This window comes from Delphinapterus leucas, chromosome 6 (assembly GCF_059928025.1).
Source record: "Delphinapterus leucas isolate spDelLeu-1000000601 "Yukka" chromosome 6, BTC_Dleu_Yukka2, whole genome shotgun sequence".
NCBI lineage: Eukaryota > Metazoa > Chordata > Mammalia > Artiodactyla > Monodontidae > Delphinapterus > Delphinapterus leucas.
Genome location: NC_143134.1, coordinates 20,155,083 through 20,227,171, shown reverse-complemented (window position 1 = coordinate 20,227,171; position 72,089 = coordinate 20,155,083). Strand labels below are relative to the sequence as shown.

At 41.5% G+C, this 72,089-nt stretch overlaps 1 protein-coding gene across 1 annotated transcript; it reads right to left on the bottom strand.

The window, feature by feature from the left end:
• Positions 1-48,091: 48,091 nt before the first annotated feature.
• Positions 48,092-53,795, bottom strand: EBF2 (EBF transcription factor 2). The gene is made up of 4 exons (XM_089912589.1): positions 52,625-53,795; positions 50,999-51,064; positions 50,738-50,915; positions 48,092-48,381 (listed from the first exon to the last, which is right to left on the bottom strand). The coding sequence occupies exons 1-4, from the start codon at positions 52,754-52,756 to the stop codon at positions 48,092-48,094; spliced, it is 666 nt and encodes a 221-aa protein (XP_089768715.1). The 5' UTR covers positions 52,757-53,795.
• Positions 53,796-72,089: the final 18,294 nt, after the last annotated feature.

The window sequence follows — 72,089 nt, the reverse complement described above, 5'->3', positions numbered from 1 at the left end:
GGTGCTAACACCAGGTAGTTCATGTGAGAATTGAATTGAACTGAACTGTAGGATACCCTGTTGGTGTCAGAATTGCTTGATGTTGGGGAAGGGGGGTGGCAGGCAGGAAGGAAGCTACACATTTGGTGTCAGAAGTATGAGTAAAAATAGTTCAGCCATGAAGATTGCCTTTGCTGTTGGCTTTGGTGATGAAGCCACCTTCCTTTATGGGAGAAGGCCCAATCTCCCACCTTGTAGACATAAGCTTGCACCTGGGTGGTTATTTCCCGAGGGGTTTTCAGGGAGTGGTGCACAGAGGAGGAGATGTGGTAAAAGAGTTCTTATGGGCAGGAGCAGGTTTGGGGAGAAGATGGAATTCTAGAGCCTCTCATTTGCTCTGAAAGCTCCGAAAGATCTCTGAGACTTTCCCGGGGAGCAATCCTGGTACCTTCCACCAGATACAGAAATGCAAGCCACACTGGAGAGCACAAAGCTGCTGTCCAGCTTTGAAAACCAACACTGTGATGGGTAGCAGGGCTAGCAGCGGACGTGGAGGTGGGAAAGTGGGACGGTGTGGATGACAGCAGCTACACCTCAGAATGCCAGGTGCTTTGCTTACGTCAGTTGTCTCATTTTATACCTCCCAAAATTCTTTTATAGAATAAGTACAAGAAACCTCAATATAACAATCAAAAGTTAATTCTGAAATTCTGAAAAAAATTCTGATTTGTCAAACTACAAGTCACAATGAAATTGTGTGTGAGGCTAGGACATGATAAGGACATGATAAGCAGAGCACTTACGTTGCCTCAATTTTATTCAAAGTGGTTTGGGGGGTGGATTTTAATACTTTAAAAAAATGAATGCAAATTTTACTTAAATATGTAAAGATTAAAATCATACCTGCAAAAAAAGCATGTATGGTGACAGGTGTTCAGACCATACTCTCAACACCCCAGTCATGTTGGAGTTCTTTGACAGGAAAATTTGAAACAGGGGTGCATGATTCCCAAGGACTTGCAGCTTGCTGTAATGGAGCTACAGCTTTCTAAAGTAGTTGTGAAGAATGTTTCAAAATGTTTTCAGGACTTTAATTTCTTTATTTCGGAGAAGGAGAGAGGGGGCGGATTGCTTTATTATTAAGTTTGCAAACAACATTTGTTCTCCAGCTTCCCATGCAATGGCATGCCCTCCATTGCCCCACCTACCTCAGCATCAGTTGGGAGAATCATAGAGTCTCATTAACTGTCATATAAACAAAACCTGGGCCTCGCAAAATAGAGTTGCCCATGCAGAAAGTAGCTCACAGTGTATCAATCCAGAGCATCTGCCTTGCAGGCTTCTAACTCGGGACTCATTACTTGAAACTTCCTTTTCTCTTTCCATGGAATCATAACATGTAGATCAGAAGTTACAGAGACATCTCAAGTGAACTCAGTTTCAGATGCTCTGGAGGACAGCTGTCCCTCCCTTTGAGGTGCCTCCAAAGGCCCCCCCACACACGAAGTAAATGTCACAAACTTTACATGGCTTAGATTTCAAACCAGACCATCCTACACATACCCTCAAAATTTAGCAAAAAATTCATCCACGTGTTTATATGTGATGTATTTAGATGCTAACAGACAGCAACTTGATGTTTTATTTTAGATAGACTGTGCTTCCAGACCACATCTTCTTTGGATGCTGTCCTCCAAAGCATTGCTGTCCTCCAGTTCACTGCTGTCCTTCAGTGAACTCTGAAACTGAGCTCACTTGAGACGTCTCTGTAACTTCTGATCTACATGTTATGATTCCATGGAAGGAGAAAAGGAAGTCTCAAGTAATGAGTCCAGAGTTAGAAGCCTCCAGGGCAGATGCTCTGGATTGATACACTGTGAGCTACTTTCTGCATGGGCAACTCTATCTTGAGAGGCTCGGGCTTTACTTATATGACAGTTAATGAGACTATGATTCTCCCAACTGATGCCGGGGTAGGTGTGGCGACAGCTGGTAACATATACATTTCTCCAGCAGAGCAGGCTCCCTTTTACATCTGCATCCTTTACATTGAGCTGTTCTCTAATAAACAAGTATTAGTTGACTGTTGCTTTATACCTCAAATAGTGCCAGGTATCTACCCTAAAAGGTAAGACACCAGAGATTAGGATTTTAGAGCTCAAAGGCACTTTAAACATCACCTTGTCAAGACCTCTTACTTTACTAGTGAAGAAACCGAGGCCCAGAGTTATGAAGTGATTTGCCGAAAGTCATAATTAGCTAATAGTAAAACTGAAATAGGACAGAGGTCCGTTGACTCCTAGCTTAGTGCTCTGTCTGTTGTTCCAAATACCATCCCATCTTGTCCAGACAATTGTGGTGGAATTTTTTTTTAATGTTTTTTAAATGAGTAGCATAATAGCACCCCTCTGCTCAGATACGGTCAGCTGGTCACTTTTCCCTGAAAACAGGGAACTCATGACTTATGATACAAACTGAGAAATGGAAAATGATTTCTCATTGGATGTTATTGTTGAACAAATATTCCCTCTCCTCTTCCATTTCTCATGAAAAAAGTAGATGTCCTCACACCATTGGTGGGCTTAGACATACGATTTGTTTGTCCAGGGAAATATGACCAAATACAAAAATTCCACATCTGAACAGAGGTGTGCTATTGTGGTCTGGGTCCTGTGTGCCTCTCCTTTACCATAAGAAGGACACGCTCCAGCTTCCTACTGTTCCTTCATACTGGGTCCTAAAATAGAAAGACGTGAGACAGCCCTGAACCCAGCCTGGAGCGGGGCTGTTGATGTGCTGACCCACCAACCCACAGGCAAGGATATAGGTTTGCTTTTGGAAACCATGGAGATTTGCGGGGGGGGGGGGCACTGTTGATCATTGAGCACAAGCTAATGCACTCAAACAGACCTTTCCTTAGGTATTCACATCTTGCCCTCACTTTTCACGTTGCAGTGCAGAAGTTCAGAGAGTTACTCCATGTTTCAAGATGAGAAAATTGCCTTCCAGTCAGATTAAATGCTTTCTATAAGGGTGCCCTGGGAAAACATAGAGGCATAGATCAGAAGTTAAAATCCATGTATCCTTCCTGACTTTCAGAATTCAGTTTCCTGTGGTATTTAAGCATGAATCTCTTATTGCTCTTGAAGATGAAAAAAACGAGGCAATTTGGTTTTGTCAATTTAGTATCTCTTTCTCTATCTATCATTATCGTCTATCTCTAGCCATCCATCCATCTGTCGATCCAACTGTATATTTGTTCGAACTGGAAAAAGATGGTCTGAAAGTTCCATTGTGCTTACTGTTGTGGGGTTGACATTTTAGTGACTAAAAAGTCAGCTGAGTTGATAATGTTTAGGTTGATCTTTCTGCATCTGATTATGCTTGTTTCCAAACCCAAGCGGTTGTTAATGAAACAGTTGCTGTTTTGTTGACAGAACATTAATTACTTGATCTCAGGACTCAGTAATTGCACCAGCCCCCTCTGTATACATTACTAATTACATTAGCAATTATATGGCATTTTAAGGACAAAGAAATGACTGAAGCAATTTCAGTGTCACAGGTAACCTGCTGTTAGATTTCAATCACATTTCTAATGTGTCCATGATGTGCTGAAACAAGTTCTAGGGAGTTTTGTGACAGCAACTTGAAGAAATGACCTAAGACTTACCCATGAACCCACTGCCCAGTGGTTAGCCCATCATGTAGGCAGAGATAATGTGGGTCAAGTCTTTTTACCTCTCAGAGCCTCATTTTCTTTCTGCAAAATAATTAGAGAGAGAAAGGTTTGGATAAAAAAAATAATTCACTATTCAACAAATATTTATTGAATATTATTATGTTAAATGCGAAGTTACAGACCTCATCCATGACTTTGTGAAGTTTATAATCTCATAGAGGAGACAGATGGTAAGCAATAAACACTAAAATAAATCTGTAACGGTCAGGGTAATGCTTGTTAGCTGCTATAACAAACAATCCCCAAAGTCTCAGAGACTTAATACAGTAATATTGTATTTCTTGTTCACATCCTGGTCAGCTCTTTCCAACGGGTTACTCAGGGGTCCAGTCTCTTCTGTGGTGTGGCCCCATCATTCCGGATGTCTCAGTTCCCAGCTGTGTGGACAGAAAAGAGAGTTGAGGATCTTGTGGGAGATTTTAGAGAACAGGCCTGGCAGGGTAGCATTATTTTTCCTACACCCTCCAAGGAAGCAATGAGCCCTTACCCAGTGTCTGCTGCAGTTGATAATTACAAATGGTGACTAGCGTTATAAAGGAAAAGCATGTAGAGCAATGGGGACATGTAATGGGAGCAGTCACTGATTCTGCGTTCAGTATCCATTCCTCCTCCTTCTGATAAGAGTGCCCTTATTGCTGAATAAGGGAATTACTCTCCTTCACTGTGTGTAGTTTTTGTGGAGCTGTCAGTCAAGTTTCCCTGTCGCCACACCCCATCCCTAGCAGGCTTGTGCACATGGTATGCCAGTCAGATTCTCTCCCTGGACCGATTCTCTCCCTGGACCATAAACTCATCCATGTGTCCATCACATGCAAGGGACACACAGACAAGGAAAGATAGGATCTGATTCCCTGCCATGAAAGCACCATAAACTGATAGACCCACTATCAGTTCTTGTCACTTGGAGCCCTGGATCCCTGGTCCCTGTCCTTCCGGAGCCATATTTTCAGCTTTCCCTTTGAATCTCTGCATGACCTCATGTTGCAATTAGTTTCCTTTCTTCCTAGATTAACCTGTTGGTTTCTGTGCTTGCACCAAAGAACCCTAATTGATATAGGGGTATAACTTAGATTGTGAGGTTTAGTGAAGGCTTCTCTGAGGAAGCGGCAATTTTGCTGCTGAAGTATAAGTTGGAGTTCACCAGGTGATGAGCGGGAACATTGTTTTTAAGGCACTGGAGGAAATCATGTGTGCAAAGGCCCTGAGGTAGAAAAAGCTTGTGGTATTTGAGAATCATAAGTAAGCCTGTGAAGGCGGAGCTTGTGGAGTGAAGGAGAAAATGACACAAGATGAAGCTGGAGATGGGGGAAACTAACAGATTTCCAGTGCTTTGTAAGCAACGTTAAGGATTTTGGATTTGATCCTAAATGCAATGGGAAGCCACTGAAGGTTTTAAGAGGGAAAGAGATATGATCTTATTTGCACTTGAAAAAACTCACCCAAGCTGATCTATGGGAGATAGATAGGAAGGAGTCAGAGTAGAGGCAGCAATGTTCTCAAGAGTTCATAGGAATAGACAGATGGGAGGGATGACAGTGGTTTGTTTTGGTGACTGGAAGGGAAAATGAAAAGAGGAAGACAGGCTCCAGACGTGTATTGAGGTAACATTGACATGGCTTGGTGATGAGTAATTTTCTGGAGGCAGAGAAAGAGAGGCATCAAAGATGACTTTCAGTTTCTAGAAATTACAATTACTGAAATTAAAAAAAAAAAAGGAGAGCAGGACCAGGTGAGAGTGGCAGAGCTAAGAATTCCTTTTTGGCATGTAAATCTGAATTGCCTTGGAGACTTCAAGCCATCCTGTCAAATGTCAACACATAGGTCTGGCATTCAGGAGAGAAGTCTTGCTTAGAGATATACATTTAGATAGTACAGACATGGACAGGGTGTTTGCAGCCCTGGAGAGGAGGAGACAAGATGTCTGTAAGGTCTTTCCAACCCTGATAATGCCTAAATCTATTAACCTGGGGGATAGACCTCCAAATTGCACCATCTAAAAATTGTACACCTAACCAGGTTTGGACTGTGTTGTATCCCCCCCCAAGCCCTATGCTTATAAGCATGCCAGCCCGTCATGCCCTACTCAGCTAGGACACATTAGAATGGCTCCCTCAGTTCCCTAAACTTGGTCCAAGCTCACTACCAAATTATTTCCCCTCACCCGTCAAATTTCTCACCTATTTTCTGTATAAAGCAGCCGTGCTCCCGCCTCCCAAGCCTGAAGCCCATTGTGTTTCTCTAGTGGTGACTCTGGTTCTCTCCCTCAATGGCTCCCACTAGTCCTGTTATTTATTTCTGTGCTTTATTTCTGCTTCCCTACCTGATCCAGGCTGGCCCCTGGATGCTCTCCTGGTTTAGTTTCAACCTCCAAGAAATAACACCACGTCCCTATACAACTTCATGGCGTCCTGGCCGTTGGCCTGACCACAGCTTTCTAGAGAGCTGAGGCAACGGGTAAAGCAAGGAGAGAGCAGCCGATGCTCGATCCTGGGAAACCAGCCTGGTGACCTGAAACTGGAGAAGTTCCCCAGACGGTGTGAGGGGGATTGTCCCCCTGATCTTTCACCCACCCCCACACCCCCATGGCCCTGGGTCACCCTCCTCTGTTTACTGAGAACACGCACATGAGAAAAACAGGGCCTGTCTGGGCCAGCAAGTTGTGTAGGAGAGAATTTGAACTTTATCGGTCCTGACATTTCTGCCTTGGTATGTGCAACCGTTCTTACACATATGGATTGGATCAAATGAAATAATTTATGCGAAAGCACTTTGAAATTTTCAGAGGGCTACCCAAGGTATTGCTTGTTGTTATTATGACCGTTACACAGGAAAGGCTTTCCTCTTCAACTCACCCAAGTGTTTGATTAAAATTAGGTGGCAAATTGGCAAGCCTATAACATGCTTTCTTGGGTAGCTCGTCACCTATACCTATGGTGACCATATGGTGTATGTTTTCCAAGACGGCCTGGATTTTCACGTAATTTTATTCTTTACAACAGAAGTGATCTGTTAAATTCTTAACTGTCATTTGATTATTAAGCCTCTGTTGGACTTTTCTCAAAAATAAATTCCCTGGAATAAAAACTTTGGTCAGAACATATGTTTTAACTTCTGGAGAGGTACATACCTCCATCTTAATTAGTCATCCATGTAGAATGGGGGTACTCTGAGAACTCAGAGCGCCCCTTTTCTCTTGGGCATCCCACCTGGCAGAAGAGGGAAGTCAGAGGGCAATTCATTCCCCCTCTTTTACAAGTGAGTAGACTCGAGCCACAGGGGTCATGAGGACAGTGCCCCAGAATCTAGCTGGATCTCAGTGGAAGGTGAAGAGAACAGCAGGAAGAGCCAGCAAGACCTTTGACCCCTGCCAGTTCTCCCTCTTTGGTCATTCAGCACTGCCCATCCTGAAGGGCTGGCTCCATCCTGAAGGGCTGGCCAAAGATGCCTGTTCTCAGTCATGTCAAGCTGCCGGCTCAGGGCTCCGTTTCACCTGGTGGAGGTGAGGGAGAGGAGGGAGGAAGTAGCTTATTGCCATGGTGAGGGCAGGAGGCTTGGTGGGGATTCTGCATCAGCGGCGGCAGCCCTTCTGGTTCGCATCGTCCACACATTTTCCATTTCCATAGTTTGGGGAATAAGTCGTGAACAGAAACTAAGAGAGTACAGTGGGCAATAGGCAGCCTGCTTGTTGTCTATAGGTCAAGTCCTTAGGGAAGACAAAGGAGGTTTGTGGGTTCCTTCCCCGAGACGTCACTTCTTTTTTTTTTTTTTTTAAGAAGATGTTGGGGGTAGGAGTCTATTAATTAATTAATTTATTTTTGCTGTGTTGGGTCTTCGTTTCTGTGCGAGGGCTTTCTCTAGTTGTGGCAAGCAGGGGCCACTCTTCATCGCGGTGCGCGGGACTCTCACTATCGCAGCCTCTCTTGTTGCGGAGCACAGGCTCCAGATGCGCAGGCTCAGTAGTTGTGGCTCACGGGCCCAGTTGCTCCGCGGCATGTGGGATCTTCCCAGACCAGGGCTCGAACCCGTGTCCCCTGCATTAGCAGGCAGATTCTCAACCACTGCGCCACCAGGGAAGCCCGAGACGTCACTTGTTTTTTTTTGTTTTGTTTTGTTTTTGCAGTACGGGGGCCTCTCACTGTTGTGGCCTCTCCTTTTCCCCTAAGGTACCTCATTTAATCACCACAGCGCCACTATGAGGCAGGTAATGTGATCCTAGCTTTGCTAGTGAGGAAATTGAGGCTAGTGACTTGCTTATGGTTATTCAGCTAATGAAGAAAATGGAAGCATCAAGTATGGAGCCCAGCTTTCTGGCTTGAACAAATGAGTGCATGTTATTGCCATTTGCTGATGTGAAAAACTTGGATTGGAGGATAGTTTTGGGGGGGATTCAAAAGTTTATTTTCGACATGGTGAATTGAGCTTTCTGTGAAATATCCAAGTTGGCATCTCTCTGAACCTCAAAAGAGAAAATACAGATGTGAGCGATGTCAACATAGAAGCAGGTACTAAAAGCCAGGCTTGGGGTGAGAGTATAAATTGACACAACCTCTACAGATGGGGGAACCGTGTCATTTATCATCTAAACCCAATACTTAAGAGCAAGAGGTATTATTACTAATAACTACATTGAGGCAATGCCCTTGGCAAACTAGAGCAATCGGGCTTTCTCTCTATAGGAGGTAATCTGGCAATTACAAAAGCATATGTTCATTCACCCACTTCTGGGAATTTATCCTTCAGACATACTACAAATATTCTCACATATGTGCAAAACAACAAATTTATTAAATATTAATTACATTATTAATAATAGCAAAAAATAAAAATGTCAATGTCAAGAATAGGGAAATGGTCAAATAAAATATTTGCATTAAAAAATGGAATATGATACAGTGATTAAAAATAAGCTTCTCTTTGTGTGTTATGGTAATCTTCACACTGTATAATTATATATTTTTTAAAAACCCACAAGGTCCAAAACATTGTGTAGCATGTGTTACTGTTTGTAGAAAATTTTGGCAGGGGATTATATATATATGTGATTATATATATATGTGTGATTATATATATATAATATATAGAAAGAGAGAAAAAGAGAAATTACAGATAGATAAATAGATAGATAGCCTACCTCTGGGAAAATACACAAGAAATTAGTAATATTGGTATCCTCCAAAGAAGGAAATTGGGTGACTATGAGACAGTTGTCTGAGGGAAATTTTTCACTGTACCTTTTGACTATCTTGAATTTTAAACCATGTTAAGATACTACCTCTTCAAGAAAAAAAAAAAAAAACACATATTAACTTAAAAATAATTCAATAAAGTAAAGACAGACTGAACTTTAACCCATAGAAGAAATGTAATGTGAGGCTTGCAGTGTTTTATGCATTGTTTCATACAAGGTAAGAACTACAAATACGTTAGATTATGCAGGGAAAACTATTCTTCTCATGTATGGTAACCAAGACATCTGCTCTCAGACCAATAGACTGACACTAAGCAAAAGATGGCAAAATACCGTGAAATGGTATTCCAGGTGAATACCTGGAAAGGCACAATAATAGCATCCAGACGGACACTGAAGATTAGTAAAGATGCTCTATGCACACTTCTACCCAGCAGACACAGACTAGGAAGGATCCCTTCCTGCTCATGAATGAGTAAATAGAAAATGACCACATGGATCTTCTGTGGATGTATAGATAAAGAGTGGAGAGCCCAAGAGTCAGAGAAACAGCATATGGTTTTGAAAAAAGGTTTTTCAAAAGAAATAAAAACAAATTTTATACATCTTCATTGTAATCTTAAAACTTCATGAAAACTTGGAGTCAATGAAGCAATATATAAGTTAGAGGAAAAAGAAACCGACTAAAATGTTAGGCTGAAATTTTTTAAATAACAAGAAAAAATGTATATATATAATTGCAGATTGAAAATTAAAAGTTCTAAAAAGTTTCAGTCCCGATGGATAACTAGTACCAGGTTAATCCCTCCTCCTTAAACAACAAGAAAACTGGACACAATATATGAAATAACTCCTTTCAAACATTAGAAGCAAGCAGAGAAGAACTGTGACAGTGAGAGAAAGAAAAGAAAAATAGTGAACCCTACAGTTGCTGTGGCTTCCTGCCTGGAGGCACTTTCTGGACCTCAGCACAGGGAGGAGGAACCCAAGCAGGGCACGGCCATCTTGCTGAGTTGAGGAAACAGACTGAAGTTTGTGGGGCAAACTACTGGAGACAAAGAAGCAATAGGAAGGGGGGGTGGAGAGAGAGAGAGAGAGAGAGAGAGAGAAAGAAAGAAAGAGATGTCCAGAAGTCTGCATAAGAGCCTCCTAGAGTCTGATACTGAATAGTAAGCCATACATATATAGGACGCAGTTCCATGAGGCCATACAAAATCTACTGATGGGAACTGTAAAGCTGAACGATTGTCAGAGTTCCCCAAGAACTGAGAGATGTCCAAGTTCCAGCCAGCCAAAGTGGAGAGACATCGTTGAACACTTAGGCATTCAGAAGACCCCAGAAAGGTCATGTCTTAATGGGAGGACAAAATTACCTCTGGAGTAAAGGCTACTCTAGGTTTTCCCTTAATATTTTTTTGGATCTGTCTCCTAAAGCAAAGGAAATAAAAGCAAAAATAAACAAGGGACCTAATTAAACTTAAAAGCTTTGCACAGTAAAGGAAGCCATCAACAAAATGAAAAGACAGCCTACTGAATGGGAGAAAATATTTGCAAATGTTATGACCGTTAAGGGATTAATACCCAATATATATAAACAGCTCACACAACTTAACATCAAAAAACCATACAACCCAATTAAAAAATGGGCAGAAGCACTGAACAGACATTTTTCCAAAGAGGACATACAGATGGCCAGCAAGCACATGAAAAGATGTTTAACATCACTAATCATCAGGGAAATGCAAATCAAAACCACAATGAGATGTCACCTCACATTGGTAAGAATGGGTATTATCAAAAAGAACACAAATAGCAAATTGTTGGTGAGGAAGTAGAATAAAAGGGAACCCTCATACACTGTCGGTGGGAATGTAAATTGGTGCAGTCACTGTGGAGAACAGTATGGAGGTTTCTTAAAAAAACTAAAAGTAGAACTACCATGTGATCAAGCAATCCCAAGATGGGTGGATCTAGAGGGTATTATGCTAAGTGAAATAAATCAGACAGAGAGAGACATATACCATATGATCTCACTTATATGCGGAACCTAAGAAAAAAACAAATGAACAAACAAAGCAAACAGACACAGACTCCTAGATACAGAGAACAAATGGGTGATTGCCAGAGGGGAAGGGGAGCAAAATAAGTGAAGGGGATTAAGAGGTACAAACCTCCAGTTATAAAATAAATAAGCCACAGTGATGTATAGCATATGAAATATGGTTAATAATATTTTAATAACTTTGTATGGGGACAGATGGTTACTGGACTTACTGTGGTGATCATTTCATAATGTATACAAATGTCAGATCACTATGTAGTACACCTGAAACTAGCATAATATTGTATGTCAATTATATTTCAATTTAAAATAAATAAATAAGAAAATAAGAAATTAATGACTAGGTTATGTAGTAAAAATCCCCATGGCTTAGAAATTAGAAAAGTACACATGAAATAATACTTGGGTCAAAAATGCAAAACCAAAATTAAGAATATTGTTAGCTCCATGGTTAAGCAAAAAACCAAAAAACAAAATTGATCACATTAAGCAAAATAGAAAGATGTACTGAAAGGATCCTGATGTAACACAAAGAATTGAATGGCAATATGGGCAAAGAAATCTCAGGAAAGTCCAACCACGGTTGTTCCAGGACCTCTCACAGTGGGAGCTAATGGTGCCTCACCTAGGCTGCTGCTAAAACTGGGAGAAGTAGGTTCAGTAGATGAAGACAATAGTTATTATGATTCCACAGATGAGAAAAATGACAATTTAAAAACAGTGGGTTGGAGTCAAATCTGTATTCAGAGAGAATTTAAATAACATTAAATTGTATTTCTAATAAATAAAAAGGTAAATAAACTTCACTGAAGTTAAAAAAGAAAACATATCACCACCCTATTCCCCCAAAGGAAAGAGATAAGAAAAAAAATGATAAAAGTAAACTTTGAAAGTTTAATGGAGAATTAGTAATAAACGCAAGAATTGGTTCTTTGAAAAAATAATAAAGTACCAAATTACTAAAAGTTTAACCCCCCCAAAAAAATAGGCCACAAAAAAGTAGGAATTATGCATAATTCTATGCTAATCAATTTGAAATTCTTAATATAATGGTCATTCATGTAGAAAAATTTAAAGTAATAAAACTGACACAAGATGAAATAAAAATCCTTAATTAATCAGTAATTATGAATAACAGAGAAAAAGCTGTCAGAGAATTATCTCCAACAAAAGCTCCAAGCCCAGAAGTTTTTATGAGGCAATTTTTAATTTTTTTTCAAGAAAAATAATTCTCTCCTGTTATGTAAGCTAAAAAATAATGAAAGTATTCCAGTTTATTTTATGATTCTACATATTACTCAAGAACACAAGCTTGGTACTGCTAAAAATATAAATATAAAAAAATATATAAACCAGTCTTACTTTTGACTTGACTACAAATCAAATCCAGCTGCTTATTTAAATGAAGAACACAGCAGAATGTAGAATGCAAAAATGGTTTAATGATAGGAGATCTATTGATATAATTCATCATCTTTATAAATCAAAGGAGTCACATGATTATCTTACTAGATGCCCAAAATACGTTTGATAATTTTCAATATCATTCTTGATTTTTATTAAAACAGAATTTAAAAAGAAACTTTTTAGCAACAAAGAATAGAAGACTTCCTTAACCAGATAAAGAATATTTATGTCAAATTGGCCAATATCATATTTAATGAGGAAACCTGGATATTAAAGTCAGACCTAGACACGTGAGCTTGCTATCATCACGACTTTTTAATATTTTCTGGAACTCTTAGTCAACAGTATGTCAACAAAAAGAATATGAAGTATAAATATTGGATAGGAGAGAAAAATTGTTATTTGCCTCAGAGGTGACTAGAATACTATCCTTGATGGGCTTGGGCTTTTGGAAACCAGATTGTCCTTATTTTCTGCGTTTTGCCCTGTCTCGTTTCTCCCCTGAGGCAATAAGCACGTTGCCTTCTATCTGCTTGAAGTAGGGAGAGAAGGAAAAGGGAAGTATAGTGGGAAGAAAGAACAGAAAAACTGGGAATACCTCAAAAATATTACACATGCACACAATACACACACAAAGAGAAAACAAATTTGGAGAAAATTATAACAGGGCTTATTTCTCAACGGCAAGCTTTCCAACTACTTCCAAATTTTCTACAGTGAACATTATTACCCATGTACTAGAAAAAAAATCATTATTTTTTCAGAGCAGAAGGCAAATAGGGGAGGAGAGGTTTGCAAATTGCAAGAGAGATGTGACTGGCAGGAAGTTGGCAGAACCAAAGGGGTATGAGGCATTGGGATATATTGGAAGAACCATGACTTTGCAACCAGAAGACCTGGATGCATTTCTGGTTGTGTCACTTCTAAGCATGTTAACTCCAAGCAAATCCCTTAACTCTCTGAGCCTTAGTTTCCTTTGGGGGAGACTACTATTCCCCCCTCCTCACGTTCCTACATGGAGGGGCTTCCCTGGAGAAATAGGGCTTTCCACCTTGCGTGACATTGGACCTCATGGCTCAAGTAACCATGCATCACAATTTGCCCGGGACAGTTAATGCTTTTTTCTCATAGTATTTATTCATCTCTTGCTTTTCACTCTCAAAACTGTCCTAGTTTAAACAATAAATTGATGTGGTCAGCCCACTCCTGGCGGCTTTGTCCATGGGAAAATGGATATTTTTATACCATTTTAAGTAAAAGTGGACTTTAGCAGACTCTAGCTGCCAGACTTGCACGAGCAGGCTGCTGGGGTCTTAGTGAAGCCCAGTTTCACGTGTGGCGGCTGCAGCAGGGCATTGACAAGTATCAGGCACTGGCAGGCAGCACTGTGCTTGCAGCTTTGACTGTGGCTCACAGTCAAGTCTGCAGGCGAAAAGTTTAAATCATGTAGACAGCGCATGATCTGCAGAGCCCGAAGGGGTCTTGTGCTAGGCATAGGTAAAGCAGGGCTAGATCAGAGGTTCCAGATGACTTTGTGTTGCTTTGATCTCTTTTGGCACTGAGGGAGGGAACCGTGGAGGAATTCAAAATCTAGCTGGATTCACATGGCTTGTTCACACATTCCAAAATTCACCCCTATTTGGTTCTGAGTTTCTTTAAGCACATAAGCACTGACCATGATTTTAGATTGCAGGACCCAAATTGTGGCTTAACCCACAGATTTTCTCCTTTCCCCCAAATATTACTGGGCCTCTGGTAACACTAAACACTAGATAATTGTGCTCAGATAAGTTCTCTGGTGACTGGAGATTTCTTGTGGTTCCATCTTATGTGTTCTGTTAACTCCTTGAACATGGGGCTCCTGAGAGGATATGAAGGAGCCACACCCATTCCCATGGAAGGCAGCCTGGTCTGCAGCTGCTAAAGGCCAAGACCCTCTGGTTGAGACTGGGCAGGACTGGAAATTGGAAAATTAAATCTGGACATGAATTTCTTTGCATATCAAATCACAGGAAAAACTAAAAATTTGAATTTAATTTCTTGGACTTTTAACTCCACAAGTTGAGGAAATTTAATTTTGGACTTTAATTCTTTTGGACTGAAACTTCTTTGGACTTGCCTTAGACGAGGATTATTTAATTTTTGGATTTCAGTATCTTCCTTGGAATTTCCGAATGGGAGGGAGTTTATATTCGAACTTAGTCCCCTCTATGTTGCTTGTTTATATAATTGACTATCTTTATATTGTTATTTAACCCTATTGTCAAACCTCTGAAAAGCATTATATTAGAGAATGTGGCTGAACAGTTTTGGTCTGGGGCCGGGGGAGGAAAACAGAGTGAATTTGTACTTAGTTAAATTAATGTATTCTTTGCATCCATTCAGTCTTCTGAGGGCAAATTCTAAACTGTCCATGTGCGATCCCAGAAGGATTCGCTGAAGGCGCTGTGGCTGAGGTTGGGGGGCTGGCCTCCCCAAGTGGGAGCAGCATTGCTAAGAGAAAAAGCTCCCTCAGGAAAAACAGACTCCCCTGGGATGACCGTCATGTTGATGGTTACACCCAGTGCGCTAGGAGAACAAAGGAGTGGGGTGCATTAGGAGAAATCGCTTCCCCTCCTCTGCTAATGTTTCCATGGGTAACACTACTGGCTCTCCTGACCCCTTGTCCCCCACTTGTCCCCCAGAAGAGGAGGGAGTTCCCTGATCACTAAGTGGCAGCTGTCTGTAGATGCTTCTCAGTGGGATGGGGCACGTCTTCCAAAAGCCAGTAAGCACGAGAGATGCGTGCTGTTCCCCCTCACCCCGGATTCTTAGTAAGTGAGTCTGCTGTGAAGACTCAAACCTGTGCTTGAATGGGCTGCCTCAAGGTCTATCCTGACGTGCGTTGTGTGTGCCTGTGGGAACATTAACAGACTCATCGCATGTCTCAGTCACGCTGCCAGATACCTTCTATCAGTAACAAAGCTGACGTTTTCCTCTTCACTTGCCTGGCTCCCCTAGGTTCTGAACTTGGGCAAGAACAGGAGTATTATTTGTTTACTCTATAGAGCCCCCCCAAAACGTCATCTTTAAAGGGTGAGTAATAAGCACCTCTTCCAGCCAATCTCGAATGGAAAGTCTAAGTAGATAATGGATGTGAAAATATTTTGTAAATTGCTAATCGTTATGTACTTTAGCCAGTGATCATTGTTACTTTCATTAGGTCTCAGATAACCATCCCCTATTCTGCAACTCAGAATTTAAAAGGGCACTGCTCACTGTAGTATATTAAGAGTGAAGAGTCACTACCTACTGACTGTGCTAGGCGCTCAAGACAATTTCCCACTCTGAGCATTTCTTGCTTAATGGACATCACAACTTTCCTCCAAATGTTGGGGAAAAATATGAAGTTCCTGCAGTAGGGGCGGCGGGATATAGAGAAGGATGAATGTATGCCAACAGGAGGTGCTGGATGTCATTTCTCGTAAATACAGAAAAGAGGTGATATTTGATATGGTCACAGCCTTATGCAGGAAGAGTTGTGAACACTCTGTGTTCTTCTTCAAGGTTGGAAAGGGGCATAGGTTACCCACTTCCTCTCGTTTAAGTTGATACCTCTGTGTCAACTTCCCATTAGCTATTCTGTTGACACCCCGTATAGCTCCAGCTGCCCGGGGAACCCTATCCCCCAAGCAGAGATAATGAGACAGTGCTACTTATATAACCTGGTCTGATTAGAGTCTCAGATCTTTGCACCTCAACAGCTGTGTGTTGTCACCAATGGAAATTTTTAACTCGTCTGCCAAGTCCCTGGTTGCCCAAATAAGTGGCTGAAAGAGTGGCTGCTGTTTCATCGTTTATTAGAATGGAATTTAGGTTCTGATAAACCCTAATGCTGAAAATTAGCTTCAAGGAAACTGCTGCTGCAGTTCTTGGTCTCTGACTGATAGGAACAAGTAGAATTTATTCAGGTGGGTTTTTTTTTTTATCCTGTAGACAGTTCAGCACACAAATTACTTCAGAGCTATTCTTAAAAACATAATAGGACCAATACTTAGGAGAGCCAGATGCAGTGTGAGGAGGGTCAGAAAGCATCTATTATAGGCTTGACATTTGCTCTCCTGCAAAGCCTCGAAAGATATTGAAAAATCTCTTCCCGATCTTCCTGGAGGCTGAGCCAATGTTGCTGCCATTCTCTGGGTGCTGGCAAGACCATGGGTGAAGAAGCCATGTTAGCCTGCAAAGTCATGTTGGAATTAGCCTTTTCTTATGGGAGAAGTCAGGGGCATCCTTCTTTATTCAGACTGTGAGTCACATGGAGAGGTCACCCCACGACTACATTCATTCAAAACTTGGGCAATTGAACATCTTTTCGAGGTCTGCAAAGCAAGAAGTTTTACATCCTTGGCTGGTGTGTTCAAGTGTCTCACACCTATTTCAGATGGAAAAAGATAGTTATTTTTCAAAAGCATTCTAGAACTTTCTTGTTCTGCTGTCATGGAGCATAAACCCTCTTTTCATTACCACTCCCCTCTGATTCTTTTACACATGGTTCTTGGTGGTTTTAATGAATTCCACCCCCCTGGCTTGTCCTTTTTCAGACTGAAATGATCAATAGATCAACCAGAAAATACTACGTTCCCAACTGGGAACCTCAGCGGGACAGGAGGAGGCCACTGAGTGAAGTTATAAGATACAGTTCCTGGTCTCATTAGAACTTACCATCTCGTGAACAAATTCTTTAATTTTTTTCCCTGTCAGGAAAAGTTTTCTTGTTTCTCTCCCAAGCTTTTGTCCATTTTGGCCATGTCCTTCCCCAACCTTTCCAAGTTCTCCCAATTCCTTCTTTGTTTCCAAGGCCCAGCTTGAATCTTGTACAGGGAAACAATAATCTTATTTTAAAAGATTTTTAAATTCAAAAAAAATGACATCTTGCTTATATTATCTTAAAATTCAGATGGGAAATCAGGGGAATTAGAGGCAGGGTTGGATTCTGGCTCTGCCTGGCTGTCAGACTTCTGGCGAGGGTCCCTAACTTTTCTCAGCCTCAGTTAAGTCACTTCTAAAATGTGGGATGCAATAGTCGATTTCAGGCTTGGTGGGAGTATTAGACACTAGATATAGAACCTTGTACTGATTTCTTTAAGTGAAAACTTAAAAATATCTGAAACCTATTGCCTTTTAATGAATTCAAACAGGCCTGTGAGTCTCAAAAACAGGAGCAGTTCTCATTGTGATACCTTTCCTTAGACAGAGCTGGACCTTCCTGGCCAGTTCCCACAGCCCATGCATGGTTCATGCTCTCCTACCTAATAGACCATTCTGGAGCTGTGTGTCTATAAACCTGCCCCTTCGTGGATAGTGAGGTCTTCTGGGAAATGTGGAGCGTCATTTCACCTGTGCGTCCCCAGCACATTGGTACTTGCCTTCCAGTTTATAAATCACTTTCACATGTGTTTTCATCTCATCTCATTTAAATCCTTTCAACAAGCCCAAGAGCTAGTTGTTTGGGCCCATTTTACAGTTGATAAAATGTGCTCAGAGTAACCACGTAATTTTTCTACCATCAAAATGCTCAAGAACTGGGAAATTTTTGCTTAATGAATATAGAGTTTCTGTTTGAAATGATGACAAAGTTCTGGAAATGGAGAGTGGTGATGGTTGCACGATACTGTGAATATACTTAATGCCAGTGAATCGTACATTTAAAAATGGTTAAAATGGTAAAGTTTATGTTATCTATATTTTATCACATTAAAGGGGGGGAAGAGCTGAAAATTATATACATTATATATATGAAATTCATGCTTCTTATAAAAAGTTAAAATATTTTTTTAAATGCTCATGAACAAAGTAACTTGAACATGAATCTCAGTCTTTTTTTTTTTTTTTTTTTTTGCGGTACGTGGGCCTCTCACTGTTGTGGCCTCTCCCGTTGCGGAGCACAGGCTCCGGACGCGCAGTCTCAGCGGCCATGGCTCACGGGCCCAGCCTCTCCGCGGCACATGGGATCTTCCCCGACCGGGGCACGAACCCGTGTCCCCTGCATCGGCAGGCGGACTCTCAACCACTGCGCCACCAGGGAAGCGCAGAATCTCAGTCTTTTGACAGTTTATTTTGTGTCTCTGCGGCCTCTCTGTCCTATTGCCCTGGCATTCTCTGTTTCCTGCTTTCCCTGCTGTCCCTTTTACGCACATACACTCAACGTGCTTCTCTGGGCCTGGAGGTTAAACCACCCCCAGCTAGGCTGAAGGCTCAGATAATCCCCAGGCTTGTGAATTCCAGGAGCGTAGTAAACAAGTTGCCGGGTATCTCTGACGGAGGAACGGGCTTTGATGAGGATCCGCCCAAAGAGCACCAGGCTGTCCTGGGAGCTTGCTCAGCTTACTCTGTGCAGCAGAATCTTGCTTGGAATAGTTCTGTAGTATCTACAAAGACACACTGAGTGGTTTTAAACTGCAGGCATCATGTAGACAAAAAAGGTGTAGCTGAGAATGGTCAAAACCACACAGTTGAGCAGATTCATAGGCAATGGCTATAAATATCTTATTGCAGCTTCTGATCTTAAGTCCTATTAAGTCCTACTTCCTCTTCACCAAAATGATTAGCAAGTGTACATAAGGTTGGCTGGGGGCGGGGGGTGGTCCTCTGTGCTGATCGTGACCAGATTTCTTTTCCTGGGTTACTGTGTTCACTGTTCCTGCCTTTGTCTATCCTGGGATATACCCGACGCTCTTCTTCAGCCTCTGCCAGCACACTTGCTCAAGGGTCTGTCAGAGCAGAAGTTTGGTCCACTCCCATGTGCTGATCAGAATGCTTGTTGCTTCTTCCTTTCAGGGAGAAGGAAACAGCTCTTTCTGTTTCCTCAACCCTGTAGTTTTACATCTCCGTTGATTCTGGAAGCTCTGCGTCCTCTGACCAGTTGTGCTTGTGCTGTAGTGAAGGGAATGGACGCTCTGTTGTCCACTCCTTTTGGACAAACCATGGGTTCCAAGATAAAAATTTATTCCCTAGTGGACAAAAGCAAGGACACCAGGACATTTTGTCAACATTCTTTCCGATCAAAACAGACGGAACTTTTACAGTTTTTGTATTTTATCTCCAATCCATGGATGGGCTCACCATGTGTCCAAGGAGCAGATCTTGGCTGTCATCTTCACCTGAATTGGAAGAGGAATGGGATGCTTCTAGAATCCTCGAGGGTGGGGGGTGGGGTGTTCCTTGTCACCCCCTGTGTTCTTTGTACAGCCTGAGGCCACCAAGGGCGGGGCAGGATGAAGCTAAACAAAAGAGGCAACATAGGCCCCCTCTGCTGTAAGTCTTAGACTTTTTTTTCTCTTGGATTTATCTTTGTGTCTTTTTGTCCCTATTTTAAAACCACTTTGCGAAGGCATAATTGACATACAGTAAACTGCACGTATTTAAAGCATAGTCTTTCTAAAAAACTCTTAGAGGAAAACATAGGAAGAACACTCTTTGACATAAGTCACAGCAAGATCTTTTTTGACCCACCTCCTAGAGTAATGGAAATAAAAACAAAAATAAACAAATGGGACCTAATGAAACTTAAAAGCTTTTGCATAGCAAAGGAAACCATAAACAAGATGAAAAGACAACCCTCAGAATGGGAGAAAATATTTACAAATGAATCCCAGACAAAGGGTTAATCTCCAAAATTTACAAGCAGCTCATGCAGCTCAATATCAAAAAAAACAAACAACCCAATCCAAAAATGGGCAGAAGACCTAAACAGACATTTCTCCAAAGAAGACATACAGATGGCCAAGAGGCACATGAAAAGCTGCTCCACATCACTAATTATTAGAGAAATGCAAATCAAAACTAAAATGAGGTATCACCTCACAGTGGTCAGAATGGCCATCATCAAAAAATCTACAAACAGTAGATGCTGGAGAGGGTGTGGAGAAATGGGAACCCTCTTGCACTGGTGGTAGGAATGTAACTTAATATAGAGAACAGTATGAAGGTTCCTTAAAAACTAAAAGTAGAATTACCATACGACCCAGCAATCCCACTACTGGGCATATACCCTGAGAAAACCATAATTCAAAAAGAGACATGTACCACAATGTTCATTGCAGCACTATTTACAACAGTCAGGTCATGGAAGCAGCCTAAATACCCACTGACAGACAAATGGATAAAGAAGATGTGGTACATATATACAATGGAATACTACTCAGGCATAAAAAGGAATGAGATTGGGTCATTTGTAGAGAAGTGGATAGACCTAGAGACTGTCATACAGAGTGAAGTAAGTCAGAAAGAGAAAAACAAATACCATACGCTAACACATACATGTGGAATCTAGAAAAATGGTACAGAGGAATCTGTTTGCAAGGCAGAAATAGAGACGCAGACATAGAGAACAAAGTATGGACACCAAGGTAGGGGAAGGGGGGTGGGATGAATTGGGAGATCGGGATTGACATGTATAAACTAATATGTATAAAGTAGATAACTAATGAGAACCTGCTGTATAGCACAAGGAAACTAACTATACAGCACCAGAATGAATGCTGGTGTACGGTAGAAATTAACACAACATTGTAAAACAACTATACCCCAATTTAAAAGAAAAAAAAGAACACGACAAAGGAAAGCATAGTCTTTGAAAGTTTTGACATATGCAAACCCCCATGAAACTGTCGCTAATCAAGCAAGTGAATCCACCCAGCCCCCTCCAAAGTTCTCCTATGTCCTTTATAATCTTCTGATCTGCTTGCTGTCACTGTTAGGTGAGTTTGCAGTTTCTAGAATTTTATAAAAAGGGGATCATTAAAGAATATCATTTTAAAAGAAAGACAATTTATTGAGATATAATTTACATACAGTGAAATTCGTTGGTTTTAAGTGTAGTGTTAGGGTTCTCCAGAGAAAAAGAATATATACATATATGTCAGAGAGAGAAATTTGTTTTAAGAAATAGGCTCATGTAATTGTGGGACTGGCCAGTCTGAAATCTGTAGGGTAGACCAGTAGCCTGGAAACAGGCAGAAGTCGATGTGACAGTCTTAAAGCAGAATTTCTTTTCCTGAAAATATGTTTTTGCTCTTCAGGCCTTTCAACTGATTGCGTGAGGTCCACTCACATTATCAAGGGTAATCCTCTTTACTTCAAATCAACTGACTGTAGGTGTTAACCACATTTACAGAATACCTTCACAGCAACAGTAGACTAGTGTTTGATTCAATAAATAGGTATTTTCACCCACAAGTTGACACTCAAAACTATAACCATCACAGGGTACAACTCACTAGTTTTAGTCTCTTTACTAAAGTTCTGCTCCATCATCAAACCTAATTTTAGAACAGTTCCATCACCCAGGGTCTTCAACACTTTCTCCCTTGGATTTATCTTTCTATGTCTCTTTTTTGTCATCAAGGTCATCAGTGGAAAAGGGACCAAAGCTACCTCTAGTCTAATTCTTCAGATCTTCTGACCTAACAAAGTTTAGCAAGGCTTTTCCATAATTGCCTACTGATTATCTATGACTTATCAATATATTAGAATTGTAAAAGAGTCACTCTCTAATAAGGGCCAATTCCTTGATTCACACTCAAGAGCACTGAATCCCACTGATGGGTATGGACTTCTGCTCTGTGCTGGGAGCATTCACGGGAGTCGTCATGCTTGATTCTAACCACAACCTCACGAGGTAATTAGGGTTCAGCCCATTTGGCAGAACAGAGAATGGAGTCTCATAGAGGCCAAGAGCTGACACAATGAATCAACAGACACACTGAGATTTGAAGAGGCCTTCTGATTCTGTGTCCTCCCATTGCAGGCCAGCGGCCCACATTAGACATTGCTTGCTCTGTGTTCTTTAAAGAGCCCGATATAGCATCACATGCACATGACTAGACTTCGTCAGGATAAAGAAATACCTTGTGAAGGTCCTGAGGGCAGGAAGCTTGATTAGAACCTGAGAATACAACTTCACCTAGTATTTTTCCATGCACGCCCGAAAAGGCCACCATAAAAGGGCACTAGCATATTTACCTAGCTTTCTTTGTTACAACTGTTGAAATTCTTGGCTTTTAGAAAACTAGTTTAGAATGCGTTGGAGAAAGCATCCTTCCCAGACTGATTTCCTCTGGACTTTCTATTACCAACAGAGTCCTCTGTTAGACAGCAAGGACCAGTGCTTACAGGAGGGACCTGGAGCCTTTTGCCTAAGGCTTTGCATCTCCTTGCTTCTTCCTTGCCTCCTCCAGCTGCGGCCTCTGCCTCAGGCTCCTTCTCCTTTGTCACTCTGAGGAATGCCAAGGTGAGGCTCCATGTTCTGCTGTCATTTCCCAGGAATGGATGCCGTCAGTCACATCTCCTATGTTCTCACAAAGGAACAGCCCCCTCTTCACTCCCACATCAAAATATGTCCTACAGGACAGAATTCGGGTGTTACTTCCTGTTTCTCTTATCTTACTTGTGCCTAAGACCTCTGAGAATTTACTGAGCTGAACTTTTCTTCAGCGTGGTGCTCAGTTCCTTGCCATTATACACCGCCATGCTAGAAAATTCTTCTGTTCTTTGTTTTAAGATCAAATCCATATCCTATTACATATTTGAAAGTTGCTGAGAGAGGAAATCTTAAAAGTTCCCATCACAAGAAAAAGAAATTTTCATAACTATGTAGGTGATGGATGTTAACTAGACTTACGGTTGTGGTGGTCATTTCACAATATATATAAATATTGAATCATTCTGTTGTACACCTGAAACTCACATAATGTTATGTGTCAATTATACCTCCACTTTAAAAAAAAAGATCAAATACATATCATGTCCTCTCTTTGCTTTATCTCTTCTTCTGCTTCCTGACATTCCAACTTAAACAAAACAGAACAGTCAAACAATTAAAAAGGAAAGAGAGGGTAACTAGACTGGAAACTATACACCATGCAAATTAGCGTAGGCTCTCAAACTTGGGACCTTTAGCGAGTACAGTATGATTCAACATAGAATAGAAATCTAGCCTCATACATGAACATTTCCCCAGGCTTCCAGGCACACCGTTTTCTCTACTCAATTTGCCTACCCTGTGAAGCCGGCAGAAAGGGTCGATTTTTAGAAGGCTTATTATACAGGATGAAATTTCTTTTTGGTTTTCCTGCAAAGCCAGGGTAAGTTTCCCAGAAGAGCTGGTTCAGTTTCTGTTCTCACCTCTTGCACACTCATTCAACTCCAGAAAGTGATGTATCCTTGGGTCTCAGCCCACACATAACATAAAGACTATGGAGACAAGAACCAGTTGCTTTAAGTTATCAAAAATAAGACAATGAAAGCACCAGGGCATCACTTAGTAGGTGATTCTGTGGCTTATGCCATAGAACTCTGTACGTCCTGGATTTTCTAGGACAACCCAGTTTTAGACACGTTTATAGCTGTCAAGTCATGCATACTGATTTTTGGCTTACAAAATATGATCGCTTTGGTTATAGGTGAGCCTGTGCTATGTGAGGTCACTTTGGGAACTAATTTTTCGTGGGTGGTGTCAAAGATGCCTCTGAGTTCTACCAAACTATATGCTAAATGAGTCATATTATTGAGAGGATACAGTGCAGTTACCAGGTGGTTCTGCTAATAATTAGAAACACATTTCTATATTTCATAGAACCAAAGAAAGGAAAACATCACCAGGAAAATGTTACATGTGGGGACAATTATTCAATAGGTCCTTGGCTGGGATTTGTGGATATGAACATAATTCAGAAGCAAGAATGAAATACTGGAATAATACATGGAGATTTCTGTTATCAATGCTGAGTTGCAGAAAACAGGAATTAACATTCAGCCAAGTCTTGATTATTCAAGGAATGATGACCCAATTTGTAGTTTACCAAACCCTTCCCTCCTCTTTCTTGTTGCTATAGTACAGTACTTCTCAAATTCAAGTAATGTATTTAGAAGAAAATCTTTAAAAGGTCACAGTGTTTCTTAAATGATTTATATGATAATTGTATTAAAATTTACACAGAACTGTAAGATCTAATATTGCATTTCTTATGCTAAACTAAAATTTAAGATTAAATTTGTAGGCGCTGTTTTAAATAAAAATAATTCATAAAGTAAAAACAACCAACATTGTGAAATCCATAAATGGAATATTAACTCCATTAATTCCCAGTAATGGGTGATGCTGTTCAGCTGAATTCTTTCCTTGTGACCAGAAGCAGACATGAACCAAATAGTAGAGATTAGTTTTAGAGATCTGCAACTCCCGCCTCGTCCCATAGGCCATCACACTCATCCCCCAGGGATTTATAAATCCTAGCTTGAGGAGTACTTCTTTTATTCATGTAGAATTGAGTTTCTTTTTCCATTCCTATTTTCCAAGATCTGCAAGGGCAAAGAAACTATGTGAAACCAAAATGGCTCAGATATCCTTCTTGTTGGTAAAAATTGTCACTAAAGGGAACATAGAGTGATTTGTAAATTTCAATTAAATAAACTTTTGACCTCTTTTCGTTGGTTTCTCATCACCCAGGCTATTAGAGGATCATCTATAATATTGCATCTCCAGAAATGCCTGCCAACTGCACAGAACTGGCTGTAGCATGGCAGGCAGACACACGTCTTTTTCCAAAGACTTCCACATTGATTTTTGAATGAGGGAACACATTTGTTAGGACTCACACTGTAAGTAGATCCACTTGAAGGAGCAGCCAACTCATGTATTGTGATGTAAACGGTGCTGTTCCACACCCAGCACTTTCATCTTTTAAGTGTTTCACAAACACTGACTAATTAATAATCCCACTTTCAGGGCTGCCAGGGAGGAGTTGTACAGAAAGAGTGATGGTGGTTTTCCAGATAAACACATGTTAATTTCTACCCCAGGCTAAGGAGAAAGAAGGAAAAATGTATAGAGCTGACACTTTTATATTCATTTTTTTAATTTAAACCTCAACCTTGGTGGGAAAATAATCTTGGCGTAAAGGTCTTCTTATCACTATTTTTACAGAGGAAGAAGCTGTAGCTCCTTAAGGTAATTTTCTGGTAGTTATACAGTTACAGTAAGGGATGGAAGTGGGATTTGAACTCAGGTCTGCTCATTTCCAGTGCTCTCACTCTTTTTGCCACTCCACAGCGTCTAGAATGGAAGTTTAGCATTTTCACTGTATTAGTCATTATCATTATTATTGCTAACAACAAGTGTTATTAATATTTGATGACTAATATTTCAAATTTATGTAGTCACAATCTTTGAGGCACTAAAAGCTTTATGCAACTCTTCTGCCCTTGCTCAGTGCAGAAATGGTAGATATTTGGATTTGATATTATAAGTCATTCTGGTCTCATTCCCGTCTTAAAAGCAATTTTTCATGGGTTCATACTCTTGGACTTGTGAAAATCTGGAATCGAAAACAATGCTTGCTTTGTCTTCAAAAGTCAGATTCATGACACACCAGATATTCTGGTCTATGATAAAAAGTTCTTCTTAACTTTTAATGGAAGAAAACATAGACTGGTGATTGGGACACACATCCTTTACTCTTTTTTTATTGTCACTTAAAAAGAACTGGGACTGTGGCTTCTCTTGGGTATACCACTCCCAAGGATGCAGAGTGCTGGAGAACTGTTTCCCGGGCATGGGGCCTTTTGTTCTACCCTAATTTTTACTGTTGGCTCAAAGGGTATCCATGACCAAATAATGGTCTCATTGCTCTTCACTCTTTTATCCCCAAAACAGACTGGAGTGAGCCTTGTGCTCTCACTGCTTCCCTTCTTAGCTCCTGTCTGAGAAGCAGCTGGAGCCGTGTGAGAGGAAGATGTTAAGTGATTCCAAGGCAGGACCAGCCACGATAGTTTGGCTCTTTCAAAGGTGATGAACCAGAGAGTGCTGAGTTCCCGTGCATATTCCATCCTTTTACTGGCAAATGGGAGAGCTAGGATGCAAACCTGAGTCTGTAGAACTCGAAAGCCCATGCTGAAGCTGCGGTTTTGAATTCACTGAGCCTCTATACCACATGTAGGCATTTACATATTCATTTAATTGTTAATTTTTTATTGAGGGCTGCCTGCTCAGTACTATTTGAAGTGCTGGGAATAGAGTAGTAAACAGACCAAAACCAGAAAATTATCACTCATGGAGCTTACATCCTTTAATGTACATACGTGTTTTCTTTTAATCGTAATAACAATGATACATATATACATACATAATGATATCGATCCTTAGCTGTGTACGTCCTTAGTTATGTAATCTTGAATAAATTGCTGCATTGGGTCTCAGTCTTCTCAAATGCAAAACAAGGAAAAGAACAATTCTATGTGTATATATGGGTGTGTGTATAATATACATATGATATCCATGTGTTTATACATACACACATATACATATAGATGTATAGTTGTTCTTGGTTTACATTTGAAAAGAATAAGACAATGTAGTGATTTACTCAAGATTACATAGATAAGAATAGTAGAATTTGAATTTGAATCAAGATCTCTGAATTCTAGCCATTCCCATTTTATCATACTGCCTTCTATGCATATGATTTATGGAAAATAGAGTTTTACTATTTAAAGTGGGATCATCTTTGGGGGAATAACCAAGAGCACTGATGGCATGACAGAGTATGTGCCATTTCATCATATTTCCAAGAGTCAAGCTATGGGTCCCTTTTTGTGTTTTATTCATTGTGACAAATTTCAGCTGGACAATCATTTTAGTAGTCGTTTGGGGAATTACATGTATCTTATTATTTGTGTTTGGCGGAGTCCAATGGAGAAAGTGAAGAATGTAGCCAGTGAGCTGGGCCCCAAGAGCTGGTTATCAAGGGTAATCTCCAAGGTCAAAGGCAGAATGGTGGTAGAATGAAGGAGTTCATAGCCCTGTGCAGCAATCCCTTTTTCGTGAATTACCAAGATGCAAGGCAGAGAATATGAAGACATCAGATGAAAATGCTATCATAAGACCTTTTCCATCAATTCCCACTCAGAATCACTCAAAAGAAAACAAGGAAAGGAGAAGGAGAGGCATGAATTTCATCTTTGATGAAACTAGGAAAATTGGTTACCCCAAAACACAATTAATGAGGAAGGGATGGCAATGGCAGTGAAAGTAAAACAGGAACGGGTAGAGACTGAGAAAGGACGCTTCAGATGCTAATGTCAGACAAAGCTGGTGGGATAAATGTGGCTATCGTAAGGGTCAAAACCAACAGTCTCTTGTTGAAACGATTGGAACAAACAGAATCTGGCCGTGGACGTATCTCTGGACCCCATTTGACAGAGGCAGGAAGCACAGAAGGCAAAACTGATGAGGGAATTGCCCAAACAAGCCAGATGTGTAAGAAGCAGCCAGTTGGTGAGGAAGAGTAGTATGTATTGTGAGCAGTTGTGGAAATGCTGATTTATTTTCCCCAAGAAGAAGTAAAAGCTAAAAGAAGTCTCCCCACCCCCCAACCCTGCCACTATTCTTATATACAAACACATGCACATCTCTGAAATTAGAATTCCTGCTGGCCTGGTACATGGTCCTAGACCCTCTGCTCTCAAACTTCTGGCAAATAGCTGATCCAGGAAAAACTCACCTCAAACAAAGATGAATATTCTCAAAGAGGTATCTAAATATGATTTATATACATAGACCATGAAGGGAAAAAAGAAAAAGTAAACAAATGATAGGTAAAGACACTTACCTGAAAAAAATCAATTTTCATGGAGCAGATGGTAATTCTGATCAAGTTCTTTATGATGATAATAATAATAAAATAACAAAATAATTTCTCTATAAAACAATAGCTCAGAGCAGAGGTGCAATAGCTCAAAGAAAATAAGCAACACAATAGAAAATGATAGGATATAAGGTGGCACAGCTTATGAAAAAGTGAAAGAGAAAAGTAAAACTATCTGAGAAATTAAGGCCACATGAGAAAGGATACAGAGGAGGACAAGAGTGAGAAAAGCAAGCATACAAATGACCTAAGAGTCAAGAGTGGCTGGAGAGAATGTGATAGAGATGAATGGTGGACCCTAGAGATCCAGCAAATGCATAATTTGTGTCTCTAGTAAGAACAGCGAAAATAAAAGGAACAGAGAAAATATTTTAGTATTGTATTTAAAGAAAAACTTCCAGAAATAAAAGAAGACTTGAATTTACGCATTGAGAGGGAATGCTGCACCCCAGGGGGGAAAAAATTAAACAGAACAATCAACACTAAGACACATCCCAATAAAGTTACTGGACTTCAAATACAAAGAAAGACTCCTTTGCGCAAGCAGACAAAAATACGAAGTCATTTATAAGTAGAGTGACCAAGTGCCAGTTTACTTCTGTTTTCCAGGCATAATTATTGTGGCCTTTTCACTCTCAAAAGTGTCCTGACTTAGAAAACAAATTATAGGATTGCCTTGCTTATATGTGAGCAATAAAAGAAGAGAATGAGAAAAAGAGGCATAAAAAAAAAGAAAAAAGAAAAAGAGGCATGCTTCAGATATCATCACAGAAACATTCAACACTGGAAGAGAGTTTTTAAAAACTCCTATGAAGTCCTCAAAGAAAGAGAGTGTAACTCAGGAAAATTTTATACCCAACTAAACAGCCAATCAAATAGAAATAGAGTAGCCATTTGTTTTTGTATGTGTGAACCAGGGAGTATAATTCTCCTGAGTCCTTCCTGAATAAACTGTAGAAAGCAATCATCAAGTAACCATGAAAGAAAAGGAGGAACTGCAACAGATATGCCCCAATTTAAAATCATCATATCTTTCAATTCCCTGCAACAGGTTTCTCTCTTTATTCCCTACTTCAGCTAATGTTACCACAAAATCCAATAGCCTAACTAGCAAACTGGGAGTTATCCTAGTCACCCCATCTCCTTCATTCTCACATCTAACCAGTTATAAAGTCCCGTCAAACTGCAAAGCTTTCTCTCAAATCTTTCCTCTACTTTCCATCTCTGTTGCCCAGCCTTAGTTCAGGTATGACTCTCTCTTGTTTGGATTATGGCCATAGTCTCCTAACTGCAGAGTAATTTTAAAACATTTATCAACTGGCATGGCACAGACACTGACCAGCCAGAATGACACCAGTCGTAGCGATGGTCCAGCACACAGGTCCTTGTCAGCTGTCTTTTATCCCTAGCCTAATTGGTCTCCTCGCCTCCAATATCCACTTGCTCCAATCCATAATCCACACTGTAATTTTTCTATGGCATAAAGTGAATCGTGTCACTCCTTGACTCAAGTTCTTGTAATAGTTTTCCATTACCTACAGCATAGTCCTATGGATGAAGACTAAACTCTCTGGCATGATGAACAACGTCCTTTAGGACCTAGTTCTTAAAGTTTTCAGTCTCATCCCAGTCTCACATTCAGTGCCCTACAGCCACTCTGAACTTCTTGCAGTTCGGTGAATGCACCATAAGCTCTTTGAGATTCAGGTCTGCGGTGGACAAGTCAAGTGGCATATCTGGAATAGGAATGGAATGTACATTCCCCCAAAGGACCCCATTTCTGGTTCTGGAATGATATCTGAGCATCAGGAGAATCCACAGAAGCTCCAGGGCCAAGGGACAAAGTGACCTACCCAACAGGATACCAGCCACAGATCTTTTCTTATTCCTCACTTCCTTCTCATTTTGAGTTTCCTATGTTTATTAAACAACCAGTCACTTTCTATTGTAGACACACTCCATCATTTTTTTTGGATTAGCTGACTGACAAGGTAGTCCCTAAAGAGTGGATTCTCAAAGTGATACTGTTTCCTATCATTTGTGACAGATCAGCTACCTCTCCCACATGCCAAGGCAGGGCTGCCTCTAGGGCTCAGAATTCAGTCTCTCATTTGCTCATTTAACAAGTATTCGTGAGGCATCTCAGGCGCTGGGCTCTGAGCTCCACATCCAGGATTGTGACAGATAAGGGCCCTGGTCTTATGAGCCTTCAAGTTAAACTGGACCACAAATGAATACAAATTACAAGGACACAAACAGAGGCCAGCTAAAGAGACTAGGTGGGAAATCTGCACGATCGGAGGTCAGCAAAGTCCTCCCTGAGTAGATGCTACTTAAACTGTGGCCTGAAGGCTGGGAAGGCACCAGGCAAAGACCCAGGGGAGGCACAGTCTACGCAGAGAGCCGGTCAACACGGAAAAAAGCAAAACCACGGTGGCTTTCTCAGAATAGTGCTTAGAAATAGCGTCTCACCCACTTATGCAAGGAGCACAGTTTATGTGTTCCTTGCAGATCTCTATACCCTTGTAAGAGAAATCAGATAGTCCTATTATGAGTGTGCTTGTGAATAGTCTGGTGGAAAAATCGTGCTCAGAATCACATTCTCCTAAAGGTGCTTTGTGAATTTCCCTTTACTTGCCTTTTTCATCATGGCCTTCCCCTCTGCAGTGCTCACTGCCAACCTCTACTGCAACATTTCTACCATCCTTTGAAGGCCCCATCAAGCCCTGCCTCCCCCATGGAACCTTCTCTGACCACGTCCAGCTCTTTGTGATCGCCATCTTCTCTGAGCTCCTACAGTGCTTCCATCTTCCTGTATGAGCTATTTTCTATAAATTATTTCCTTCCAGAGGCATGTGTCTTGTTCTCTTCCTATGATCTAAAAATAAGCATCACGTCTGTGTCCAGCCTCAGTGTCTGATGGATCAGCCTTTAACATTTGTTCACTTTTGCAGTTTCAAATCTAAGTAGACTACTTACCTACCCCAAAAAGTCCAACACTGGATGTAGGATCATTGAGTTTTTATGAAGGGATTTGACCAGATGGATACATAAATAAATACATACAGAAAAAATGGCCTAAAGTCATACGAATTTCCTCTTCCAGGTAAGCACCTCAGAACACTTTCCATGTAAGCAAAAGATAATAGTAAGATTTCCTCAACCAGAATTCGGGGACTCGCAGCTATGAGGAAATCCCCAAACTTAAGAATAAGTCCCAAACTCAATTTTTTCCACTTCAAAAAAAAAAAAAAAAAAAAAAAAAGGCCGGGCTTCCCTGGTGGCGCAGTGGTTAAGAATCCGCCTGCCAATGCAGGGGACACGGGTTCGAGCCCTTGTCTGGGAAGATCCCACATGCCGCGGAGCAACCAAGCCCGTGCGCCACAACTACTGAGCCTGCGCTCTAGAGCCTGTGAGCCACAACTACTAAGCCTGTGAGCCACAACTGCTGAAGCCCGCACACCACAACGAAGAGTAGCCCCGCTCGCTGCAGCTAGAGAAATTCCGTGTGCAGCAACAATGCAGCCAAAAATAAAGTAAATAAACTAAATAATTTTTTTTAAAAAAGGCCAAGTTCCAATTATTTTTACAGTACAAAAATTTTATTTTTTGTTAGGATAATTTAAAGTTTAAAACTGAAGTAGACATATTCATTTTACAAACAAGATATTCTTTCATAAGTAAGACCATTAAAAACAGTAAACAAAAAAGCTGTCTTTACAAAAAGCTCTGTGCATAGCAACTTTATACTGTATATAACTGACAAAGCAAAACGATAAAATGAAACTATACAGTTTGAAAATGAGACCTTACTGTACAAAAGGTAGAGAAGGGGATGGTTTTTAAACCATGCATATTGAAATGTGCAAAGAAAAACTGGGGGAAAATACGATGATATAACAAAAAATGAGATAAATAATGAAGTAAACTGTCCCTTTAAGTGAAAATTCTTAACACAGCTCCTTTTACAAAGATAGGATAGAATTTGTAGTTACCTATAGAAATACTTATTCCAAGTGGCACAAAAATAACCTGGGACCGGAATGATTTAACAGCAATGACTAAAGAGGACAGAGTAGCTTTGTTTTTAATTTATTAGTACACTAAAAATCATCCTTACACACATTTGTACACTTAAATAGATCTGTCACTGCTGAGGTTCTAGCTGAATGGTCAAGGATGTCTGGTATTTAGTTACACACATTTTTCGGTGTAAAGCTACCAAGAAATTCTACAATCATTTTGAAGACAGTACTGCACTCATCTTCATGCAAGAGCAAACTTCACAGACTCTAGAAGCAAAATGCTACTTAAAAAACACATTTCCTTATGTTGGATTGGCGCAAATCCAGGTCTAAACATGCTTAATTTTGTTCTGCTTTCACTTTTGGATGGTGATGTTTGTCATCCACACTCTTCCTCTCCCATCAGATTTTTCACTGGGGAAAGTTCTCTTGTGTGTTTCCCTGTTTCTTTTTGGTGCTTTAAGCCCTGACTAGGAGGGATAGGGACAGTCAGCAGGAATTACGAGTATGCCGGGTTTCCAAACCCTTGGATTATCATGTGCGTAGAAATACCCTTGGGTCATATTGGGTAGTCCTAGAATAGATTAAAGGCAAATAAGACCATTGGGGGTTGAATAGGTGTGAGCAAATGGAAGGGAGGCTGAATTTATGAAGTTGTCCAAAATTGGCTCAGATGCACTAAACATGTTTTTCCAGCAGAGCTGCATCAATTTCTAATAGAACCCCAACCAAGAAGCCCAAACTGAAGTCTGTATATAGACTATACTGTGGTGCCAATGAGTCAGCAAGGAGAACCCTGGTCTGGACAAAAATGACATCCTTGTTGGCAATCCAGATAATTCTGGATACATCTCCAGGATCACACAGGCTTTCAAGACTTTACTCCATGTTAGCAGTTCCTGCAAGGTTTCTCCTGCTAAGAGCTAGTCCCAGAACTTACGAGTGCCTGTCGCAGGCCTGAGGAAATGTGTTGCTTGGAACACAGATGCCCCTACTCTCTGACCCTGCTAAGAATCTAGGTTTCCATTTCTTTGAAGATCAGTAGAGAGATTAGGGCTTTTAACGTGCCTCTTCTGCACCCCATCACATTCTTGCCTGGAAACGGTGTCAAGTTGAATACATATTTTTTTCAAGGGAGTTTAATGCCATGAAAGGGGAGATCTGCAGCGAGAAGAAAGGATGTGAACATCCTAAGATTGACGATGAAGAGTCCAAGAAACAGAGTCACCGTCTTCAAATCCAGTTTCTGAAGTTCTGTGGGGCTTAAATCTCTGTGCTGAACCACGTAACCAAAGAGGAGGGAGGGAGGGGCTCTGAAAGGGAGATTCCACAGAGGCCACTTGTTTGGGAAAGTCACATGGCTTTGGCTGTCTTTAAGGTGAGACCCGTCTTTCCCTGGGATGCAAAGCCGGGGACACACTAAAACATGGGAATTCTCTGCACTGCTCAGGGGAGAATGTTAAACGCTAATATAAATTTTAAAAATTATGTATTCACAAAGAGTGAATACCTAAAGGGACATGTAGACTATTTAGAAAGCAGACGGAGCTGGGAATGGATTGATGGGTTTGAGTATTTGTGTACGTGCATGGACTTGCATCGTTTCTGCATCGGGTTGTTCTATATAAGATACATGTTCTTGCCTGTGGGTCAGTAAAATGATGGAAAAAGAGGGGGATGCGGGATGGGGGATAAGAGTCTAGTAAGTAACTGCAGTAATAATCACACACCTTTTAAACTTGTTACTACATGTTTGCATCACTTCCATTTTACATCAGGAAGAGAAATTCCTCTCTCTTCCAAAAAGGTCTTAATTTCTACCTCTACTTACAATAAGTTACACGTTTATTTATTTAAATAATTGTAAAACATTTTAAAATTTTTCCTTTTTGTTTTTCTTGTTTGTTTGTTTTTTAAAGAGATTAAACTATAAGCAAACACACATACAACAACATTTCATCATTCAATTCAGGTTTCATTTTAAGAAAGTCTTCCATGCTGGTACCCTGTTTTGTTCAATTTTTTTTTCTGCATAAACTAAATTGGTATCTGAAAGGCTTCATAGAAAATAGAAACTTTCAACTTTTTTTTCCTACAAAGAAAAACAAATAGTATCCAAAATATTAAGCATGAATCGTTTGCCAATTTTTTTTCTTAAATATTTTACAAACATAGGAAGGTGGTTCTCATAATGTTCATAACAAAGAATTGCATTTCTGCTCTTAGCACTGACTACGTCAATGACATCTTTTGTCCTTGTTCCCAAGAGGGTCAGTTTGTGTAGTTACCATCAGAGCTACACAAGAAACGTGAGACCAGGTAAGAGGCAGCTCCTTGCAAACCCAGATCTGTCCATCATGTTCACTTGGGGCACAACTTTCCCCAGAGAGCTCCTAGTGCTTTCTTCATTATTGGTCCATCAGAGTAAGCAGTTTTGTGCTATAAGAAAGCAGTTCTTCCTCTTCTTTACATTGGGGGCACGACAAGTCCGGTCATGGCTGCAAGGGAAGAGTGGCACAGGCATGAGACTTAGAGATTCTTTACATTAAGGTCTAGAAACCAGAGAGAGGGGCGGGGCCTGGGATGGACAGTCTGGTACCGTCCAGGGAGATGGTGCCCTCAGCTGATATGGGAACCCATTTTCTCCAGGTCTGGTCTAGCAGACAGCCAATGAGAGGCACCAGAGCCTTACTGAATCACTGAAACATAAACAAAGCTTGTTGAAGGTTTGCTTGGGAGGCCAGAAATTAGGTTTTGCTTTACATTAATGGGTTGTATACATGACATAAGAGACATAAACATGTAAACTAAATTGTAATATATGTCTAATATATTTTTCACTCTTAGACTAAAATAATTTCTAGATTATATGGTTGGAAGAGGAAAATATACTCCAGGTGCCAAGCCTATTGAGTTACTTACTAGGCATCGTTTATAACAAATCGGACTTTCTATCCATCCTAGGTTTCTATCCATCCTAGCTGAAATCGGAGGAGTTTTTTTTTTTTTCCTAACTAGCTCATCTTCCTTTGGGGCTCACTGCTGTGTGTGATGTCCATTCACTAAGGGATGCTGATCCACTGGAACAAAAGACTTAATTTAGTTCCTAAGTTGGGAGTCATCCCAATCTCTACTCTTCACCCCCAATCCAAGCGCAGTGTCCAGCGCCCCTCTGTCAAGAGGATACTGCAAATGCCTGTCTGGGTGGCATCAGGTCCAAGGTTTCCCCTCGATATGAGAAATAAAGCAGCATCAGCACAATGTGGAAAACTCACACAGCAAAACACAACCCTCTGGCCTTGGCTTTCGGGTGATGAACCCATCGAATTTTCACATTCTTGGAAACTGGCAGAATAGTTTCCTTGTGTCCAAACTTCACACTGCATCTAGAATTTGATCCTTTGAGTTTTATTGTCTAAGCCCCATCTAAAGGGCTTATCAAACATCATAGAAGCATTTTGCTGAACGGTGTTCACTAACCTGATAAGCAAATGGACAAAATTCTTCCTGCTTCTTCCAACACGTCTCTCTGTCTCTCCCTCCCTCCTTCCCTCCTCTCTCCCCCACCCCTCCCTTCCCCTATCCCTCTCCTCTTCCCTTTTCTCTCCTTGCCAGCCAGTCTTCTCAGGCAAAATTGTCAGCCATCTATTTCCCTGACCATACAGCCTTTATTGAATGTTTGTGAGATCCAGATTAAGGTCTTACACAGCGGCGAGCAAACCCTTAATTATTTTTGCCTGTATTACTATATATTGAATCGATGTAACTTTTCAATAAAGGCAGTTCAATTCTGGACACTCCCCAATGATTTGGAGATATAGCAACCCTGGTAATTATCCCAGAGTGTAGGAGGTATTTTATTTTATTCTTTTTTTTTTCCTGGAGGGAGCTGGAAAACGAATCTGGCACAGTGTATACTATTATCTCGACGATCTATACTCATCAACTGTGAATGCCTGATAAATGAGGTAGAAGGTGGGGAGAATGAACACTGCATGTATAGCTCCCCAGCAGTAGGTTTCGGGCTCACGTTTTCAACTTTAACTTGTCTGTTACACTTCAGACTCATCAGCCCCTTCCTTTTCCTGCGTCCTCAGAGAGTTATCTAAGGAGCTTATTAAAAGGGCAGAGCCTCTCCGAGAACAAGATCCACTGCACGACTGGAGAACAGGTTTCATGGATTTTCCTTCTCCCTGGTCTCACACCAGGCACTGCGTGGGCTGCGCTCTGCTCCGTGGTGACCCTGACTTTTTGCTTGTAGAAACCGTAGCCAACAGACAGAAACCAGCAGTTATTTGGGAGAATCCTTAACTGCACTTTGTCCAGTTTCTTTTTACCTTTGACATTTCATGGGAATGTAATGATCCCTCTCCGGTCCAGGTGGAAAGTTGGTACGGGCGAACGGTGAAGAGAAGACCTATACTACTTCTGTCCCCAGAGAGACAGCGGGCTGTCGGAGTGCAGGCTCTGGGGTCAAAATGTCTGAGTTCAAGTCATCAGTCACTGGCTGTGTGGCCCTGGGCAAGCTCCTTAGCTAAAAATGGTGATACCAGTATGACCTTCGCCTTTGGGTCACACGAGAGGCTGGAACAAGGTAATTCCTATAAGGCACTTGGTTCAGCACCTTGCACGTGGGATCAAGGCACGGTCAGCGAGTCTCGGAGAGTGTTGGCTGCACAGTCCCTCTGCGGGTGACTAATACCACCTCAGCTTAGAGCAAGCGGAAAGAAACTCCCTCTCAGCCTGTGATCACCCTCCACCTCAGGCCACATTTACACCCTCCCACTGTCCCTAAAGGGATGGAGCGTCCTGCCACTCAGCCCCCGTCACCCCAGGATCCCTTCATTCAGTGATTGCAGGCAGCGTATTCAAGGTCAGCGTGGCTCTCTCCCTCTCTGCACCAACGGGACACCTGGTGATGCTGGACCTTGAACTGCTTAGTCACCCGTCCAAAATGAGGAAGAACCAGAGTGAAGGCTTCTGGAAGGCATCCCCTGTCAGCTCCATGTATAAAATGTCCTTCACCTTTCCTACTTCTTCGCACACGTTGCTTCTCAACCACCTTGGGATAGAGCGATCAGTTCTCCTGTTTAACAGGCTAGGAGACTGAGGCTCTCCGATGATAGTGACTGGTAGGGATGCCCTGGTACAGCCTGCAGTGTCTGTTGAAGTCAAGTTCCGTGTTCTTCCCACAGTTGGTAGCCTTTGAGGTTCCCCTCGGAATTCTCTCCTATTTCTCCACACACTACTTTGTATTTTCATAGTTCTTTGTTTTTCAGTCTCCAGCTCCTAATTTAAATGTTGCTGTCTGCTTCCCCTCCACCGTTTCCTCCTCCATCCCGGCCCCCATCCTTCTCCTCAAGGTTAAAATCACCAGGGCAATTCGGAGGAGTTGTAGGACCTCAAAGAGGCTCAGGACTTCTCAGTGATTCTATAGAAATGAACTAGAGCCTAGGACCTGTGTCTGTGTGTAACCAACTCTGCTGTCACTCCCGCACACACAGTTAAGAATGTGCTGCTCAGACACTGTGTCACTGGTAGTGCCAGAAGCTCGCATGGCTGAGGACCCTAGAGGGGGTCTTCTGGTTATTTCAGCTGCTGCCGCCTCCACCAGGAAACCTTGCTGTGACCACACAGACCGTCCCAGCTCTTTGGGACAACTGCACCCTGACCAGGTGACACCACAGGGGCCCTTGGGCCTGCAGCCGCTAGCAGGGTGGGGATTCCAGGCCATGGCTGCCAGTGAAAGCTCCCTGAGGGCTGCAAGCTGGGCAGGCCCCACAGATGGGTCTCCCTGGACAGCACAGACCCAGAAGGGTCTGAGTCAACCAGCTCTGCTCCCCTGACTCAGTCCCTGCGTGAGAGAGGGGCTGGGGGAGGGGCGGCAAGGGGCAGTCAAGTTGCACTTTTCTTCCTCCAAGTGAAGCTGAAAATATTTGCAGGAGTTGCCTGGAATGAAGGAAGGGCTGTACCCCTCCTGTTCTCCTCCTGCACCTGCGCTTGCCCTTTGCCCTTAGTCTTTGTTGGGCCTCTCACTCTGCAGTTCCCCAACGAAACCTGTGTGGCCCCCGCCAGGTTTTTAAAAAATTTTTCTTGGAGTTTAGTTGCTTTACAATGCTGTGTTAGTTTCTGCTGTACAGCAGAGTGTATCAGTTATACATATACATGTATCCACTCTTTTCGAGGTTCTTTTCCCATATAGGCCATTACAGAGTATTGAGTAGAGTTCCCTGGGCTCTACAGTAGGTCCTTATTAGTTATCTGTTTTATATATAGGAGTGTGTATATGTCAATCCCAATCCCCCAATTTATCCCTCCTCCCCTTACCCGCTGGTAACCATAAGTTTGTTTTCTACATCTGTGACTCTATTTCTGTTTTGTAGATAGGTACGAGTTCCTTTGTACCCATTCTTTAGATTCCACGTATAAGCCATATCATACAATATTTGTCTTTCTCTTTCTGACTTACTTCACTCAGTATGACAATCTCTAGGTCCATCCATGTTGCTGCAACCCTGCCAGGTTTAAGGGACATGACTGAAACCATAGTACTTGGAAAGGGGAGTCATACTGCTGAAGGGGAGATAGGGGAGGGGAATATGCAGCAAAAATTCAGCAATTGTTTCCTATCCCAGTCTGGAGGTGAAGCCATCGTGGGAAAAGTTCTGAGCACGTCCCCTAATGACAGGCTAGAAACCACTGGCCTTTGTTGGGAGGTGCGGCAGGTGGAGATGCTTAGCTACAGGCTGAGCCTGTTTCTCTCTGGATCTGACATCTGGATAAGAAGCAAATACATATATATATATATATTTTCATTCAAATATACAGATGTTTCCAACTATTCCCATGCTGGGCGGCATGTAGACCCAGCTGCTTTGTCTAGTTAGAAGCAAAAGAATTTTTAGGGGCTCTTCTGAGGGCTGGGCTTTCAACTCTTATTTCACAGTTTGTCTGTCAAGTCACTTGACTTCAAGGAGGTACCATCGCTCTAATGGTAGAATGTGTCAGGAAGCTGACGTACCTCCCAGAGCTGTGCTTGGCCACAACGGGCGAGTGCACCCTCACGGGTGTCCCCAGAGGCTCGGGAACCCCTGCGCAATCATAAAGCCACTAGGCAGATGCCATTCCAGGGACAGCACAGCCCATTCGAGGCTCTGCTGACCTCAGAGGCTTTGATCCACGAGGGGTTAACCAAAGCAAATCTCTGCCCTCTTTGGTTCTATCCAACACTGCTTGTCGTGAATGTTTTCATGTCAAGACGCAGGGAGCTGCCTAAAAATCATGTGGGTCGTTAAGCTCCCTGGCGTTCAGCAGTTTCCAGTTTGCTCTTTTGCCATCAACTGCCTCCCATTCACAATGAGATGATTAGATTCTCATGTGCTCATCACATTCGTGCTATGTCATGTCATATTGTATTTTAGGACATTGCTCAAAAATGGGTTTGACGGGGGATATGAATGTTTGTTCTTAGATCCAGTATGTCTTTTTTTTCTTTCTTCCCTACCCCACCCCTGATCAGGCACCTGCTATCAATTTGACCAGCATGTAACCAGAATTCTCAGAACTTGCTCGTGGCTCCTGACGGATCTTGTCCATTCGTGCCATGGGACTGGGAATGCACTGCAGATGGCAAGCTGATTCGGTAAGCAGTAGTCACCGTGTAGCATCTGCTGTGGTGTGGCCAGGCCCCTTCTGGGAAATAGTGACATGGCCTTGTGAAAAGCAGGGGTCTGGGGAGTCCGATGCTCCTAGAGGGTATATGTGACCCCACCATAGTTAATTTGTGTCCTTGCAGAGTTGTCCGACTTCTCTGTTATTCCCCCATCTTGCTCTTGGATAGAGAACTAGCCCAGCTGTACAAGTCATTCGGGTCTCACGATGAAAACACCAAAGCATCTCCTTGTAGGTAAATGACTAGAGATACAGAAGGATGCTGAGCTGTTTGCTCTTACTTTGCGGACCCTGTGGCACATGTATCATGCCGATACCCACGGTGCTACTTTGCTTACCTCTGAATCCATTTCCATTGCCACTGGAGCAAGCAGGTGAAGGGGAACCTTGGGGCCTGATGACGGGGGCGAAGGCACTCTTCTGTTTGACAGCAGGAAAAACTGAAGAGGAAAATGGGAGGATGGAGGACGTGCTGGAAGATCCAACAGTGGGACTTGATGACATGACTGGAAAGCAAATGCACAATCCTTTTTTAGAAAGAGAAAGATCTAGGAGTTAAGTTCTCTCTTCAGTACATACAACCTCTACACATTGCTTGAGAAATTACGAATTTATTCCAGGCATTGTTCCTGATTCCAGGGATTCAAAAAGAAGTTGAATGTGACAAGGTCCCTGCCCTGTCCCGTGGGAGGAATAAACAAAAAAAACTAATAGGGTCATTGTCCTGTTGGAGGAGTGTCCACGACGCTGAGATACAGCGGGCAGAGTGCTTTTCTGCCTGGAAGAGTCAGGAAAGTGTCAGCAGGAGATGAAATTGTGATAGGTCTTAATCTACAAGTAGAAGCTTGACAAGAGAAGGCTAAGACCAACAACTGAAAAATTATCCAGTCTACTAAAAATCAGAAACCTCTTGTTTTACCCTAAAAAGTAGTCCTGTCTGGGAGCCATGTGCTTCCCTGGCAATTCTCAGGGCACCGGAGGTTTGATCTGTAGGGTTGGCATCTTCTCTGAGTGCACCATCTCTATGGGCCACTTCCTCATTAAATGTAAAAGTTTATTAACATTTAAGAGATTACCTCCTTCTTCCTCTACTTTCAGAGCTCCTGGGAAATAAAGCTGCAAGTCAGCCTCCTCTGATGTGATGTGTAGAAAAAAATACCAATATTAACATTAAACTGACTTAAAGGAAGCCAAAAACTAAGTGTTGTGGATTTCCAGGAAAAATAAAGGCAATTTACACAACGAAGGGCCCCATGTCTTAATGTCAGACACTCCACCAAGTCACATCATACAAGAAGATAATCTCCTCCTAGGTTCAGCTTGCTCGAGAAAGGGGTAAACTTGAGTTCACAAGGGTAGAATTGTTCGAGATGGCATTTTATAGTATGAGGTCAAGTTTCAGGGGCTCATTTTAGCATAATGTCCAGAATTCTGAACTGCCCAAGTCCCATGACTTGGTAAAAGAATTACTGGAATGTAACGGCAAAGGCCGTGACAAAGGCTAAGAGTGCTGACCTCTACTTCATATCGTCAGTGGTCCAGATACTCCACAAAGTGAATCTGAAAGTGAGAACATGAGTGCGAGTTATGGTTCAAAGACCAAGTTCGAGGTGAACTGAAGGTCCAGTATTCTGATATCCTGTGGAAGACTCCATCCCCATTTCCCCCCTCTCCATATAAAGATAGACTTTGGGCTGTGTTCACAAATTGCCTATGTAAAGCAATCATACAGCGTACCTCCAATATGATGTCTTTTACAGCCGTACGACAAACCAAAGACTTCAAAAAAAAAGAGCTTTATCTAAAAACTTCTTATCCTCAAGTGGTCCTGATTTAAAGGGCAGTGCAGAAGGAAGCATCCAAATACATCTCGGTCTTTCCACAAGTAATATGAATCAAAAGAAAAAAATGGTGGTATCGATATATAGAGAATGAATAAACAAGGTCCTACTGTGTAGCACAGGGAACTATATACAATATCCTGTGATAAACCATAATGGAAAAGAATACGAAAAAGAATGTATATATATGTATAACGGAGTCACTTTGCTATACAGCAGTAATTAACACAACATTGTAATTCAACTATATGTCAGTAAAAAAGAGAAAAAATTGGAAAGGAGGAAAAAATCCTTAAAGAATCTCCTGTAATACTTGAAGATGCAAATGAAGAAGAAATCTGGCTAATTCACTATTGTTATGGAAGAGGATACAGGTTTAAGCACTGAGAATGGATCTTATTCATAGTTCCAAGTCAATCTCCTCTTCTAGCCTTGGTTTTAGCGTCAGTGAAATGTGTGTGTGTGAGCAGGGTGGGTGGGTGAGTCCCCTCCTCTTTCTGTAAGGCACAGAATCAGAGGCCAAAGGAACGCTGAGAATCAGGAGCCCCTGATTCTGACCACCATGAAATCTCTGCCATCCTATGTGATCCATGCGAGCACCAAAATGGCACCTTGGTTTCTGAGTCTGCAATAGCAGAATCTCCCCTCATACACCATGATAGAGGAGGGTTTTTATAATGTGAATTAGACACACACACACACACACACACACACACACTCAATTCCATGTATATTCAGCATATGACTCACTTCTACAAATACTTCTTTTTTAGTAACAGATCTAAAAGCATGCTCATTAGCATGGCCACCACCTCTCAGTGGGAAAGGAGTCACTTCAGGCTTCACCAGGTGGTGTAAAAGAATTGTTACAGAGCTGAATAAGCACAGAGCTGTAACATGCCCATTTAAAATATTTTTAACAGAATTTTTGTAAAATGTCAAATTACATCCAAATTTAAAATTTAATGCGGCTATAATAAAAAGCCTAAAGGAAATTTTAATCTGTGTGTGTGTCAACAAACATAACTTCTATATTTATCTATTTAAAACAACAACCACACTGTTAGAGCCAGAAAGTTTTGTTAAAAAAATTTTTTTTAAGGAGGCGTTTGTCTTAACAGATATTAAAACTTATGATAAGCCTACACAGATGAAATCAGTGTTATACTAGCATAGAAATAGGCAGACAAATCCCTGGTGAAAATAGAGTCCAGAAACAGACCTGAGTATACATGAGAATTAGAACTTAATAAAGGTGACATTTCAAATTAGTGGGGAAATAAACACATGGGAACAATATGCTAGCCATTTGGAGACAAAATTTAGAGTGCTTCCTCGTGTTAAACACGAAAGTAAATCTAAGTTATTTGTAAAAGCAAAATTATAAAGGAGCTAGTAGAAAAATTAGGAAGCTATGTAATTCACCTAATCCTTTCAACCCCCAAACCTAAACAGAACATCGTAAGACATGACAAAAATATTTCCGTAACACATACAGAAAAGGCAAATGACAAATTAGGAAAAATATCTGTCATAATTTTTTAGATATATTCAGATTCTCAGTAGCTAATAAGTTTTTATAAATTAATCAGAGAACATCCCACTAGAAAAATGGGCAAGGGAAGTGAAAAGGAATGTCACAGAAGGAAAAATGAAAATGACCAAAAGGCCTTTATAGACCTATAAACGGTCAAACCGATTAGTAATCATATGTAAATTAAAACAGTCATGAGGTGTTATTTTCCACTTGCCAAATTGATAAAGATTAAGGAGAACTTAAGAGGGCGGGGAAACAGATACTATTCCTTTTCTAAGGGGAGTACTAACCTCTCTGGAGGGACTTCAATAATATGTATCAAAGTATTTGAAAATGTGCATATTTTTAACCCGGTAATTTAATTTCTAGAAATTAATCCCAAGGAGATAATCATAAATGTGAAAAAAAAAATCCAAGGGCGTTTTTATAGTCTTGAAAAACTGGGAAATAAGTGAAGTGACCAGCAATAGGGTAAACTATATTAGGTCCATAAAATGGACCACTGTGCAAACATTAAAACTAATATTGGAGAAGAATATTTAATGGCATGGAAAGATACACCTCCTCAGATGAGTAAAGCAGATTACATAATAACATGGACAATGAGCCCACTTTTATTTTTTTAAAAAAATACAAGAAGCAAAAGTCTAGAAGGATGTGATACATCCAAACTTTTAATGACGATATCTGGCTGACAGAATTGTGAAGATTCTTACATTTCTTTCTCTTACTTGTCTGTATTTTCAAAATTTCCTACAATGAACATGTATTACTTTTGATGTAGCAGAAAGCAGCAAAAGCTGTTAAAAGAAACAAACGGAAAATCTCTACTTCTTTGGGAAAAAAGAATATAATCCTGAGCAATAGGCATAATAGCTTTCCTGGATGTTAATGTGCCTCTTTGATCTAAGGCTTTACTGCCTGGAAACAAGGTTGTCTGTTACCTGTCCTTTCACAAATTCCTGGGAGAAGCTTGTTGACTGTACTTAACTTTGCAATGCAAACGCCACTCCTAATGTCTGTTCTCCATTCTTAGGACACAGGCCTGCACTGATGGATTTTATGGAGCCTAGCTTCATATCTGTGACTGAGAATTTTGCCATCTTTCCTCTGCTCTCTTTTTCATTGATCTTATGGCTGAAACCCATTAGCTGTGCATCAGAGCAGAAATTTTCAAAATGTATCTATCCATAACTGCAAGGCTATACTTTAAAAGTTAACCATGGTTATCTCTGCATAGAAATAGTGTCATTTTTCTTTTCTTTTTTACATAGGCGTGCTTTTCAATGCGTCTACAGTGAGAATGTTACAATTGTCATAGGATTTTTTTTTTTTCCTTTCTGAAGAAAGAGACAATAGAAATACACCAAAATATTAACAAGGTGTTTTTTTTACGATGGGAGGGTACTTTCTTTTCAAAACTATTTCCACATGTTCTAAATGTTCTACCATAATCATTTAACACTCTACAACAGAAAATGTCTTGATATTTATTTTTGAAAACATGAAAATATTGAGGCCTGGGACAGACTCTAAGACTATATAACTGAAGTAGGAATCCCTGAGGCCAGGGATGAAGGATTCTGTCTGTATGGATCCTGTTCCAAACTTTGCATGGGCTTGGTGGCTATTCTACTTTGGAAGAAGTGGTCCCTTGGGTGTTGCAGGCTTGTTGAGTAGAACATCTTTGGGGACACCAGAGTGTACTGTTTTAGGAAAGTTGATCACACATACTTGAAATTGAAAATTTCTCTGGACACCTCTCTCTGTGGATAGAGGCCAAAGTAAAGGCAAGCACTTCTAGCCCAGAAATCTCTGTGAACATGGGGAGTTAAGGAAAAACCACTTTTCTTCTTCTAAGGATTGATTGGGTTGCACCGTCCCAGCTGGAACTCACCAGGCACACATCCTCCTTTGCATCGAGCCATTGCATTTGTTGGCGCTAAGGGGTCTGTCAGCGTTTCATTATAACCTCCTATTGTCAGGGGTTTAGAATTCAGCCATAAAAACTTGCACTGAGCTGGAACTTGGCACATACTGCTACCGCCAGGAAGTGAAGTTTGTATGTGGAATTGAAAAAACATCTGTTTGGCCATTTTTGAAGTGGTGTGAGAGCAAAAACAGTAAAGATGCAGGTTTTTGATACTCTGCGTTGGCCGTCATGCAAGTCAACTTGACTGAGAGGTTTGACTTTATTTCTTTTTAACGTCTCTGGCAAGTGATTGGTCCGTGGCATGGCCCAGCCACATCAGACTGGTTTAAAAAATAAAATGAAAAATCAGAGAAGGGTGTTTTCAGACACAAGCAACTGAACTGACGAAATGGTATCCCCCTGAGCTTTAAAATTTTTTTTATTTAAAACAAATTTTTTGTATTTCCCAGAGAATTTGAGACTTAGCTGGGTAGAAATACAGGTCACGTGCTACTGTAATGAACTCCATAGGGTATTCAGTATTTTTGCAGTAGGGGATTTTATTGTAATGAATGCACTGTTTGGAATTCCAGTCCCAGTCTGCAATTCCTTCAGACCGTTCCTCAGAAAAGGAAGGTGCAAGGGGTCTCACAGACCCAGTAGGAAACAAGAGGACATTCTCTGCTGTGTTTCCCACTCCCTCTGGGCAGGGCATCTTCCTCTTTCTATTTTGTGCATGCTCTCTTGTTTTAATGGGTGACTTGAAGACAGGGTGTTACTGTTTTTCTTGTGGCAGTGGGATTGACCGATGAAGAAAGGGTAGTGGAAGGAAGTTGTCACTTGCTGGAGTGGGAAGGGTCCCTTTCTACCGAATGAATTATCTAGTAAGAAACATCAAGCCATCCACACCAGATGGGCAATTTCATTCATCCATTCACTCTCTCTCTCTGTCTCTCTCTTTCTCTCCACCCACACCCCACCCACTCCTTCCTGTCTTTTTTTTCTCTCTCCCTCACCCATCACCACACTAAACACTGTATTGTTATATTAACCATTTTTGACCTACAAAAATGAGAATTTCACGTGGTTCAGCCATTTGTGTATGATCGAACATATGAAATGACACATTTTGGAAATAAAGAAGAGGTGGTTTCATACGGCTCAGCCTAATAATGTGTTATAAAGACATGAAATATTTTGAATATTACTGAATAATTTAAAAACATGATCTCCTGAATCTGATGACATATGATCTAGCCACATTTTTACTGTTTATTGGCAATGAACCCTTGAGTAAGTCATTTAATAACCCTTCATATCTTAGAAGGGAAAATGGTGATGATACTAGTAAAATAAATTATATTAATAAATATATAAACATGTAAATTATATACATAATAAATTATTATGATTATTATATCCATATTATATGATTGTGAGGATCTGATTGGACTCTATGTGTGAACATGCTTTTTAAGCTGTAAGGTAGAATGTGACTGTAAATTACTCTTACTGTTGTGACCGTTATCATGTGACATTATTTACACAATGGCTCTTTTGTCCTTGTACCACTTGCAGGGGCTACTGAAGATGTGGTCCCTTCTGCACATAGGGTACCCTCTCCACGAGGTTGCATGGGAGAAACCTCTCCAAGGTCTCAGCCACAGAAAAATCAGGTTTCTCTTGAGCGGCTGCTACTACTACTACAACTATTGCTACTAATAATAATGTGTGGACATAAAATTTTATAACAAATAGTGTTTGTCTCTTTGCTTTACCATCTTATAAGCCTCTGAACCAAATTAATGACTCCCTTGAATAGACCAGACGGCATCCATTCTAACCCTTGGCTTCATCTCATTTTCTGATACGTATTTTTTTCTTTTATGTTTCTTATAGTTTCTATTTTACACTTTCATACTGCCCATCTGACTATTAATATTCCCCCAGAACATTTTTGGAACAAGAGAAGGTTAAAAACAAGTAAGTAAGTAAGTAAATAAATAAAGCAAGCAACAGTTTGGTTTCCTAGGTCCCTCTGATCTCATTGATCTAATTGGCCATCTGACAGGACACCATGAAGAACTCATGTCTTTGCAGCAACGAGATTTTAGTTGTCCTGGGAGAACCAGCCCCTGCTATATCTTCACCACACTTAGTATGAGTGTTGAGTGTAATGAATTGAACAGATAACCCAGAAGTAACTCCTGGATGTGTGTCCCCGGGGAACCACAGGCCCAAAGGCTGAGAGCGGTGGCCTCCAGACCCTTGGCACCACTTCCCGAGCTGCGGTAGAAATGGCCTTGACTCCCCCTCGTTCCTGGCACGAGGGAACCGCTCTGGGCAGCAGAGCCTTGCAACAAGGTACAGCATTTCAAGGACACTCCGCTCAGTCACTCAGACTCTCCACGGTGGCTTCTCTCCCAGCCTGAAATATGCCCTAAGTAGCCTCATCTTCTCTGAGGCTCCTGGGCTCACTGTGCAAGGTCCCAGCTTAGCCCCCAAAGCCACCTGAATGAGTTTTCGTAACTTCCTAGAACGTCTAGCTTGCTGCTAGCCCACAGATTAGGACTAAGAGCTTCTGTCCCCATATATTACACTGTCACCGGCAGTCAAGTTCCGTCTCTCTGGAGGTACGTAAGGGAGGGGAGAGCCATGTAACAAAGTGAAAAGGGAGATGGTGTGTTACACAGAATAACCTGGAGTCATCAACTCTGTGTCCAGATTCTTGTCCTTCTCCATTCTAGCTGTCTGATCTTGCACAAGTCAGTTAACTAAACCCTTGCCTATACTGACCTCAGAGAATTCTTGTGAAGAGTAAATAAAACACTGCATCTGAAAGTGCCTAATGAAGAGTGTACAGAATGTTAACTGAGTTGGAATCTTAATTCCTTGCTCTCGTCTACAGAAGCCACGTCTATTGTTTCCCTGTAAAAAGGGAATCGTTTCGCTCCTTTTCTCTCCCTTGAAAAGCTTTGAGTAACCAGATGAACCCAAGTCCACTAAAGGAAAAGTACAAAAGGCAGGAAGGACCACTCCGTGAGTCAGTAAGATGCTGGAATGCTACTCTCCCTCAAAAGGCTGAGGAGTAAAACCCAGGGATAGAGAGACAGACAGGGAGAGCTGGAGGGATGGACAGGGCACTTACTTCCATAAGGGGAGCCTGTGGGGGAGCCGTTTAGAAATCCTGGAGATCCTGGGACACCCAGGTTGGCCATAGGGACGTTGCTGTAGCCGTTCATACTGTTACTGGAGGTGCTGTAGTTAGACTGCTGAGGGGTAGAGCTGGAAGAGTAGCCCCGCGGAGAGATGCTGCTTGTGTTGCGGATGTATCCTGGACAAGAGAGGGAAAGCGCAGATAAATGAACCTGTACACACACACACACACACACACACACACACACACACACACACACACACACACACACACACACACACACACACACACACACACACACACACACACACACACACACACTGCACAGACCAAATAGGGCAGCATAGGTCCACATGGCCCCCAGTCTATAGAATTGACTGTGGGCTGTAGTGGAAAAGTCTGCAGTTTGTCTTCAAACTTTTTATACCTTCCTGTCTCTTCCCCATCTCGCACAAAACCATATCCCTGTAATTCCCCCCTTCCTCCTCTTTCCCATTGGCAGTCAACATCTCCAACTCACACCAAGGAGTGAATGACTAACGGCAGTGACATCTCCCAAATCCTACTTCATGTAACGCTAGAGCCCTCTGAGATACTGATGGGTATCACTGAGAAAAGCGTTCTGTGGTCAAATAAAGCTTGGCAGATGGTGCGTACCATAGCATATTGAAGATTCGTATATGAAGGGCCTGGAGAATGAATAAACCGGTTTAACTTTGCTAACCTAGTGTTTCCCAAATTTAACATAATATAGCATCTTTTCTGGGTGTGACGGGGAAAAGGCATCCTGATAACATTTCAAGAGGCGCTAGCACTCTGAAGATCACAGCTACAGAAGTCTGAAGTTGTTACCATGCCCTGCTGTGTGGGGTGGGGAACATTTTCATTTAAAATGCATTGATAAGTTCATCTAGATGGGCTGTTCTTTCGAGATAATGTCCTTTGCAGCAACATGGATAACACCAGAGCTTATCATACTAAGTGAAGTAAGTTGGAAAGAGAAAGACAAATACCATATGATATCACTTATATGTGGAATCTAAAATATGGCACAAATGAACCAATCTGGGAAACAGAAAGAGACTCACACAGAGAACAGACTTGTGGTTACCAAGGTGGAGGGGAAGCAGGGGAAGGGATGGTTGGGAGTTTGGGGCTAATAGACGCAAACTGTTACATTTAGAATGGATAAACAACAAGGTCCTACTGTATAGCACATGGAACGATATCCAATCCCCTGGGATAAACCATAATGGAAAAGAATATAAAAAAGAATGTACATATGTGTATAACTGAGTCATTTTTCTGTACAGCAGAAATTAATGCAACATTGTAAATCAACTACACTTCAATTTAAAAAAATAAATTAAAAAAATAAATAAATGGGCTGTTCTTTGACCAAAGACTTGGAAGCATCCGCAACCGAATGCACGGAGATCCAGTCCGGAGTGGGATGAGTCCTCCCCATACTTCTGAAACCCCAGCACAGAGACCTCACCTAATCTATCCTGAAACAACCCACATAGGATAACTGTCTCTAAAGCTATTTAAGAAATGACCCAAATTTAGGGGAAAAAAAAAAAAGGTAATAATATGTCCCACCCATATTTCTGTAAGAAGAACTCACCCTGAGCGTGAGACTGAGGAATTCCCTTGCAATGGATGATAGAATTAGAAATAAAACTATCCCAAGGTGAGGTACGTCAGCAGAAACATTTACTCCTTTTAAAAAATGATTTATGATAAATTTAGCACCTTAATAAAATCAACCTCAATGACAAAAACCTTTACTCAATATGCTTCACAGGTAGAAGCACTGTTAACTGTGCTGCTGTATTTATATATTTGTATACCTTTGCATATATATATATATATGAGATAATACACAAATAGAAGTTACCAAACTAAGCCATTCACCCTTGGCACTAGGAATTTGTGTGTAATTAACAAGAATAGCAATAACTCAGCTCCTTTCCATTATTCAGTGTGATGATCACAATAGCAGAAGTGTAGATTTTATTCAAACAATACCTGTAAATCTAGTTTTAGTAAGCCTAAACTCTTCTAAATTCACAATACTTAATCTTATTCTTAAATGTTTCCAGTTAAAGGATTCTGCCAGGTACCTAAAGAGCTCAAAGTCTAACAATACACCTAATGTTGAGATAATCCAATGATTGCATTGCTTATCTGGGACACACTCTTTTTTGTTTGTTTGTTTGTTTTTGCAGTACGCGGGCCTCTCACTGCCGTGGCCTCTCCCGTTGCGGAGCACAGGCTCCGGATGTGCAGGCTCAGCGGCCATGGCTCACCAGCCCAGCCGCTCCGCGGCATGTGGGATCTTCCCGGACCGGGGCACGAACCCGCGTCCCCTGCATCGGCAGGCGGACTCTCAACCACTGCGCCACCACGGAAGCCCTGGGACACACTCTTTTGATGGCATAAGAATCAAGCTTTAACTCCTTCCATTCCAGCAGAACCAGCCTTTTAAATGTATAAGATGTTTGCCTTTTGACTCTGAGAAAGGTAGTACCTTGATTATTTCCCTGTGTTGACTCTGAGATGCTGACCCCAAGCTGGCTGCCATAAGAATTGATGCCCATCATGCCACTGTGAGCTGGAGAGCTGGAGAGAGCTGGGATCTGGCTGGGATTCCTGGGGACACTGTACAGGGCTTCAGCAATGTCTGCGGCACGCTTCAAAATGATGTCCTACAAAGTGGCAGGTTGAGGTGAATGTTTTTATCGAGCAATAAGAGTTGAACTCAAGAGAGTGCAAAATGGGAGCACCTAACCTGGTTATTGTGTGGTGTCCCATAGAGCGCCTCCACCAGATCTGCAGCTCTTTTCAACAGCATTTCCTAGAAAAAGAAAAGAAAGGGTGGGATATAAGCAAAGGTAAAACCCCAAATGGCCAACACAAAGGAAAATTACATATAAAAATCGAAAGTCCAGGCATCCCCCTAAAGTGTAAGTAACTAGCCAAGAGGTCCTATATTTGGTTTGACAGGTAGAATATGATCACACGTATGAATCCCCCTATAAATGCATATCTATGTGAAATACTTCTCGATAAAAGGGCTCCACAAATAGCTTGGCTACCAAAACAAAACACAGCCAAATTAAGGGTAGAGTTGGCTAAAATTAATAACGTCATGGGAGTTCCATTAAAAACTACTTACAGACCATTCCATTAAAAAAATCTGGTATTCTAATTAACCAAATAGCCTCAAAATGATTGATTGACCTGAGTTTAGCTGCTTGCCAAGGAGTTGTCCAGAGTACTGAAATAATCTTGGCAATGCCTTCTGCAAAATTTTACTCTAATAAAGATGAATTCTTTCAGTAATATTTCCCCCTGTTCACTTTAGCCAGAGAGAATTAGTAATCAGTAATCCCTTTCCTCTCATTTTGTCTTTTCCACCTTCTGTTTTTAACAGCCTTTTAAATTGCTATTAACCTACTTTCTAGATATCATCTAATTTAATGGTGGGGCTGGGGACTTTTCCAAGAGGAAAGCAAAGGTGCTATGCAGAAGCAACTGCGGTACTTGAATTTCACTCACACTACGGAAAAGAGAACATGGCATTTTATAATGTATGTGCTTAAAATGTAAATAAAAATGTTAAAATTTTGTAATTTCTAATTAATTAATACCTAATAAATTGACTTTTTTTTTTTTTTTTTTTTTTTTTTGCAGTACGCAGGCCTCTCACTGTTGTGGCCTCTCCCGTTGCGGAGCACAGGCTCCGGACACGCAGGCTCAGCGGCCATGGCTCACGGGCCCAGCCGCTCCGCGGCATGTGGGATCTTCCCAGACCGGGGCATGAACCCGTGTCCCCTGCATTGGCAGGCGGACTCTCAACCACTGCGCCACCAGGGAAGCCCTGACGTATTTTTAAATAAAGAAAGCTAAAATAATGGGCCAGATTCACTATATAATTTTTGTGAGCAAGTTCATTTGAAACAGATACATTTCATAGAAATTATATATGGATGTGTTTTTCACTTCCTTAAATATCTGTGTATGTACTAGGCCTTCCGTGAATACTTGATTGTGGATTACTATGTCCCTGTAATTACGGGTAAACAAAATTACGTTTAAATACAAAGGAATGGGAACTTATACTTTTAAGCAATTATATAATTATTTATTTTCATAAAGTTGGCAATGTTTTATAAGCTGAATAATTGTAGTGTGTTGGTTTCATAGGCCCAACTTTTCAGATTTCATATTTCCTCAGAGATTGACCATAACATATTTCACAGTTAGTAGATATTTTATGCGCATCTTGTATCTCCAGCTTAGCCAAATTTCAATGCCTAATTTAATTTTAAAGAGACTTAAGTCGCTAGATTTATCTAAGTTTGCTGAAATTCTCCAAGAAGGTTTTCACGTGTCATTTTCCAAAGCATTTTACCTTAGCTAATCTCTCAGGATCTCCAGGATGCCTTGGGATGACTTTCTGCAGTCTCTGAAAGCCATAGTCTATGGTGGGTTCATTTAATGCTGAAAAACAAAAGTCTTCTTTTTGAGTATATAAACTGGCCATAAAGCAAAGCTTGTAATTAAGTCTGCCATGGGTAATAGAAAGGTCTCCAAATTTCAGGATTATTATAATTATTTTATCATTTCTGCCGTAAGTACACACACTTATCGTTCTCTGCTCACTCACAAATAATCAGAAACATTACACAATCAACCATATCCCATCCCAGTTTCTTAGGAAGATGACAAAGTACCTTTACATGCTTTTCCCTGCTTCCCTCTTTGCCTCCTTCCCCAGTATACCTTCATCATCTAGTAATTCTTCTCCTAAACATCACTTTTTCTTAATCATGCTCTTAAATATTTACGTTCATACATATATAAACCTTCTGTGAGTTTACTCTCATAAAACCCTCTTCTTAATGCATAATAGACTTTCAGAATTTTCAATTATGTTTTGTTACACATACATTCACTTCATGTCAGGCTTCACCAGATACTGCCAAGTTCCATAAGAGCAGAATTCACACTTATTCTGTTTTGCCACTGTGTTCTCATTGTTGGAGACAGAGCCTGGCACATAATAGGCACTTCGTGTCAGCAATTGTAAAATGAATGAGTGAGGGAATGAATGAATGAAGGACCTATTTTGGCATTTCTACTGTGCTAAAGAGTTTTGGGGGTTGATTCCTTTATCCTTTTTCCTTCTTTCCTCTCCCCCTTTACTTTTTAAAATTTTGTTGCTTATATTTTATGGTTTTAAAATTAATACACGATCAAAGTAAAGAAAAAAGATATAAAGGGTAAAATAGTAATCACCTGCACTCCCATTAGGCAGCAGTAAACACAGGAGGGTGTATTTCCTTTTTAATCTTACTTTTTTTTTTTTTCGGTACGCGGGCCTCTCACTGTCGTGGCCTCTCCCGTTGCGGAGCACAGGCTCCGGACGCGCAGGCTCAGTGGCCATGGCTCACGGGCCCAGCCGCTCCGCGGCATGTGGGATCTTCCCGGACCGGGGCACGAACCTGTGTCCCCTGCATCAGCAGGCGGACTCTCAACCACTGCGCCACCAGGGAAGCCCAATCTTACTTTTTGCATATATGTTTTATAAATATTTGTTTCTTTTATTTGAACTCTCAAAGCAACACCTTTTATTTAAAGAAATTATTAAAATTTTTAAATATAGAAGCAAAAATAAAATCATCCATAATCTCACCATTTTAGAGATGATCTGGGTTGACATTTTTGCTTATATCCTCCAAGATTTAAACACACACACATACTTAAAATTATTCAGAGCATACTATTCACACCATTCCATAACCTACTTTTTATCCATTTAAAAATATATCAAAATTTCCCCCAGGTTATTAAATATTCTTTTATAACATTATTTTAAATTCCTGCATATTTTTCTATGACATGGTCTATAATTTATTTAAATGGCTTCCTAATGTTTGGCATTTAACGTGGTCCTAATTTCTCACTATTATAAAAATCAGAGCAAAAATTATCCTTTGTGCATAACTTTAATTCTTTCAATTGGAAAATTCTAAGAATTAGAATTACCAGAGAAAAAATTATGAGTTATATTTAAGGCCTTTCACACATACTGTCAAACCACTCCTCAGAAGAACATATAAATTTATACTCCCTCCAGCAAGGCATGTGGTCATTTTAACTTACATTTCTTTATTCATCAGTGAGGCTGACGTTTTTCTCTTATACTTGCTGATCATTTTAATTTTTTCTTTTATGAACTGCTTATAATACTTTCTGCACTCTTTTCTATTGAGAATTAGGCCTTTTTTTTTTTTACTTGTAAAAACACTTTACATATTAATACTTTTAACACTCTGTCACCATGTTACAACATTATGTCCAAATCTGTCCTTAGGTATTACAGGTAGAAAGACCATCCCAACTCCAAGATCTGGCAAGTACACATTCACACATTCACACACACACACACACACACACACACACACACGGGGTGGGGGGGTGTTGCTTATACATACATATACATATACGAATTCTTTAGGTCCACCAGTAAAATGTGTACTGTTCATCATGCAGGTAATAAGATTTTTGGTTTTCATTTTTTGCTATGTATTTCACTTTTTGTTGATTTTATTGTGAATATGATTACTCCCTCATCATATTTTCTAAGAGTTTTACTAGCACCTAGAAACACTTTGGTTGTTATGTGTCTGCACAGGCAGTGTGTGTGAGGAGAGTGTGTGGTGGTATATACTATAGTCATTAAGAGAATCAGCTTGAGAGTCAAGTAGATCTTGGGTTTAAATTCCAGCTCCGCCATTAACTTCTGTGAACTTCTGTTTAAAAGCCATCTCATGGGTTTGCTGTCAAAATTAAACGAAACAATGTGTAGCATGCCCCCAGCACAGTTCTTTGCAGGTAAAAGATCTTAACCAATAGTAATTGTCTCTTATTTTGTAACCAAACCCTTGACAGATGTACTTATTTTTTCTGTTCATTCTTAGGTTTGTACATTCAGAGCATCTATATGTGATGATCATTTTGTCTCCTTTTGATAAGTATATTAATTCTGTTTAGTTCTCTGAATCCCATTCTTGTATTGGCTAAAACTTCCCAAAAAGTGTCTGAAAAGAGGATGACTTTTTTTCCTTTAAAGTGGGAATGACACTAACACTTCAGCACCAAATGTGATGTTGGCTATTTGAGATAGATATTAGTTATCATGTTTTTGTTGTTGTTGTTTTTTGCGGTACGCGGGGCTCTCACTGTTGTGGCCTCTCCCGTTGCGGAGCACAGGTTCTGGACGCTCAGGCTCAGCGGCCACGGCTCACGGGCCCAGCCGCTCCGCGGCATGTGGGATCTTCCCGGACTGGGGCACGAACCCGTGTCCCCTGCATTGGCAGGCAGACTCTCAACCACTGTGCCACCAGGGAAGCCCTAGTTATCATGTTTTGATAAGGGCTTTTATCAGGACTTCTTAGAATTTTAGGAAATTACAGTCATATGAATTTTCTCCCTGGACCAATTTAAATTGTATTTTAGAGTAGATTTCTCAATATTTCACAATTAATCCTTGACTCATGGATGTGGTATATAATTTGCTTAGTATACTTCTGAATACAATTTGTTACTGTTTTCTTATGATTGCTGGTGGGAGGATGAAATCAATTACATTACTGAGAATAGCGCCTGGCACATTTTAAGCCCTCAACACGCGTCTGTTACTGTTATTGTTGCCGGGGATTTGTGTGCCCATGTTAGCAACTGGGACAGTGTGCACGGTGTTGTTGGCTTCTGAAATTTTATTTTATACCAGCTTTGAAAAAATAAATTGAGAAGCTTTCTATATTTTATCCTATGCACTATAAAACTTATATGGCATGGATATTATCTCTTGACTCAAAGTTTGAAAGAACCCCTGTGAAACTGCTCTTGTCAAAGTCACCAATAACATCTTAGCCAAACCAAGAGGAAATTTTCCATTCTTATCTTAAACTCAAGTTAGCATTTGACACTGGAAAAACTCTCCTGCTGGAAATACTTCAACTCATTGGCTTTCTTTTTTTTTTTTTTTGCGGTACGCGGGCCTCTCACTGTTGTGGCCCCTCCCGCCGCGGAGCACAGGCTCCGGACGCGCAGGTTCAGCGGCCATGGCTCACGGGCCCAGCCGCTCCGTGGCATGTGGGATCTTCCCGGACCGGGACACGAACCCGTGTCCCCTGCATCGGCAGGCGGACTCCCAACCACTGCGCCACCAGGGAAGCCCTCACTGGTTTTCCTGAATGCACACTGCCCTGTTTCACCCCTGCCGCTCCACTTAGGCAATCGCAACCTACTTTGAGGACTGCTCAGCTTCCTCTGTCCGTCTGATGCTTCTTGTTGCCAAGGCAGTCTTCTGCTTGCCTATACATTCTTCCTCAGCAACCTCATTAGTGCCCCCAGGATTCCCATGTCAGGCCACATGCTATGACAAATCTTTACTTCCAGTTCAGATAGCTTGCCCAAGATTCAGCCTTATTTATCCAAGTATTGGCTGGAAATGTCCACCTGGATGACCCATAGATTCCTCCCATTCAAGATACCCCAAATACTACCCCAGTAGTATTCATGCTACTCACCCTGAATAGCCATGAGCCATCAAGAAATCATGCATTTCATTAATATTTTAAATGTTTTAGCATAGAATCTAATAGAATATTTGTTTAAAATTTCTACTCTTCTATTTATCACTCTCCACACAGTCCCTCACCCCGCACCAACTTTGTTACAACATTCTGAATAGTCCTGTTTCTAATTTTGTCTTCCTTTAGTTCCAAAGAGAATATCCTAAAATTTCTAGGTGATTGAGTATTAAACTCTTAATTATTTATTCTAATTAATTGCACTGGATTCAAAAAGGTGGCCGGCAGAATATCTGCCTTTTGAAATTTATTAAGTTTTTTGTGAATTCATATTAGTCTTGTCTGTGTTCCACGGGAAATGCTTTCAATGTATTATTTAATGTATCTTTTTGATCATATTATTTAACATCTTTTATACATAATTGCTACTATAAATTTATCCTTCCGCATGTTTCTTGTATGTCTAATAGGTTTTTAATGTATATGTTTTTCTCTAGTGATTAGGAAGATGCACATCCTATTTTGATTTAAAATAGTCCCTCTGGCTTTCTATAAAAGTATTTTATTTTTCCTAATTGTTTGAGTCTATGGAGCCCCTCCACATATAAAAAAAACTGTTGCTTACCCTTAATCTCCCCACCTCATTCTCTGTACTTCTACATTTTTGTTGATGGTTCATCCTCTTCAGCTAATATTCCTATTATTAGATTTTCTATGATCTGTCCCTTTAAGACATTAACTTTCATGTTTATGTTAAGCTTTGTCATCATATTAACAATAATTCAGATACTATATGTTTAATCGCTTTTTCTTCTGACCAGTGGTCCTGTGGTACCATAACTTTTCCTTTCTTGCATTCCTCACTGATCAGTTCTCCAGCAGTCAGCTTACCTCAGTAGGAATAAGAACTGAATTCTGTCGGGGCCCTTGAAATAAGAGAATGTCTTTCTGTTTTCCTCACATATTAATGACAACTTCTCTGGACATGGAATTGTTGAGTGTACTCTTTCCATTCAAGATCTAGTTTCTGCTGTGTCGCTTGTTCTCACTGGGGGAGGGATCTGGGAGGTTTTGTCAGGGTTTCCCCCATTATTTCCTGGCCCAGCTCTTCTTTTCCCACGAGCGGAATGTCACACATCCTCCAACACAACCCCATCTGCACACATCAGCACAATGGCACAAAGTTTCTGGCATATCGATGAGACCAGCCTAGCTTCACGCACGAATACCAGATTTCCCTTATTTTTATGTTTTCTTGAAAATATTCTCCAATATATCCTGGGGATGGGGGCCGATTAAACACTTGTACTCAGATTACCATCTTACCCAGAAACACATGTAAGAATAGCTGTGTGTATAATTGGAATCATTCCGTAAACTGTTTTTTTTTTTCTCCACTTAGCACTATAATGTCAGCAATTTCTGAAGACTTTTTCTTTAATAGTAGGATTTTTAGTGACTATAATACTCAATAATGAAAATTGTTACGATCTCTGTTAGAATGAAGGTTTTACTATGTTACAGGCATTATGCTAACACCTTTTACATATATTAGCTCATGCAATCCTCATTACAACCCTAAGACATGGATTTTATCCCCATTTTAAATGCACCTCCAGGCAGTAAAGGTGGGATCTGTACCCTGGATTCTATAATTTCAAGGCCTGTGCTCTTCACCTTTTCTGCTGTAGAGATGTCATTCCAAGTCCCCGCTAGATATGCCAGCAGCCCCCGGGCCAAAGGCTACCCCTCTGTCCTTCGCTACTGGACTGGAGTTGGCCAAGGGCAGAGTGTTGAAAGTGGCCATGCTACCCTCTGCTTCCACTCACCTACTCCCTGCACCCCCTTCCACCCCTCCCCAGGCTCCCTCTGCAGCTTCTAGCAAAGGACAGATCAGAGAGTGCAGCCCTGCCCAGAACACTGAGGGTGAGAGAAGCCCCATTTGGTATCAATCAGCAAACACAAACAGCGTCCCAGCGCTGCGGGGTGAGCAGACTTAGTGAAAAAATGGTCTAAATCAATCATAGCCTCGTCTTTTCTCAAATATGCACCATTTCATTACCTAAGATGCTGATTTTCTTACATGGAGAAAACGGAAATTTTGTTTTTTGTTTGTTTTTTTTGTTTTTTTTTTTGCGGTACGCGGGCCTCTCACTGCTGTGGCCTCTCCCGTTGCGGAGCATAGGCTCCGGACGCGCAGGCTCAGTGGCCATGGTTCACGGGCCCAGCCGCTCCGCGGCATGTGGGATCTTCCCGGACCGGGGCACGAACCCGTGTACTCTGCATCGGCAGGCGGACTCTCAGCCACTGCGCCACCAGGGAAGCCCAGAAAATGGAAATTTTAAATATGGGTATACTCACACTGTGCTGAGCAAAAAGTACGGGAATATCCCGTAAGGCAGAGAATCTAGCCACCCTCCCCAAGGTCCCCGCTGTCGCCATGACTGTCCTTGGCCCTTCTCTTCCATCTGCATGGGTAACAGGTTCTCGCTCCCTCTCACTAGAGCTGTAGCGGTCCACCCTTAGCCGCCACTAACCTCCTTATTCCTGGGTCCTTACTGCCGCTCACAAAGGAATCTGCTAAAGCTGGGCTCTAATCGGCACACATAAGGCTTTCTCTCTCATAGACTTTATCACACAGTGGTACCCACCGTTGTCCCTGTTAGATGAAAACCCCCAGGACACAAGGGTGATGTCTGGTTCATCTTGTCTTCCCTCCCCTCCTCGCTCCCCACCTAAGTCAGAAATAGCAGACTCTCCTGACCACACTGGGTTAGCAATTCACGTTTTAAACTGAATAAGCAAAACAGACATACTCATCTATTTCTCATGTTGAGTGTTTTCTGGAGGCTCCTGCCAAACTTCACAGGCATAACCTGTGGATGGGTTCTGTGTGTATCCAAGATGAGAAAGACAGTGACACACACACCGTCACGTATATCTATATGGACAGGGGATAATCACACGGATGTGCCTGTGCGCGCGCGCGCGCGCACACACACACACACACACACACACACACACACACACACACACACACACACACCATGCCACTTAAGTGCCATTGTGAAGTAAAAATCATGAAGTCCAAACCATTTACTCAACACCAAACTGTAAGAGGAAAAATCAGTCAGTCCCTCAAGGGTTCAGCCTTCAAAGCATCAGGATTGCATTGGACAACTTTTACTCTGGTTCCAAACTCACATCGCATCAGGCCAGTTGTTCAGCCTCACCTTGAGTCCCAACTTGCCCCCTCCCCTCTCCCTGGGTGTTCTCTGACTTTTCAGGCCTGGTGTGAGCCAAGTAAACCTCAATTAGCTAATGAGGTGCCCGAGACCAGCACCAAGGCTGTCTCTAAGGGCCAACCAGATCATGAGCGGCCATCATCAGTGTGAATTTACAGCCTCTGCTACCACATGGAGTGTGGGGATGGCGTGAAGTCCTGCCAACCCCTTGGCTGACGGGGACATAGAGAAATGCTGGCAAGGCAAAAACACAGTAAATTAAAAATATGCTTCAATGTATAGGCTCTATTTATCTATGTCTTTCTTTAGTAACATACCATGAAGGTAAAAGGTCATATCCCCACTGAAATATAATTTATATTTACCTTTTATTAAATAATTATGGCATGGCATGAAGTTAAATATTACAGAAGCTAATCAAGGGGGAATTCAATAGAGAAAACTCAGACATGAGAATTTCGCCTTTGCTATACATAGAATGTCTTAATCCTCCACTGGGAGTCATTCGGGTTTGCTTAAGGAGTTTAATAATACACATTTCAACTGCCACAGAATCTAAATCCCCTTTGGATCAGCCTTGGAAAACTTTCATCAATACCTTGAGATTTCATAATATTTCTCCTGAGAGCTTGGATCTCACGTGTCATTTCTTATTTTGATTGCAGGGATAATATATGAGGTTACTTACGTATCTCGGACCCAACGACTAGATATAAACTATAAGCAATGTGTGAAGGGTTCCTTTTATAAGTAAATAGTATTTAAAAATATCTACTGGGAGCACTCATTTAAAAAAAAACTGGCTGTTGCTCAGTATTAATTTTCCCAAAGCGTTGGTGAGATGGATAAATTCTACATGATTGTTTTTCCTTAAGAGGAGTCACAGAGAGAATATAATGCTTACCCCAGCTTATGCCTCTACTTCTGTTTCCCAGAAATAGAGGGAACACTGGCTAACATGGAAAGGGGACTCTTGGTTAGAGTTCTGGTCAACCCTCAACAAAGACAGTGTTGACTTTGTAGGTAGGTGGTCATTTCTGCCATTGACCAACAGAAGTACTTATCGCAAAGGTGGCAATATCAAGGGCCGATTGAGTTCCTTTGCAGAAATTTGAGAGGAGACCAAGAAGATGATGGGGTGAGGGAGATCTGAGTGTTCTGTCAGGCTGCCACTCTGGGATGTTGGCCTGGGTTGCAGCTTTCCTCACTAGTAAGTCTTCAGTTGGAGCCTAGGACACTGCAGAGTCTATGGATGGCCATCAAGAGGCCGACAAAAGTCTAGAAGTCCGAGCCTAGTTGTGTGTCTGCAGCTATGTGCATTTATCTGCAGCAAAGGATCTTCACTTCTATCACAGAGACCACAGGCCACTAAGGGGTTCAGGCCACAGAACTAGAGGATCTCTCCAGTCCTAACTCTAAATTCCAACCTTCTCCAAGAATAAAGAAAGCAATGGAAAAAGAATCCTGCTCAAGAAAACTAAAATCTATGTAACGCAACTGCCAGATCAAAAGATGGACTTTGATGTGCAGGCTGAGGAGAAAACATGCATGAGGAACACCTCTCTGTACAGCTCTGGTCAAAGACAGTTACTCTCTATTGACAGGACAGGAAGGAGTAAAACAGCCTTGTTTGCCTGGGGAGGAATCTGCATGCACACAGACTAGCTCCTGCCCTCATGCCACCTTTAGGATGTCTCCATTCTGCTCCTCCCTCAGTGTCTATGACTTCAAAGTGCTTTGATCTTAACGTATTGATTCCTGTGAGGTCTGCCTTCTTTGTGCTATGATTTTCGTTCCTCTCTTTCTCTCCCAATCCTTCCAATTTTCTCATCTATTCATCTACCTTCTGCCATACTCCTCAGGTGTCCAAGATTCAAGGCTATGTTCCATTGGCATTATAATGCTCCCAAGTTAAATAGTTTCATAGCATTTGATGGTGTGGTGGAGATAAAGCTGGCCTTTTCCTGGGATGCCTTAATTCCTAACCCTGACCAATCATACCACCTTCAAGGGCAGGTGGACTTTGGTTTATGTCTGCAAAAACAAAAGGTTGGGCTAAATGGCCTCTAAGACCCCCTGTAAGGTCTTGCATTATATGATTCTAAGACTATTACTTAATTGGTGCAGTGAAATTCTTCCTTGAGAAGTGGAGATGGGTGGAGTTGAGGCCATGGGCTGTTGGATTAAGTTGTCTTTAACCTTTGCTACACTGAAATCTCTCCCTACATCCATTTGTTTCAATGTAGCAAAGGTTCAGTGTCACCAATGTAAAAAAAAAAAAAGAACAAAGATAATATAGGAACACGTTATTAAGAGGTGGTACCTGCCTTTGTGGATACAGGAATGAGAACACAAGGTGAGAAATAGCAGTGCACAAGAGAAAGATTAGACGGAAGCCTTTGATATTTAATTTTAAATGAAATATTAATTTAATATTTAATTACGCTTTGGTTTCAAGAAAAACTGCAGCAGCAAGACAGATTGTTTGAAGAAGGGAGTAATATACATGGTTAAGGAGACAACTGTAAAAATTAAAAATAAATTTCAAGGGTAAATCTAAATGCCACCACGGAGCAGTTATGAATATGCTCTGCTCTCTGTAATGTGTATTTAGAATATTATAGCTGAGACTACCAGGCCATTAAGAGGCTGTGATGTCTCGAGTGAAACAACAGCCCCCTATTCTGGGGTCTCCAACGGAGACATCATTCCTCAGACTCAGCCGAATGATGGATCTGAATTTTACAGGCAGTGGGAGTTTTAACTTCAGTAAAGCTACAGGCTACCAGGAGGGCTCTTCATGCAACCTGTTTCTAGTGCAAACCAGGAACAACTGGTACTTGGGCCCCTTTATGATATCCGAATTGGGTATTTTTAACTAAAAATCAGATTCATTTCTTAAATGAGATTTTTTTTCAGGATAATGCTATAAGAAAAAAAAAGAAGAAATGTGAAGTGGGTGAGCTATTAACAGTTGTCATCCAGCGTGCACACCTGTGCAGTGTGGCTCAGTGGAAGCAGGACCCCACGCCCCGTGCCCAGCCTCGGGGAGGAAGCTGTGCAGGGTATGATGTGGGCGGCAGGGCTGTGGAAACATCTAGGCCTCCCATTTCTCCTCCCAACTGCTGCCTGGTTTGGGCCATTTTCTTGTTGATTAATGCTTTCGCCCAAATAATGAACAGGGAAATCAAATGCATTTGTTTGTGCTAAAGGACTTGAGGACACGGGGAGGGGGAAGGGGAAGCTGGGACGAAGTGAGAGAGTGGCATGTGCATATATACACTACCAAATGTAAAATAGATAGCTGGTGGGAAGCAGCCGCATAGCACAGGGAGATCAGCTCGGTGCTTTGTGACCACCTAGAGGGGTGGGATAGGGAGGGTGGGAGGGAGACACAAGAGGGAGGGGATACTGGGATATATGTATACATATAGCTGATTCACTTTGTTATACAGCAGAAACTAACACACCGTTGTAAAGCAATTATACTCCAATATAAAGATGTTAAAAAAAAAAAAAGTAAAACATAAGAATTGTTCTGGGAAGGAGTTGACGTGGATCCTTTGGCTTCTACTTGTTTCTCCATAGCCAGGGTGTTTTGTCAGCTTCTAAGTTCAGTGCACACCTTGGGAAGCAGCTCCTGAGCCTGCACCTGGGCCAGCTGGGCCCTGTCGGCCTCTCCTTTGAAAACCTGTTTCCCCTGCAACCCACTTGCAAACAGCACCCATGCTCTCGGGCTGCCTTGGCCTTCTCTATCACCTAAAAACCCTGATTTCTAATCTCGACCCAGATATGAAAGGCATGATATGGTGGGTCTTTCAAGAAGAAGCCACCTTTTACAGAAGAGAAGGCATGCAAAAAAAAGTCCGTCCTTGATCAAACAGCAGTGAGGAAGGAAGCTACCAAGAGTTCATCCCAGGAGCTCTGTATCCCACAGCCAAACACTTGGAACAGTAAATTTTGCTCATGTCTGTATATTCCTATACAAAACACATTTGCATGTCTACGTAATTTCATCCTCCCAGTAAGACAGGTATCTTCCTGTGCTTTAGGTTAGAAAACTAAGGTGAAGAATAGTTAGGTGATTTTCTGCCAAGTTCAGACTCAAATTCAGGCCTCTAAACTCTGTGTCCCTGACTTCCATTCCAATGCTAAGTTGTCTCAAGTTTAATAACCAAGTGGAGCTCATACTTTTTTGGCCTTCTGCAATTTCAGTTATTCATGAAGAGGATAATTTCTATGACTTCTAGGGAATTCAAAGCGCTTCATGGGCTCTAAGCCTACATATCACGCTGAAATAGAAATATCCATTTAGCAATCTGGAACACCAGGGCACGGGTAAGGCATCCTCTGAGCCCCCTCCATGCTCACTGGCCAGGCCTGTCTCCCGTGCACTTCCTCAGAGTAACAGCCAGAGAGCCAAGGCCACTGGCATTTGCCAAGTAAAACTCCGGATGAAGCCAAATGATGGCCTTAGCGTAATTTCTTCGAAGAAGCTATACACTCTTGGTAAGTAGCACAGTTCAGTGGTTAAGAGCACAACTTTGGGATAAGACTGCTATGTTTGGACCTAGCTTGGTGACCTTAGGCAGCAGGATTCTCATCTATAAAACTGAGATACGAATGGAACCGTTAACGTGGGAAAAGGTGGTGATTATATGAGCTCAAAAGACAGAGCCTGGCCCTACGTGCTCAATAGACGACAGACGTGATCACTGAAATATTAGCATCATTTTTTTTTCTTATAAGTTCTGTCCGAACTTAACCAGCAATCAAAGGTGAAACCCAGACTCTGCAAAAGGTCATAGGAAGATACTGAAAAGCTGTGCACATCTACCCCCATACCCTCAGTGACCTGCCATTCCACTCATGCATCATGATTTTTCACTGGTTTCTGTGGATGGTACAGATTTTACAATTGTAGACGGTGGAAATTCTACCCCCAAATGCCTTGTTCCAGACTTTCTCTCCCTGCATCCTCAAGACAGACAAGAAGTACACTGAACAACCAGTAACCATGGTCCCATTGGGTGCCCCTACCAGGATTGTATTTCTGCACTGCCAGTTTTTTGTAGAAAAGTCTGCAAGGGGTGTAGGGGATCTCTTCCCCACTAAGCCTCGGCTGGTACCATCTCTAGGTCTCAGACCAGACAGAGGAAATGGGACCTTTCCTGATGAGCTAGGTTCTGGTGTGGATCTCTTGACTCTGCAGCAGCAGGCCGCACTTTAGCAAATCGTGGTCGGAGGAAAATAGACCTGCAAAGTCACATGTGTGAAGAAGACGTGTTGCTTTTCAGAGCCCTGGTGTTGTTTATGCTGTACTTGGCAGCAACAACTGTGGGAAGGTGATTACTGCATTTTGTCTAATTATACCAGGTAAGTTCCATCTAACGGGCTTGGGTTTATTGTGGTGGTGCATCCTTGGATACAGGAACCATCAACAGTTGGACCATGAACCATGAGATGTGTGTGATGGGGTGGCGGCTGAGGGAGGGGAGGTTTTCTGGAGGCTGCCTTCCTGCCTCCTGCTTTTTGAGTCTCTTCCTAGAAGATTCCACCTAAGAGTAAATACTATGGTGTCTGGGGTGTAATGACTCAGTCTCAAAAGAACTGCCCCATGTTGTCGAATACTTTACAAGCCAGGAAGTCACTGCAGCAGCCTGATGAGCAGGACTCAGGTTTCCCAAACTCATTTCTTTGTTTAAAACACAGATTCTCAGACCCTCCCAGAAGAGTACAATTCGATATGTCTGGAGCGGGGCCCAGCATGATTCTTATCCTCAGCCAAATTCGGGAAACATCTATGGGTCATAGTATAATTAGCACCAGAGCTTTACATATGAAGAAAATGAGGCCCAGAGAGGTTAGGTGACTTGACAAAAGGACAAACAAGACATGGATAACACAGCCCACATCCAAAAGCAGGTCTTGTGGCTGAGTCCGCTGCCCCTCCTCTTAGATTCCATCCCATCCCGGAATCTCACTCCGTCCCCACTAAAACCCTCTAGGTTCAGGGTTTCCCTTTCCTCTGGAATCAATGTGATATTTTCCACCTCACCACGGAGCTGAGTGATGTGTCTCAGCCTTCAGTGGCCTCTGAAGCATCTTCCTGTAGTAGCACCGGTTGGGACTGGAGGAGTTGATTCCCAAGGGGCTCACAACGTGTGGCTCTGAGGTCAGGCTGGCTGGAACGCCTCGCAGGGAGAAGGCCACCAAGATCCTGCAGGCTCCCTGGAGGAGGCCCCAGCCCCATCTTCAGTCACCAGGGGAAGCCACTGCCTTTCTAGCTGTTGGTCTAGGATTCCCAATGGGTTGTAAATTAGCTTTACATGTTAGTAGCTGCTAGCTGAGTGGACCAGAAAAGAGACCACCCATCCATTTCCTGTGGTGTCTGGTCCCCTCTTTGGATAACACCAGCTGCTTGTCTCCACCAACCCGAGTCGCATTTGGCCCAGGAACCTCAAAGCGGAAGTGTTCAGGGAGAGTGACCAGGCTCATGAGCCACCCTGGACCGTGTTTGTATTTCTGTTTTCTTCTCTGACTGCGAAAGCGTATACTCCTGCATCCCTACTCTTCTCACCCCTAACTGCCTCCCAAGGTCCTTCCTTCTCAAAGGCGAGAAGGATGAAGTTTCACTGCTTCATCTGGAAATACTTTCTTTGTACCTAAAGAATCAAGATTGCCGATGTGTGCTGTTTCAGTATTTAAACGTGTGATGCTAATTTCTTATATATTTTCTTCATTTAATTTTTAGTTTAAAATTACTTCATTTTGTTAGAAAATAATAAATGTAAGTAAAGAAAATGAAAAAAATTAAATAATATCAACATCCAAAAGCCACCATTGTTAACACCTTGGTATGCAGGCTTTCATACCTTGGGTTTTTTAATGCAACTACTCTTTTTCATATATCTATATATCTATATATAATTGGACCATACTGTGCATACAGTTTTTAAGCTTTTTAAAAAAAAATCACCAACATATTTCATGTAATTAAATGTCCATCCACAGCATTACTTTTAATATCTAAAATGTGTTTCAGTGTAAGGGTGTTTTGTTATTTATTTAATGAGTTCCCTAATGGACACTAAGAATGCTTTTAATTTTTCACGATTATAAACAGTGCTCCAATAAACAACCTTCAGGCAAACTCAATTACTTCCCAAGTATACATTCCTAAAAGTAGAATTGTTGGGTTAAAGGGTACATACACTTTTTTAAGGCTAGTAGCATTAGGGTACTCTCCTGGAGCCATCTACCTTCCTGTAGTTGCCTTAATTTGCTTTTATTTGATTATTAATGTGGTTGGGATTTTTTAAAACATGTTTATTGCTTGATTATATTCCTTCCTGAATTAACTCCTGATGTTCCTCGCTAGCTTTTTTTTTTTTTTTTTTTTGCGGTACGCGCGCCTCTCACTGTTGTGGCCTCTCCCGTTGCGGAGCACAGGCTCCGGACACGCAGGCTCAGCGGCCATGGCTCACGGGCCTAGCCGCTCCGCGGCACGTGGGATCTTCCCGGACCGGGGCACGAACCCGTGTCCCCTGCATCGGCAGGCGGACTCTCAACCACTGCGCCACCAGGGAAGCCCCCTTGCTAGCTTTTTAAAATTAATCTTTATTGGCGTATAGTTGCTTCACAACGTTGTGTTAGTTTCTGCTGTACAGCAAAGTGAATCAGCTATACGTATACATGTATCCCCTCTTTTTTGGATTCCCTTCCCATTTAGGTCACCACAGAGCACTGAGAAGTGTTCCCTGTGCTGTACAGGACGTTCTCATTAGTTACCTATTTTATACATAGTAGTGTACATATGTCAATCCCAATCTCCCAGTTCATCCCACCCTCCCTTCGCCCCCAGTACCTTGCTAGCTTTTAATTTGGGGGGGGGTGTTCTACTTAATTTATAAGATATCTAATCTTCACCTGGCTATCCACAATGTATAACATAATGGCTGACAAAGAGTAGGCATAAAATGAAGTTTGCTGAACAAATGAATGAATCTTTTTATATGTAAGATAATATGTCATAGGTAACAAATACGTTCCCAGTCTGTCCTTTTCCTTTTGATTTAATGAGGGAAACTTAGACATGCAAACATTTTCTTTTTATGTAATCACATATTTATGCTTGGTGGTTTCTGTCTTTGGGATCAAGATAAGCAAGGCTCAATTATAATAATTTTATGAAATGCCTACATTTTTAATTAAAAATATTTAATTCAAATATGTTTCAGTTTATGATATGAAATTAGATATCTAACCTTTTTTTTTTAATGCTTAACTAGTTGGCCCAACACCGTTTGTTAAACATTCCATATTTTCCACATTGACTTGAGATGTCTCCTCACCCAAATACTTCTGTATTTATACTATTCGTGTGCACAAAAACTGTTTATTTTTAAGTGTTCCCTTCTGTTGCATGGCATTTCTATATGTTCCTGCAAAACCCCATATTCTTCTAATTATTGAAACTTAAAATAGGTTTCAAAGTCTGGTAGGGCAAGGCCCTCTCATTTTTCGAAATGCAGGGTCCTACTTTAGCACCTTTACTTTTACAGGTGAACTTTTGTAAAGTTTCCCCAAACATTTTGTTGGTACTTTGATTGGCATTGTGTTAAATTTATTCATTAATCGACATCTTTACAATATTAAATCTTCCCACCTCTCCGCCAGCTGGAAGTATTTTGTCCTTCCTCTGAACTCCCTTAGCACTTTATACCTTTTTAAAAATCACTTTTCTAAGCTATACCCACCCAATTTTTCAAACCTGAAACCCGAGAGTCGTCCCCTCCCCTTCCTTCCCCAACCTTCACCCCATCCAATCAATCATCAAGTCCCGTCAATGTTACCTCCTAAATTTCATCCACTTGTGCCTGTCCCCACCACCAGCACTCTAGTCCAAGCTGCCATCATTTCTGGCCGGGGCCACCACACTGGCCTCCAACCGACCTCCCTAGCTTCCAAGCCATTCTCACTGCTGCAGCCAGAATACTCTTTTAAAAGGCAAATCTGATCATGGCACTCCCAGCTTTAACTATTCCAACAGCTCCCCATGGCACTTGGGATAGAGCCAAACAAGCAGGCTCAATCCTCTCTTCCAGCTTGAACCCAAACTCTCTTTAACATTCTTTCTTCCCTGTTCATGGTTGCCATCAAACATATCCCATGTTCTTTCCTACCACAGGGCCTTTGCACACACATACTGTTTCATGTGTTTGAACTGTCCTTAACCTTCCCTATCATTTTAAGATTCCTCTGACATATATCCCCAGCATCCTATACAACTCGTCACATTTGTAATTCCTTGTTCAAGTCAGCCTCCGTGATGATAACAGTAATAGCAATAATAATAATAATAATATACACCTTTTGAATAATAAGATACAGTTGCTCTCTATTTCAAATGCTTTATGTGCAGAGGTGCTCTAGACCTGGTGGGTACCAGCTCATGAGAGCATGTTGTTAAATTTTCAGGAATGCTGTGAGCTAGCTGATGTCATACTGGTAGCTTGAAATCAGCCATGGTGAGAGTACCTGCACCATGGAAATCAGCAAATGCTACAAACCAATGCTCCCCCGCCCCTTTTCCCTGGAGAGCTGGCTGTTAAACCTTTACCGGCACACCACTATTGCCATGCACCGTATTAGTTAGTCATCATCACAGGTCTGGAAGGTAGGTAGCCCATTTTCTAGATGGGGAAACTAAGAGGTTAAGTCACTCCTGCAAGATTTAAAACTATGTAGAGGCCAGCCAAGCTGTGCGTCCAGCCAGTCTGACCCCAAAGCATGAGCAGTTCACGTTTATTTCACTAGATCATAACGTTGAGGAAGGAAGGTGCCCCCTGGCCTGACTGGTCTGCAGCGTCCCCAGCACAGAGCACAGGGCTGAGCAGAATGGGCACGTTCAACTGATATTTGCTTCAGGAATAAGTCAACGATGTCTCAGCACATCAGGAAAACAGAACTATTTGCCGACACTGCATTGCTAAACAGAAGTCACCAGACAGGATGGCCAGAGCCCTGAGTCCTTGTTCTGACTCCATATTGAATTCAATGGGCAAGTCATTTCTCCCTGGGTCTCAGTTTTCTCACCTGCAACAGAGGGAGTTTGACCAGATGCTCTTCGATGTCTCATTATCTCTAAAATTTCTGGATTTACATGTAACATAACATCTATTATTTTTACTGTTATGTGGGCTCATTTTTTTTTAAATCAGGCTTATCCCCACCTCTCAGGCTGTCATCTGTTCTCTACCTGAGACACTTGCCCCCAATTCATTGACTGCCAGGTGCTATTCTAGCTAACACTGGTGAACCAAACAGAAAACCCAGCCCCGAGGAGGTCCAGGGACAGAGGAAATGTGAATGGAGAGGACAGGAAGTCAAAAAGATAAGGACGGAGGCAGACAGATTTCCACACCTGCGATACATGTCTGTGCTCAATGCCCCTTCCTCAGAGAGACCCTCCCTCATTCTCTATCCTGTCCTTGTCACTATCTGAAATTACATCATGTATGTTCTTGTTGTCTGTCTCCCCCTCTAGAATGCAAGCTTTATTAAGATGGGGGGCTTTATCTTGCCCACTTCTATATCCCAGAGCTGTGCCAGCCCATGGTAGGCATGTAATAAATGCTCATTTAAATGATTCAAAACCTATGTCCCTTTGGAGCTAGAATAGTAAATATTTTATTGCAGCTGCAATAGAGTCTTCCATAGATCCACAAAAAAAGGTAACCCAACCAAGATGTGCCTATCACAGAGAGAAAACCTCAAAGGCAAAATGTTAAATATATACCTAAAAATCACCCTCTTCCACCTACTCCTAACTGATACCTAACCCGACATTTACGCTTAAACAAGAACAGGAGGTTAAGTCCAAATGAGAAAGAATACACTATAAAATAATATTATTAGAAATTCATAATATGTCTGATATCGTTTCTTGATTTCTATATTTCTTTCTTTCCCCTTATCTTCTCTTCAAAACAACAATATTCTAGTTGATCTCCCTGCCCTCAGCTGTTCCCCTGACTAACTCAGTCTTTATATATCAACAGCATTCGTTTTTCCTAAGATAACAGCTTTGAGTTACTCTCCCTCACATAGGAACCTTCAATGTCATCCTAGATCTTGCCAAATTAAGTCCTAGCTCCCATACAAGGCCTTTTTTTCATTTTTTAAAACTGCGGTAAAATACACATAACAAAATTTACCCTTTTAACCCACTTGTAAATGTGCAGTTCGGTAGTGTTAAGTACATTCACTTTGCTGCGCAGCCAACCTCCAGAACTTCTGCATCTTGCGAAACTAAAACTCTATACCCATTAAACAACAATTTCCCCCATCCCCCCAGCTCTGGTTACCACCTCTGTCTCTATGAACGTGAACTTTACATCAGTTCCCCAGGCTTTACTTCATGTGACCCTGCTTTACGTCTTTTTTTTAACATCTATTCCCCAGGCTTTTCGTCACGCGACCTTGTTTAATATCACGTGACCCTGTTTTAGGCACCATACAGAACTTTTGAGCTGTTTTATGGTTTCCTTCCCTGCCGTGCCTAGCTCATCTCAGCTAAGTTCTGGTATAAGTTCTACCTAAATGGATCCCCACAGCTGTTGAACCAGCCTTCTCTCCTCCAGATACAAGCACACGTCACCCTTTGCACCTTTGCACGTAAGAGTCCCATAGTTGAAACTCTCTTCCTTTTTCTCTTTACCTACCCAAATCCTCCCCATCCTTAAAAATGGTCTTCAATTTCATCTCCTCCTTGAAACCTCATCCCACTACTCTAGTCCACATTAAAGTCACTCTTCCTGAAACTCGCATTCCATTCACTGGAAATACTAAACATTTTTGAACACTCTAATTCTCCTGCTGTTCTGTGCAATATACCATTGCCTCTTCCAATAGTTTCTAAATTTCCAAACAGGGACCATGTTTTCTATGTCGTTGTCCCTTTAACCTGGAAAAAAGTAGTAGATACAATGTAGGCATTCAACAAATATTGAACCAATTAGATAATTTC

Bases quoted from the DNA above. Each gene is read 5' to 3' on its own strand.
- EBF2 (XM_089912589.1), bottom strand. From the start codon at position 52,756: ATGGCCAGTTTATATACTCAAAAAGAAGACTTTTGTTTTTCAGCATTA. The intron at 50,916-50,998 runs GTTAGGTGCTCC...GCCACTTTGTAG, and splicing joins GGACACCACACAATAACCAG to GACATCATTTTGAAGCGTGC. The intron at 48,382-50,737 runs GTACTACCTTTC...TCTCTTGTCCAG, and splicing joins AACACAGGGAAATAATCAAG to GATACATCCGCAACACAAGC.